The 65841-nt window shown below is 39.4% G+C and overlaps 2 protein-coding genes across 2 annotated transcripts; both read right to left on the reverse strand.

The window, feature by feature from the left end:
* Positions 1527–6859, reverse strand: LOC109224295. The gene is made up of 10 exons (XM_019388884.1): positions 6466–6859; positions 6062–6381; positions 5790–5980; positions 5685–5706; positions 5220–5608; positions 4643–4762; positions 3346–3622; positions 1923–1961; positions 1796–1859; positions 1527–1693 (listed from the first exon to the last, which is right to left on the reverse strand). The coding sequence occupies exons 1-10, from the start codon at positions 6857–6859 to the stop codon at positions 1527–1529; spliced, it is 1983 nt and encodes a 660-aa protein (XP_019244429.1).
* LOC109223578 lies at positions 11337–36842 on the reverse strand. The gene is made up of 28 exons (XM_019387951.1): positions 36557–36842; positions 36313–36401; positions 33597–33720; positions 30326–30982; positions 29806–30174; positions 29608–29712; positions 29316–29495; positions 27520–27661; positions 27234–27415; positions 26967–27052; positions 26839–26887; positions 26536–26602; positions 25889–26367; positions 25704–25803; positions 20942–21075; positions 20435–20502; positions 20119–20335; positions 19771–19986; positions 19443–19598; positions 19277–19330; positions 18974–19170; positions 18812–18881; positions 16439–16761; positions 15658–15832; positions 14185–15579; positions 13227–14039; positions 12659–12730; positions 11337–11659 (listed from the first exon to the last, which is right to left on the reverse strand). The coding sequence occupies exons 1-28, from the start codon at positions 36629–36631 to the stop codon at positions 11639–11641; spliced, it is 6615 nt and encodes a 2204-aa protein (XP_019243496.1). The 5' UTR covers positions 36632–36842; the 3' UTR covers positions 11337–11638.

The raw sequence follows: 65841 nt of genomic DNA on the forward strand, positions 1-65841 counted from the left end.
GGGGGGAGGGGGGGGGGAAGAATGGGGGATTGGGCGGATGAGGGGGGCTTTTAAATAAAAAAACTAATTAAAAATGGGGGAAGGGAGAAGAAAATAAACGGATAAAAAATAAAAAATGAAACCTGAACGGCGCCAGGTCCGCGGCAGGATCCGCGGTTAGATCCGCGGCCGCGGACAGAACATTTGCAAACTCTGCGCTTGATCCGCGTTCAGATCCGCGGCCGCGGATTAGGCATCCAAGATTTTTTTGTTTGCTTTTTCGCATTTTTGCCTATCTTCGGGATACTTTCGTCACCCCGAGTCCTTTCGCTACGCATACCTTCGTTCCTACACCTTAGTAGATCGATTAATATTGTCACCGTTCAAAAATCAATTACAAAAAAAAATAAGAACAAAGAAAAAATGATGGGTTGCCTCCCAACAAGCGCCTAATTTAACGTCGCGGCACGACGATTTACAATAAACCATGGGTAGCCTCCCCGGAAGCACCTGATTTAACGTCGCGGCACGATGCAGGCTTTCATTATTACTCTTCGCTCATATATTGGGGCTCTTCCAAAGATATCACCACTCTATCCCCCTTTTCTTCGACCATTCCAAGGTAATGTTTCAACCTTTGCCCATTCACTTTGAACTTATTCGTTCCATCTTTGGATTCAATTTCTACAGCTCCGCTTGAGAACACTTGCACCACTCTGAAAGGTCCTGACCATCGGGACTTCAATTTACCTGGAAATTATCTTAGTCTCGAGTTGTATAACAACACTAGATCTCTGGGTTTGAAGTTCTGATCCAGGATATGCTTATCATGCATCATTTTCATCCTTTCTTTGTACAATCTTGCATTCTCAAATGCATGGAATCTGAATTCCTCGAGTTCATGTAACCCAGTGACTCTACTGTGCCTGCGGTCTCCATATCGAAATTCAACTGTCGCAGTGCCCAAAGGGCTTTATGCTCGAGCTCTACTGGAAGGTTACATGCTTTTCCAAACACCAACTTGTATGGTGACATACCAATTGGAGATTTAAATGTTGTGCGGTACGCCCATAATGCATCATCCAGCTTCTTCGCCCAACCAGTCCTTGTCGCATTCACTGTCTTGGTTAGGACATTTTTGATTTCCCGGTTTGACACTTCAACTTGCCCGCTCGACTGTGGGTGATAAGGGGTGGTCACCTTATGCTAAACTCCATACTTTTCCAATAGCCATGCGAACGCTCTATTGCAAAAATGGGTTCCACCATCACTGATTATAGCTCTCGGGGTGCAAAAATGTGTGAAGATGTTTTTCTTTAGAAAGCATGTCACCCCCTTTGCATCATTGGTTGGGAGAGCCACAGCTTCAACCCATTTGGAGACATAGTCAACTGCCACCAGTATGTATTTGTTACCATACGAGCTGACGAATGGCCCCATAAAGTCAATCCCCCACATGTCAAATACCTCCACCTCTTGAATGGTAGTCATCGGCATCTCGTGATTTCGAGATATGTTGCCTGTCCTTTGGCACTCATCACAGCTCTTCACCCAAGCATGGGCATCCTTGAACAGATTTGGCCAATAAAATCCGATTCCAACACCTTAGCTGATGTCTGAATCCCTCCAAAGTTTCCACCATATGGTGAATCATGGCAAGCCTGCAAAACAGAAGGTTGATCTTTCTTGGGGATACACCTCCGAATCATGTTATCTACACATATTTTAAAAAGTAGAGGTTCATCCCAATAATAAAACCGAAAATCGCGAAAGAACTTTTTCTTTTGAATTGAAGAGAGTTCATAAGATACAATACCGCTTGCTAAATAATTAGCAATATCAACATACCACGGTGTCTCCTCCATTGTCACTGCTAGTAACTGTTCATCAGGGAATGTCTCTGTTATATCTTCAACCTCTACCTTCTTTCAACTCCTTCCAACCTTGAGAGGTGGTCTGCTACCTGGTTCTCTATCCTTTTTCTGTTACAGATTTCCAGATCGAATTCATGTAGCAAAAGAACCCATCGGATCAAGTGTGGCTTTGACTCCTTCTTTGCTATCAAGTACCTAATTGATGCATGGTCAGTATACACAATAACTTTTGAACCAATCAAGTACGACCTGAATTTGTCGAATGCAAAAACTACAGCCAACATCTCCTTTTCAGTCACGGTGTAATTGAGTTGTGCACCACTTAGCGTTCTGCTTGCACAATAAATTGCGTGCATCAGCTTATCCTTTCGCTGCCCCAGGACTGGTCCGATAGCATAGTCACTTGCGTCGTACATGAGCTCGAACGGTTGCTCCCAGTTGGGTGCAACAATGATGGGTGCAGTGACCAATCTCTTCTTCAGCTCCTCAATGCTGACCTTCAATCATTAGAAAACACAAAGGGCTGATCCTTTTCAAGGAGTGTGCATAAAGGGTTAGCAATCTTAGAGAAATCTTTTATGAATCGCCGGTAGAACCCGGCGTGCCCAAGGAAACTTCTCACTGCCTTGACTGAAGTGGGCGGTGGCAAATTCTCAATCACGTCAACCTTAGCATGGTCAACCTCAATTCCTTTGCTGGACACTGGATTCCCCAAGACTATCCCTTCTTGTACCATAAAATGGAACTTCTCCTAATTCAGCACTAAATTTGTCTCCACACTTCGTCTGAGCACTCTTCTTAAATTGTGAAGACAGTCCTCGAATGAATCCCCCACCACGGAGAAAACATCCATAAATACCTCCATAATGTCTTTAACCATGTCCGTGAAAATGGCTAACATGCATCGTTGGAATGTAGTCGGTTCATTGCAAAGTCCAAAAGGCATTCTCCGAAAGGCAAAGATGCCATACGGACAGGTGAATGATGTTTTCTCTCTGTCTTCGAGGGCTATTGAGATTTGATTGTACCCCGAATATCCATCCAAGAAACAGAAGTGAGATCGCCTAGCCAACCTGTCCAGCATTTGGTCAATGAATGGCAAGGGAAAATGGTCCTTCCGGGTGGCTGTGTTCAATTTCCGAAAATCCATACAAATCCTCCATCCCGTGATAGTACGAGTTGAGATCAACTCGTTATTCTCATTTTGTACGACCGTCATTCCTCCCTTCTTTGGCACACACTGAACAGGGTTGACCCAATTGCTGTCAGAGATGGGGAAGATGATACCCGCATCTAACCATTTGATCACTTCCTTCTTCACCAGCTCTTTTATATTCGGTTTCAGCCTTCGTTGATGTTCTCTGGAAGGTCTGTGCCCTTCTTCCAAGAGAATCTTATGCATACAAAAAGCTGGGATGATACCCTTTATGTCTGCCATGGTCCAACCAATAGCAGTCTTACATTCTTGTAACACCTATAGGAGTTGCTCTACCTGCACAGCTAGCAAACCGGATGATATAATAACAGGTAAAGTAGAATTAGGCCCTAAGAAAGCGTACCTGAGATGCGCTGGAAGCGGTTTCAGGTCCAACTGTGGTGGCTCATCTATCGATGGTTTCGCAGGCGGTGATGTTCTTTCTTCTAAGTGTAGGGGTTTGAACTCGGGCTCCCTTTTCCAGAATCCTTGACCTTCAAGAGCCATGACCCACTCTGCCAACTCTTCACCATCCACATTTTCCAGATTTATCAGGCAGGCTTCCAACGGATACCTGACATTAATAGTCTCATCCTCCTCTTGTAGTATTACATCTATGGCCTCCACTAGTGAGCAATTTGCAAATTTTCTACAACTCTAGTCCTAAAAAGGATAAGCGGTCGCTGCAAATATAATCTGGTCTAAAAGTCCGGAGTCAAATCCCACAGAGAACTAAGGCTTAGCTGTATCTGTTTAATATCACCAAGAAGACAAGATTGAATAATTTTCTAAATTATAAAGATTGCGATTTATATTTCTAACTAATTAACTAGCAAATACTACAAAGCAGTAAAATTATCAACTAACGAGACTAAGGGTTGGAGACTAAATTAAGGAGGTCTAGAGTTATAATTTCCCCAATTGTCGAAATCCTTCTAGCTATGTTCCCTACAATTTTGCTAATGTATTCTCTACTGATCGTGAGCACTTTAGGTGCTGTAATTCTTTCTCGAGCAACTACAACAATTTACTAGACATATTCTCTCGAACTACACTAGTTGGCTTTATCTAACCGCTCATTATGACCACGTCAAGGCTTTGTTATTTCTAAACCTACCTTTAAACCCAATATATTAATTTCTCACATACGTTAGGAGTGACGTTGTTCAACAACTACCTAAATATGTACTCTCTCTCAAGCAGTACACACTAAATAGGCACAGTCAATTGATGGCCATTCAATCAACAATGACAAACACGTAGTTGAACAAGTAGAGAAATCAAACGGCTCAATTATATAAAAACACAACAAGAATTTATCCTACAAAAGGTTCCATCAAAACCCTAGAAAACGAATTAGCTATTCATAATAGTATGTAAAACTACAATACTAAAAATCATAACCAACAATGAAAAATAGGAAGAGGAAGGAAAAACTTGTTGAAGAATTCCCCGCCTTGCTCCTATTGTGTCTCTGCCTCCTTGCCTCTTGTTTTTTTCCTTGTTCTAAACCCTAAAAACTTATTCCCTGCTCCTTTGGACGAACTAAACCTTTTATAGATTGAGGGGATTGGTCTTGAACTTCCAAAAGTACCCTTCAGATCTATTTTTCCGTCTGGACAAGCGTGGCCGCGCTAAGCGAGCGCTAGTTGGGTTATATTCTGTCTCCGTCCGCGTCAGGTCCGCAGTCGCAGTTTCAATCGCATTTTTGACCCTGTTCCATTTGGAATTTGGAAAAACGTAAAACATTAAAGTTGTATCCATTTGAGTTAGCTTTCCAACCATATATTGTGGATCCCAAATGGAGTTCTGAGCAAAACGTTATATCCATTTTACTAGACAGTGCGCGATATGCCTACTCGATTCTTCGTTCGCTCTAACTATCATCCGTTGACCCCCAAACACGATCCCGGCTTAATTCCTTGAGCTTTTACTCAGACTTCAAAGCTCCAAATCACTTGAATTCATTCCATAACATCTACATAGCTCGGAATCACTCCTACAAGGCATAAAATACACAGTTAGCGCAAGACACTAGCGATTAAAGCTCAAACTCAATTAAAGTGAAGTAAATTAGAGTGTAATAATCGACTAAAATACGCAATTATATCCTATCATCAGGTCTCCTCATAGATTGTTGAACATTGAATATTATCTCTTCATTGTTCAACCTCATTTTCAATTCTCCGGTCTCACAATCAATCAATGCTCTGCCAGTGGCTAAAAATGGCCTGCCCAGAATGATCTCTTCATCCACTTGACAATCAAGAACGACGAAGTCTGCAGGGAATACAAATTTCCCCACTTGAACAAGCACATCATCAAGAATTCCTGTCGGTCTTTTGACTGTGCGATCAGTCATTTGCAGCAACATTGAGGTCGGTCTAGCTCTGCCAATGTCCAGTTTTGTATAGATTTCCAATGGCATCAAGTTTATACTGGCTCCCAAGTCACACAATGCTTTAGCAAAAGCATAACTCCCAATGGTGAATGGGATAGTGAAACCACCTGGATCAGACACCTTTTGAGCCATAGGTCTTGTCACTACCGCGCTGTGGGTCTGTGTCAGAGTTACAGTGGAAAGGTCCTAGAAGTCAGATTTTCGCGACATCAGGTCCTTCATCATTTTTGCATACCCTGGCATTTTCCTCAAAGCATCTATCAGTGGGATATTCAATTGAATTTGTCTGAGCATTTCCATGAATTTCCTGTATTGATCATCTTTCTTTTGCTTTGCCAACCTCTGAGGGAATGGTGCAGGAATCAACCTCTGCCCACTGCTTTGTGTCTTTTCTTTGCTGGAAGCTTTTTCTAATACCTGTTCTGGGAGTTTTTCACCTTCCTTCTCCTTACCCTTGTCAACCTGTGCTTGCTCGATTACAACTTCGGTGAGCTCTGCTGACTCATCGATCTCTAATGTAACTGGAAGTAGCTGGAGTAGTTGGCGTTGGCTCTTTCCTGGATTGAGCAACTTCTTGCTCCCTGTCTAAATCTCTCCCATTCCTGGACTCACTGCCATGAGCTGATTCGGGTTCTGCTCCTTTGGATTAATGTTTGTATCTGCAGGCAATGTTCCTTGTGGGCAATTGTTCAAGGCCATAAATAGTTGTCCCAATTGAGTTTCAATGCCTTTGATTGCTAAATCATGTGCAGCTAACTTCTCTTGCATCTTTCCATTTGTCCCAATGAGTTGTTGCAGCATACCCCTGATTTCGATCATGTTACTATCCTGTTGCTGATGAGGTGGTTGGTAGGTCAACTGTTGCTGGTGCTGCTGATTATAGCCTTGTTGCCTTTGATAAGGCACGGCTTGGCCTTGTGGTCGTGCTCCTCCTGGATTGGGGTTGTGTTGTGGCTAGTTTGGTCTGTACTGATGGTTTGTTGTTGGTCCCCATTGCTGCCCACCTTACCTCTGACCTCCAAAATTATTGACATAATTCATGTCTTCTCTGAAACTCTGGCTGTCATTCTCTCCACTCCACGAGCACACATATGACTGGTTTATGAAAGGAGTGCATAAGCCTCCATTTGTGGTATCAACAATGTGCACCTGTTTCGTACCCATCTCATCGATTTTCTTTATCAGCAAGCTCATCTGGGTCATAAGAGTGACTATGTTTTCTGCATGTGTACTGTTTGGGTCAAGAGCGACAGAATGCACTATTGGAGTGAGTGGGTTGTCCCTCGTCATCCAGCCTGAATTTTGAGACATCTTGTCAAGAAGAATCTTGCACTCTGTGAAAGTTTTGCTCAAGAATGCACCCCCGGCAGAAGCATCTACATTGGCCTTCAGACTGTCAGCCAAACCCATATATAATCTCTGTCCCAGCATCAGATCCGAAATGCCATGGTGAGGACACTTCACCAACATACCCTTAAACCTCTCCCAGGTTTCTTACAAAGTCTCAGTTGGTTTCTGCCTGAATTGCAATATCTCATCAATCTGCCTCGCAGTTTTGTTGGGTGGATAAACTTGTTCAAGAACTGCTTGACTAGTTTCTCCTATGTAGCAATGGATTTTATTGGGAGCGAATTCAGCCAAGCTTGAGCGTCCCCAGTCACTAAGAATGGGAACAATAATAATTTGATTGCCTCAGGGGTCACATTTGGATGTCTTTGAGTGACACATATTGATAGAAAGTTCTTCAGATGTTGTTGTGGGTCTTCAATGTATGACCCGGAGAACAGCCCTTTATTCTGCAACAGGTGCAGCATGTTGTTGGTGACCTGGAATGTCTCCGCTTGTATCTGAGGAACCGCAATTGATGTGGCCAGGATATCAGCAGTTGGTTGCACCCAAATATAGAGAGCAGCTTCCGGCGCAAAAGGGGCTACCATTCTGACGTTTGGGTCATCTCGATCATTCCTGTTGTCTACGTCACCCATTTCAGTTTCAATTTGTTCGTTTTGTTCTAGCTGTTTGCTCTTCTTGTTAGCCCGATTTAATGTCCGGAATGCTTTCTCGGGATCTAAGAGTCCTTCAAAGAGTTCACCGGTTCTCAAAGAGCTTCCAGGCATGCACCTGAGTTACGGAAGAGTTCAAACGTGAGAATTTCAATGGAAATATTGTTAACACCACAAAATTTTTATTAAAACTAATAATCCTAGCAATTCTTCAAAGTTGCAATAAATAACACCGTTAGTTCTCCGGCAACGGCGTCATAATTTGATCACGCCCAACTATGCCTTATAAAAAGGACTCGGCGGTCGCTGCAAATATATAATCCGGTTAAGTCCGGAGTCGAATCCCACAGGGAACTAACCTATTTACTACAACTTTTACCACTACTAATGACAAGTTCAAACAATTTCCGGATGCAAGATTTTTGATGGATAATGAGTAGAATTTAGTTATATAGCAACGAAACTAGCAATAATCTAGAATAGAGTTGAATTCAATGGTAAAATGGTCTAGGGTTATCGATTTCCCCAATTGTCGGATTAATTCCTGACATGTTAGCTATAATCTCGCCGTAACACTCTATAAGAAATACGAGTTCTGGGTTACCGCAATTATCTCTCGATCAATTACGATAATTTACTAGAAGCATTCTCTCGAAATACTCTAGCTAACAATTTATGCAACTCAGAATGATTCCACCAAAGCTTCGTTATCTCTAACCCCGCTTTTAAATTCAAGTAATTAATCTCTTAACTTACCCGAAAGTGGTGTTGTTCAACAAAAATCTAACCAAGTGTTCTTTCTCAAGCAACACAAGATAACTAGACACGATTAATCAAGTGCCCTCTCAATTAATCACAAGACAACACGTAGTTGAACAATCATAGAGTAAAAACGGCTCAATTATATCAAAACATAGTCAAGACTTTATCCAACATTTGGTTCCATCAACCCTAGATGACGGGTTTAGCTACTCATACTAAGAGATGAAAATTCAATAAATAAAGTCATAATCAACAATGGAATTAAAAAGAAGAAGAATAAAACTCTAAGGAAAATTCTCTGTCTTTCTTCCGTGTTCTAGCCTTCAAAATCTCTCTAAAAACAGCTATCCGTCTCTCCTGGACGAATTAGGCTTCATATAGGTTTAGGTTAGTCGCCCTGGAAATTACATAATTGACCCTGGATTTTTGGCTCCCGTCTCCTCGTCCGCGGCCGCGGATTGGACCGCGGATTTGACAATTGTTCTGTCCGCGGCCGCGGAGCTGGTCCTTGCTCTTCTTTCTCCTTTTCGACTGTGCTATCCTCCGATTGGCCTTCCACGCTCCATATTGACTCCAAAACACTCTTTAGCTTCCTCCTAGCTCGGACTGGCTCCTGCAAAAGGTAAAACTCTTAATTAGAGCATTTTGTTATCTTTTACATTCAAACATTGATAAAGTGCGGCCAAATTAGAGTGTAAATAGTGTCTAAATTGCATAATTATCGTCTACTATCAAACATCCATCTCAATTAGCACTCTAGCATAGGTAATTTACAAGCGTGTGCATATAAGGGAATCCCTAATCCACTACTTATCATGCTTAGTGACTTTGCTCCCTAACAATTCAGTGGTAGATTAGGGAACTTTACCCACACAGGGATGGTTTGCAATACCTCCTTATTAAAATCAAAATTATCTGACCATACCTTCATGATTATCGGCTTATTATTCAGCATGTGAGGCCCTAAGTACACAACTTCATCTCTGTCATCTGTAGAGTTAAATCTTATCACAAAATACCCATCATTGTGAAAGTAGACTTTTGGCTTTGTTACAAAATTCCACGCTGAAGCAATAAAACGTTCCATAGCTCCTATTGTTGGGGTTCCTCCAACAACATACAGGATCAGGGCTTGCTTCCATTTCCTTGTTTCCTCTTCCACGTCTTCTTTGCATAATTCAACAATTACTTCTCCATTTTTTATGGTTGGTGCAATGAAACTTAGATCCATTCCTTTCGCTACCAATCTGTTCCCCACAAACAAATTAGCCCACCTCTTCTGGTCTTGCTCTGTGCTCGCAGCTGATAATTTGTCCTTGTTTTTATCATCCTCTAACCTATCCCCAATTTCCCCCGAATTGCTCGCATGTAGATCAATTTTTCCTGAGTTAGGGTTGCCGTCCTTCAACTGATTACCAGTATTTGCTTCTGAATTGCTCGCATGCAGATCAGTTTTTCCTGAGCTAGGGTTGACGTTTTTCAACTGATTGCCAGTAGTTACCTTTGCACAATCAATCATCGGTAAAGAACTCATAGCAGGGGGTGTTCGCATACCTTCCTTTGTGGCTGATAATGGAGGCCACTGTTCCATTAAAATTTTCTTCGCATCTGTGATCTCCGAACTTTGCGTTCCAGTGATCTGAGTGTTGTTGCTAGTTCCCGTATAATCCACAAGCTGAATCATAGTCGCGTTTCTCTTCGGCCTACCCCTCCCCGTTGTTGTTCAGCGTATGTTAGCACAAGCACGCTATCATGCGCTAAGAGAGAAGAGAGAGAGAAGTCTAACTAACAATATTTTTAATAATTATTAGTTTGTGTTATAAATAAAATATGTTTATCTTGTGTTTACTATTCTAATAGTATCTTCATTTTTGTATTTTTCATTATGAAATTATAAGTTCTATTTATTAACTAAAATTTCCTACACGAGAAATTTAATTAATGCGTATATACTTTTTTACGCTATCGCTTGAAATTCTTTTCTTTTTTTCTAATATTCTTCCTTTATAACTATTTGTTTATTATGATTTTGGTTGTGTGTGTATGTACCATCATAATTCTAATTATAAGTCTTATATTATATTTTCCCATAAAGTTATATTTTTTTCTTTTTTTTTCTTGCTTATCTAATTGTATTATTAATTACTTAATATTTATTAAATACATATGAATTTTTAATAAATTACCAGTTTAATTTAATATAATACAATGAACATAATTTTGTATCACTCTTGAAATTTAACTTGACTTTATCCTTTATGACTTTCTCATAATTATGCTGATATTTAAATTTATCAATAATATTTTCGGGTATTATTTATTTACTTAATTTTATCAAATAAATTTAAAGTGTGGATAGAATCACATTATATCTATTCTCCTCTTTATACGTTAGTTTTATCTTATCCATATAGCATATAGCATGACCATATGAACTATTATTCAAAAACTTTCTCCTCTCAAAAAAAACAAATTAGTCTTATCATTTTATTGAAGTTATATGTATTTATATATTTTTTTCTTTTTTTTTAATAACAATTTCCTTAATATATATAGATATTTAATTGTTTTAAATTCAAATTCAAAAAGAGTAACTAATTATTACTAACCTATCTAATTTTGTCCTAAAATTTGACATTTGTTGAAGTTTTGTTGTGAAACTTGAAATCATCATATTGATTTCTTTCTCCTATACCATATAAATAGATATGGTGAGTAAAAAAGGTAAATACAACAAAAGATAAAATGTCTTCCATGAAGCTGCAGCTCCGCTTTTAAAAAAATGTCTTCCATCCACACTTCAAAAAAAAATGTAACGACAAACACTGGCAGCCGAAGCAGCAGTAAACAGCTTAAGATAGAGATTAAGATGCTTCTACTACATTCCATCAAAACGTCCCACCTTGCTCAAAAATGCCAAGACAATATATATGCGAAGGTTTTTCGACATCTTCGTACTTGAAGATGGCAACAGTCGTTTGGCTTTTACCTGTAGTCTCAATAAAGTTTATGTTCTGAAATTGATGAATTCAGGCAACATGAAGCCCAACTATCACCAACCTTTGGTTTCAGTAGAAGGAAATTAAACCACAAGAGAGAAGATGAAGAAAAGAGACAAGTGATGAATGCAAACTCAGAGAACTGGAGCAATGCTAGCCGCAATAAAATTTACTTGTACACATTCCAGCGATTAGAAGTTCTAAAAGCTAAACCTACTAAATAATGTACAATGCCATACAGGTTTATAAACATTGATTGAGCCATTAATACAACATTTACTGTACAAGAGGGCGACTGCAGTTTCTACAAAACTTCTTCAGTTGCATTTAGCAGCTCGCAAACAATAATGGCCATGTTGAGTTCAATATTCTACAGGGCAGCAAAGAAAGAAGCCAGAGCGTAGCACGATACTACTGATCCCACTTTAGAGTTGGCCCAACCTCTCCTGCCAACCAGGAGCATTATTAGAAACTCACACATTGTAAATACCACGAAGCTTATGCATCTAGAAACACAACAAAGCACTCCCCCACCTAACCACCACCACTCAAAAGATAAATACAATATTGATCAAGATATCCAATATTTCAAGAAAATAAAAATTTTACTGCTCACCCATAGACAGGAAGAGAATAAATGAGGGAAAGATATTACAATACAACATAACAATATACCTAGTGTAATCCCACAAGTAGGGTCTGAGGAGGTTAGTATGTACGCAGACCTTACCTCTACCTTGTGAAGGTAGAGAGACTGTTTCAAATAGACCCTCGGCTCAAGGAAAGTATGATCATAGCAGATTTAAAAAGAAAAGCAGTAACCACAGCCAGAAAAATAAGATAACCGAAGCCAAAGAAACAAGTAGTAATAGAAATCTAAGAACAGGAAGTACTAGTACTACAGGTATGGAAAAGCAAAGGGAAAGATATTACGAGACAAAAGATAAATTGGCTAGTTCTCAATACTTAATAAAGAAATTCAATTGGTGGCCATTAAAGAATACAAAAGAAAGAATTTATAATTTACAAGGTACGATCTATCTGGATCTGAAGTATCAATTCCAACAAATATTGAACTTTAAAAAAAATCTTGATTTCGATTTGTTAAATTCCGTATCCACAAGAGACACTGGATGAAGCTATCAACTCAAATAATTGTCACAAAATGAAAACGGAAAAGGTAAACGCAAGGGGGGAAAAAACTTGGTTCAGTATAGCAATATTAATTTGTCATATCAGCAAATCAATTAACAGTTATCACCCCACCCCCACCCCCACCCAAAAAAAAAAAACAACACAGACAGACAGAAAGATGGGTGATCAATTATCAATCTGACAAGTTGCAGAAGAAATAACACCTCTCAAATGTGAAGTGCACAGCAGCAGAACAAGAGAATCAACAGATAAATGCATTTAACAGCACAATAAGCAGATAGCAGTCACACCTGAAGCATCTGCATCAACTTTGGATGTTGTTCTAATAGCTGGCAGAGTTTGTAACGGTCACTCAAGAGAGACTGCAATGATGGATAATTATCAAAATCAACTAGATAACCATCTGATACAAGTACAACTAATACTCTACACTTAAGACACAATTACTAAAATTTAAATGAACCCGTCCAGCAAAACTAATATTTCTAATACTAAATAACTAATATTCTTTTAAGAAAATCCCTTTGGAGTCTAATTATAGCGAGATATTCTAATGGTGATTGTGCATTATATTCATAATATACGAAATATATGAACGTATATCAATCATATTATCATCATCCAAAATCTATTATTTCCTTAATTTTTTTCATTACAAAAATGTAAGTACAAATATGGGCTTTAACAGACATTTTTCTTATGAAATAAAGACATTACAGTTGATCCAGTTAGTTAAATGAACTTTATAATTATTTCTAACTTCCCATAATTTGCAGTCTCCTAATAATATCAATTATAAAGAGTTGAGTTGGTTGCCACAAATGCAATGTGACACGCAAGCCAGTGTACAGTAAGTACCTGAATAGCTTCTGGAGATTTAAAAAACTCTTGTAATGACATCCCAGAATCTTGTTGCTGGGTGACACTATCACCATGCAGCTGTGGAACTTGAGCCTGAGAATGTTCTATTTGTTGCTGTTGTAATGAATGCGAGACATTCTCCTGTTGTTGGGTCTGGTAGTATACATGAGCTGGAGAAACTTGGGCTTGATGCAACACCTGTGGTGGCTGCATTTGCATTTGCATGTGCAGGGGGCTTTGTAGCAAAGGACCACTTTGCTCTGACTGGGGTGAAGCTGGAACAAGTGGCCTAAGATGCTGTTGTGGAGGACGAGGAAGTTGAGGGGGCTGGAGAGGCTGCAGCTGGGTGATAGATGGTATAGAGTGAATGGCAGGAAGATGCTGTGAGATACTAGGGAGCTTTTCAGCGTGATATGGAACCGAGCTACTTCCATACAGACTGACAGGCACTGATCCAGGCCTATTGAATAGCAAGGGTGGTGCTAATGGAGGTGGAGGATAAGATGTCAGGATAGGACCAGATGCTGAAAGGTTACCTGGTCGAACATCACTTGAATGTGCAAGAGAGGTCTGCTGAAGCTCATTAGTTCCAACACTTTGATTATAAAATTGAGACTGGGAAGTTGGATTTTTTAATGAGGATAAATTAGAAAGGCTAATTGCATATGGCGGAGGCGTCGGAGGAAGTGGTGGAAGAGGCCTAACAGATCCTCCAGGTGAAGAAAGGGATGTCCGTCCAAACTTTGAATCTCGCAAAGGACTGGATATCATAGAGGCTGAAGCCCCAGTTGATAAGTACTCAGCTTGAACCTGTTATAGAGAAAAACATCATATTTTAGTCAACTAATAATAATAATAATAGAAGTAGCAGTAGTAGACTAGTAGTAGTAGCAGCAATAACAATAATAATTAATAATAAAAATAAGAAACACAAAATATTGCATCTTTTCCTCACATGGAAGCCTGGTGGTAAATGTGGCTGGACATCTATCATAGAGCTAACAAATGGAGAAGATTGGCTTATACGATCTGCACTTTGAGACAACATGGGTGACATGGTCACAGGAGGCGGAGTTGGTGGTAATGGTGGCTGCAATTTCTGGTCAAAATATCCTTGAGAACCAACGGTTTGTGGAGTAACTCCACTTTTCTGTACAGTGGCTCTAGAGTAGAAGTTAGGTGGCATTCGAGAATCAAAAGCTGCATGTATAGATGATGGAGAAGCCTTTGTAAACGCAGAAGCACCTACACCAGAACTAACTGCTGCTGCAGAAGAAGGGAACCCAGCGGAGGTTTTAAGTGGGAAATTCTTCATGTCCTCGTACTGATCACTGAATTTTCTATCCGAAGAAACACTAGGTTCTCGAGCCAACGGCAGCTCAGGACGAGAAACTGACATCCTTGAAGAAAATTCACTTTGGGTATTTTCATCAGCATTCGAAGCCACCGGTGTACCCAGCTGAGAAAACTGACTAGTTTCATTCACTTCGCTTTCTGTCTCTTCAACAATTGACCGGGGAGAGTTTTGTTCAACAACTACAGATGAAGGTTGATGTAGATTATCATCTGGCTGGGGAAAAGGCAGTTTATCATCAGGTTCTGAATCTTCTGCATCAAATACGATATCTATTCCCTGGAGATCATCATCAGGATCAGGCTTCAAATGACGAGATTTACTTGACTTCTCTGCCTCTGTTTTGTTTTCAGGTAGTGCTGCTTTCTCTTGTGCAGCAGCCGAATCAGAAACCACCATCCCTGGAGGATTTTGGCGTTCCCTTTGCCGAGCCATGAATTCATCCACATGAATAGACGGTGGTCTCCCACTAGTAGATCCTATTCGCGGGACTGCTATTACATTAGGATTATTAGATCCATCCGCACTTCTTTCCCTTGCAACATAGTCATCCACATGCATAGAAGGAGGCCTGCTCGTGTTTGGCTTGCGCTGGCGGAAAGTGTCCCTACGAGTAGGACCTGAAGGGGCAATGGTAGGTATAGATCCCCGTGGGAATGCACCCTGTATGGCATTCTCAGCAGAGGTACCATCTCCCCTGGAGCGCCTACTATTTGGCCCTTCCATTGAGGAGATCTTCCTTTTACCAGTAAGACCTGTCTGCGTCAACCTATCACGCAAATTTTCAGGGCACTCCCACAAAAACTTGACTCCAAATTCATTTAAGTCATAATCCTCGATCCTTTCAGTACCACCATCTACAATGGTGTGTATCTTTGAGGAACATGGAGTACCAGCTGGTGAAGGGAAAATAATACTGCTCGTTATATCATCTGCATCAACTGTGCCGGTAGGTTTGTGCAGCAGAAGCATTAATGATCTTGCTGACTCCTTGATCTGTCCAATAAAAATCCAGTTACATACATTTGGAGGTAACAATTAGAACAAACCATCAAGAGGAAAGGAAAAGTATACCTGGTCCAAAGAAGTCTTGTCCAATCCAGGCAAGAAGGAACTGTCACTTGCCTTCAACAAATTAACAAGCTCCTCTATAGATTCAATGGTCCCCTCAACAAGCCCGTCCATGCCGACATTGCCATTTTCAAATCCAAAGAGGTACTTGATTGCAGCAACCCTCTCCAGGTTCACACTAAAGAATTAACAATATTTAAGAACAAAATGCAAACCAAATTACAGGAAAAGTTGGTCAACAGTGACATCTCATGCAATTAACAGGTCATGTTGCCGATTTTGACTAACAACATTTGTCCGCATAGGATAACAAATCAAGTTAGGGTCAGCTATATGGATCCTCATTGCCCAGTTGCTATATTTAAGCTCATCTCAGTTCTATGTTATATAAAATAAAATTAAGAAAAATCTATAACAAAAAGAAAAAACATTCTTTAGCACTAGGAGTTCTCAATGGCGTATAAATTTCTAACAAGACAAAAGACCCATAGCTAATATTGGACCTAAATTAAATATGCTAACACGACTAAAGCTTAACCCCAACTAATTCCTATCGCCCATATAAAGATCTTTTTCAATTATCACCCATATGGACTTTAAGATATTGCAGGTCCTTCGAGACAACTTCCTTCCATGTGATTTAAGGTTAACAATGATAAACATGCATCTAAAAGGATTTGAACTGTCGCCATGCACCAGATAAACAGGTGGATTCTTCACACTTAACCAAGCACCCGCAGTCCCCAGCATACAAAATGTAAAAATAGTACATGAACAAACGGACCTTTCCCCGTCGATGCAGAAGGACAAGGCGCCCGAGGATAATGTCCCAATGCTCTGAACGGTATAAGCTGGTGGAATATCCTTTGAAGCAGTTGTCCTTAACAGAGTTTCCCAGCAACATAGCAATGGAGGATGCTCCTTCCAGTCAAGATTGAAATCACGGTTTAGATCATTTCCATTTTGTTTCTCAAATTCCTGATCCTCAATGTTAGAGGACTGAACATGCAGACAAAGTGAAAGCAGAGCATCTTTTCCCTTGGCCGATGACCACAATAATCTCAAAGCTAGCAGGCAGGAAAGCAATTCCTTTCCAGCAGGAAGGACCTGATACGTTTATCCAGGAGAAAGAAGTAATGTCAGAAGAATCACGAATGAGCAAAAGAAAGCAAGAAATATACTTGTTAACTAACATTCAAAAAAGAAAGCAAGAAAAGTACTTGTCGAGTCACATCATCTTAAAAAACTAGTTGGGGACAAGGATACTAGTTATATTTTACATGGGCTGAGTTCCAAATACTAACACAGATTGGGGACACCCATAACAAACCAGTTATATTTTACATGGGCTGAGTTCCAAATGACATAACAAGGTTTCCTACAGACCACGAAAGGATGTGGTGCAGTGGATGGGACTGCTCTTCCCTTAACCAGAGGTCTCGAACTCGAGCCCAGGGTATGGAAAAATCCTTGGTAGGGAGCACTTCCCTCCCGAATAGGGCCCTACGCGGCGCAAATCCGGATATAGTCGGGCTCCAATGCGGGTACCGGACACCGGGTGGGAAACCAAAAAAAAAAAGGTTTCCTACAGAATAAGTTGTGATTATTGGAAACCAATCGCAAGGCCAAAATTTTGGTTATGCACAACGGTTGATATCATTTGATAGAAGTGCAGGTGGCACGTGCGACCAGGGGGGGGGGGGGGTTACTTGCCGTAAAAGAGTAAGATATCGTCTACTTGCTAGGACTGTGGAAACAAGTTATATAGAGCGGGAGTAGAGAGACCTGAGCTGACAACGGATTGCGCCTTTAAAAAGCCTATTCTGTTTTCTTTATCTGTTACACATTTCCCATGTATTAACATAACCAAACACCAGAAATGAAGTCTAAATTTCCCTTTTTAATTCAGGACGCGTGTACGTGTCTCCTCACTTCCCTTTTTTATTTGGAAAATACGCAAATATTTCCGACTTGGATAATACAATTGGATACCTATTAAATGGAGGTTTATTTTTTAATTCACTTGGTATAGAAAGAGATGGATACTGTTAAAGAGGTTTACCCATCAAATTTGGGCTGGCTTCAAAATATTCATAATCAACCAAAGAATTTTGGTCAAACCTCAAAATTTTATTTCTTCTCCTCGAACACAGCAAATATCCATGGCACCTGCTGGTTCTTCTACCACCAAAATTTAAGAAACCTTCACCTCTCCCTTCTCTATCCTGGAGTGTGCAGTGATCATGGGTCTCCCACCTCATCCAAAATATTTCCCCCTAATCTCTCTCTCTTGTTTTTTTTTATATATATGTGAGGCATATTTACGATAGAAAAAATGAAGGGAAAGAGATGCTTGTTGGAGATATGGTATTAAATATCTTGGGGGTGCTTACAAACTATACTAACAGTTTCCTATCAGTTTCTATTCGAGAACACTACACCCCTTCCATTATTCTTTGTACTCCGTCTTATAATACCTTTTGCTCTAACTTGGAGCTTACATCTAAAGGCTTAAATCTGAATCTTATTTACCTTCTTTGTTTTCCCCCAATCCTTAACCCCCTCCTTTAGGAATCAGAAATAGAGAAATCTGCAACCATTACCATAAAGCTTTGCAAATTTTAAAAATAAAAACAGAAAATTCAAAAATATAATAGTGTGAGAATGAAAAAAAGAAAGTCCGTCAACCAAAAAGACCCCTGTATCAATATATCAACCTAAATGGAATCATAACAACAGAATCCAGATTTCAACTAGAAAAAAAACAGCAACTATTAGTACTAGTTCAGGGGTCGAAATGCTTTAATTTTCCCAAAGGACCGAGGAAGGAGAAATACTATAATGCACTAATTACAAAGCAAAATAAATTGCAAGAAAACTAAAACTGATGGTCCCCATCCAGCCCAATCAAACAAGAGAAAAGGAAGAAAATGACAGTGTTCCCTCACTATTAGATACAGTGCGACATAACCTACAAATCAAAACCCAAAGAAATTTGAATCGTGCCACAAACTTCAGAAGCTTGACCAAAATCTTGAACTGAACTCCAGAAAGCAAATAACAAATAGTGCATAAACCACGGTTTCATATAGATGCATAGTTGCCCATGAGTACCACATCTAAGCCATAAACAAAACAGACAACAAAAAGGAAATACCTTGCAAAATCTAAGGAGCAATGACAAAAGCAAGCAACGTTCTTCAGCAGTCATATCTTCAAGGATGTGTCTGGGAATTACAACAAGCACACTAGAAACATAAGCATCAACAGAAAGAGCAAAACAAGAAACCAGATTGCTGTACATGCAACCCTCGCTAACCTCTCAACTATTCCTGGGGTTTGCGGAGAAGCCTTGCACTCGCTAATTAGTCGAATAGACTTGAATACAGGGACACACCAACTAAGAAGTGAAAACCCTTTCTGAGCTGACTGTTTCGCATCAAAGCTAGCAGCAGCTGAACACTTTTCAAGAACCTTCATTAGCATCTGAAGGCCACCCTCCTTCAAGAATAATCGCTGATGAACACAAGAAATGTGGTAAGCATATAACATTCAGCTGCTTAGTAACAGATACATATGTAAAACTATTAAAGCAGATTCAATTTATTGTGAATGCAGGCACCTTTCCATGTGGGTGCTCTAGCAGTAGAGACAGAAAGGAGAGCAATTGCTGAACCTGAAAGAAAACGGTTTGTAATCATAAGAAAACAAGTTGAAGTTCACAACCTGGAAAAAATCAGAAACAATATTGTTGCCAAGACGCATGTAAAGAGGGAAAGTAATATGACCTTGTAAGAATCCAAATCAGACAATGGCAATTTTTCAGAAAGACGATCACGAATCCACAATATCATTGGCCGTAGAAGTACTGAATCATTATCAGCGCTTATAGATGCAATACGAATAATGAACACTCGAAGCATGTCTTGGATGACCACCAATGTCTGATAAATTGCACCTTAATATTAGACAAATTGCAGATCAAGGATAAATGAAAATATTCATTCTCCAAAAAAAAATAGGATAAATGGAAATTTTCTCCGAACTGCCCATTGAACCACTAAAGCCAGACGTAATAATAGAACGAAAACTAGGAACTGACAAATAATTACATACACTGGCAGAGCAATGTAGAATAATCTGAGCAATTTTGCTCAAGTGCGGGTTCAACTGGGCAAGCAGCTTATCCCGGAATCCAGCCTGCAAGAACCAATTAATCTCCTTCTCCTTCTTAGGCCCTAATAACGTCCTCACAGCCAAGGTTCTAAGGACACTCAATGTGGGTGTTCCATTTTCCCAGAGCCAGACACCTTCCTCTGCGAATAAGTCGTTCTTGAATGTACATATATGATCCAGAGAAGAGATAATCAGTTTGAAGTCAGCTTCAAATATGACATATCAAGAAAAGAAAAAATGAATATCAAGCTTGCTGCTCAAGAATCCGAGTTATCAAGCGTCACATACCAGTAAGCAAAGCAGACTACAGATTTCCTTGGGACCTAAGGCCAATACTGAAGTTGCATGAAGACTATCTAGGAGGAAATGAAAAAGGCCAGGGGTCCAACCATAAACTGGCCAACATGCTAATGCAGAAACAAGAAGATGGCAAGCAGCTTGAAACCCAAGTGCAAAACTGGGGTAAGGATAGGATACATCTGCTGCACAGGCGGCCAACTTTGGACTGCAATAAAGGAATAAAAATAGTAAAATAAAGTAAGCAGGAGAAACTAGGTGAAAAGAATTGCTGGAACTTAGATGAAAGTGTAAGACGTTTCCTTACCTCACTTCTCTGTGCAACTGTAGAAGAGCATTTACTAGTTTAGTATTCCTATGCTGCTCCTTAGCCTCCTACAAATTGAGTAAGAAAACAACTTGCCTCTGTCAGAAATATGTTGTTCTATGCAGAACTTGGGAAAAGATAAATGATCGTCTAGCTTATAAAAAGGTAACCACCAAACCACAAATGTGCAGAAAAAGGGATGCTGCTCATAGAATTATATCTAACAGTACTATAGACAGCAATTATCCCAAACATCCTGTAACACTTCTGCATTAGAATTGGCAGGAGCTAATCTCTAATTGTCCTAATATAAGCCCTCACTAATAGTTTATGAAGGATGGAGATGTCCTTGTTTGAAGACATAAATACAGCAATGCCCTCAGAAGGTCGACCAAGTTTCGATGAGGAACCGAAGAGAATGCGCAAGCATTTGAAGACCAGCACTGGAGGAAGCAACTTGAAAATATAACAGCAAGTACGTTCTCCCCTAAAATAGTCACTACAAACCTTTAGCTTCTGCAAAAGATTAATCAACAGCACCAGACAGGGAATTAGCAAATCAAGGAGGGTCTGTTCACGATTACGTTCCAGTAGTAAATCCGAAGTCGAATTGCATTCTGTACCCTCATCAACTAGGTAATCTGCTCAAGGAAAAATAGAAACACGAAAATATTGTAACGTATGACAACATATACTTTCTGAACTCAGGAAAAAACAGAAAGTAAAATAGAGAAGGGAATTGATGATAGATGTCGCAATTAAATAAAAGCAAAATATTCATGAGAAAGGATTTCCTAAGTTTGATCTTCCTACATGGCTCTCCAAGAACAAAATCCATAGAGCATTAGGGTCAAACTGACAGACATCTGTCAGAAACAGAAGCTCCAAAGCATGCCCATTTACTACCATCAAATAAGAAAGCATATAATTTGCATATTAATATGATTTGAACAACAGAACTGACAAATAAGCTGGATGAGTTTTCCTCCTTTGTTTTTCTGGGACTCTTGCTCACAGTGGAAGAGAATTAGGTGAACTGCTATCTCATATTTTCTACAGAAGCACTGTGTTAAGACCATGTGAAGCTTGGTCCTGTTCACGTGTCACTGTATAATGAGGAGCGACTCCAAAAATAGATTTAAGATTTTTACCTTTTCAAAACAAAACAAAAAAGATTTAAGATCCATATTTTCTACTGTCCCTTCAAGACATCAGATAAAATTGGAATGATAAAGAGAAGATTAATATGACCTTTTCTTATGAACTAAGTAGATTCATTGAATGGCGTCAAGGAGATGGAAAACACGATAAATATGACACTTGGAGCAAGGATGATAGACACAAACCGAAAAATGGTCCACACTGTTTTGACAATCAAGAAAGATCTAAGTTCTCTAGTGGACACCATCCCCTCTCAACAAAGCATGGACCATATCCAGGAAAGACTGGTGCATCCACACGCTCCACTATCTTTTTCTTTTGGCATAAGGGAGTACCAATCCTCTCCCCAGTTCCATGGTAAGGTCAACTACCAAGCATTTGAGGGAGGAAGGTAAAGGTAGGAGAAGAGGGCATCTTCACCAATAGACACTTCCAACATTATTTTCCCTTTTGGATACTTGATGGGTCATCGGCCAGTCTTCAATTATTTGGCCATCATACTCCTGACCACTTCAAGAAAGGAAAAACAACCGAAAAAGAAATGAAGAGAAGGATTACCAAAAACTAAAACCACTGCAAACCTTCTCTTCCCCCCTGTCAATATTTCTCTCCCATAGTTTCCATCTCACAACCACTCAAACCGATATCCCACCTACGAAAATAAAGATTGATTTACATTCCTTCTTTGTTTTTTGGATATAGTAAATCCTATCTCCCTCCCCAACTCCACAAGGCAATGATGGCTTTTCTCACTTTCCCATTGGTGACTCAAACCAAAATCTCAAGGTTGGACGTAGAGGGTTGTCCTTTCGGGTAGACTCTCTCCAATGTTATTAAAAGCGCTCGCTTCTCGCTTTAAGCGCTGAAGCGACGCGAGGCGCTGGGCTATCGCTTTTCTGCTACAAAAGCGACTCACATTTAAAAAGCGCACGCCTTAACCGCTTAAGCGAGAAGCGCCTCGATGGAAAAAGCGCAAAAAAGCGTGCTTAAGCGACGTGAAGGCATCTGCTAGGGTTTTTTTAAAAATTTCATACGCTCTTCTGCTGCTCCAACTCCAGCGACGACTGCTGCTCCAACGACTGCTTCTTCTCCAATCTCTGTAAGTTTCTTCTTCTCTCTTCTTCTTCTGTTCGACTCCTTTTTTCTCTTTTTCTTTCTATTTTTTTCACTTTCTATTGCTCTGTTCTACACATCTAATTTATGTCTGTTCTTCTGCCCTATTTTTCTCTTCTTTCAATTTTTTTCACTTTTTAAGCGCTGATTTTGTGCCCTAAAACTATGCTCTGTTTTCTGGTTTATTGCTCTGTTTTTGTGCCCTAAAACTATGCTCTGTTTTCTGTTTTTCTGCTAGTGCTCACTGTTCTGGGTCGTCAAATATTAACTGTTATGTTTTTTTTTTTTTTTTTGGTTGTTGATTGTAGTAAATTCAATCTTATTATTAGCCATATATGGGCTTAACCGTAAGCCTAGCTTGCAAGCCTTAAACGATTTCCCGAATTTAATTACTCATGCTTGAAAACAATGTGATAGTAGTGTGACACTATATCCATTATGATAGGAGATATATCCAATTATCCAAAGCCAAAGCTGATAACAAGTTCGGCGTGAAGAAGAAAGCTATTGCGACTAGCCCCATGGCTTAATTCAAGGGGCAAAGGTTGAGGCACTTATGACTTAGGTCAAAGGTTCAAGCCCTACGCCATGCCAACTAAGCCTGTTATTTAAGTGGAGAAGGTTAGAGGGGCAAGCCCGTTATCCCGAGTTTCAAAGGCTTCGGTTGGTCCTAATGGTTGGACCCAAACGGATTCCTCGGTCGTCCAAGAAAAAGCAAATTACCGCAACTAGAAAAGCCAAGAAGATTGCCAATAATCCTAACAATCCTATGAGGCCTGCCAGCAATTTCTTCGTCTTCATGGAGGAGTTCAGGAAGCAGTAAAAGGAGAAGCATCCAGAACTACACATCTATTTCGTCTGCTGGCAGATGCTGCAAACAGATTTGCTGTGAAAGCTCCTTAGTCCTTAGATAGCAAAGACAGAAAAAGGGAAAGACCAAATGCGGCAAGAGCATCCAGGCTTAAAACAAATGACAGGCTGGTGAAGCCGCTGAAGAAGAGGATTTGACAAGTTGTTGTCTGATGTTAACAACGAGGAACTACAAAGAGGAAAGTCGAGAGGAAGAGGGGATAATGACTAAAGAGTTCTAGTTGGTGAGGAGATTGATGGTAAATTTTATATAGGATCTTAGGAATTCTCTCTTTTTCAAGTAACCTTTCCAAATAATTGTTTTATTTATTGAAGGTGGTGTTCAGGCTAGCTTTTAGGCACCTTGACTATTTAGAGGCGTACGTAGTGTTATAGTACCGAGTTCATCTGAACTCAGTACTTTCAATGCGGAGTATACATTTAGTATAAAATAACAACAACAACAAACCCAGTAGTTTCCCACAAGTGGGTCTGGGGAGGGGTAAGATGTACGCAGCCTTACCCCTACCCTGGAAGAGCAGAGAGGCTGTTTCCGATAGACTCTCGGCTAGAGAACGGCTGAAAACGGAAAAGGTAATTGCAATAAGTAGGAATAACAAGATAAAATAAGATCGAATCCAAGAATGCAGTTAAACTCTAGGTAGTAATAGCAATCTATGAATACAAGGATATCATACTAACACTAATGCTAACCAACTGAGTAAGACACAGAGAAACGCTCGTGGGTCTGAACCCATAACTTTAAAAAAATAATAGGTACAATACAAAGAACCTTAAATGTTGAACCCATAGAGTTTAAATCCTAGATCCGCCTCTGCGACAATTCCACCAGGTACCTGCTATCTCTCACCAGCACAGGTATCGGGTAACTCTGTCAACCAAGGCTTAGGGAGATGGAAGTCACCTAGTGGTTTTTGCCTCCACTAAGGATTGAGCCTAGCAGAGGCTCAAATCACCTCAGCAAATACTTGTCCTTTTATTTCTATTTTTTGTTGGTTTCCAATGGTGCAGTTGAGAGAAGGAAAAGAAGAAAAGATAATCAGAAGAGCTCTCTTAAAAGTTCAAATGGTTCATGTACTTTTATTTCTCTTACAGCTACTTTCTTGACATTAAAATATAGCATTAAATCCAAAAAGATATACACATCGTTTTGAGCTCTACTAAGATTGGTCATGGAACCCCACTCTTTAAGGCAATGTATGCGCACACAAGCTAACTTTAGGTATGCAGTTAGTTCTCAAGCGATTCCTTCGGATCTTAGGTGCGACCTTAGGGAGCTTGTTTTGGGAGCTACTCTCTTATAGTTATGTGTCATGTTTCCGAGTTCTAGTTCAAGGCAGGGCTGGATGGGACTCGCGAGGGTTGGGGGAGCCTTCCCCGGGGAAAACCTAATAAGACTCAATTCTAATACTTGAGTTCAAGAGTCCATATCAAGACTGATCATGAAGTTGCACTATATGAGACTATAGAAGTCCTTGTGCCGCACCCAAGGGTGTAGCCTAGCGGAAAATGAAGCTAGATTGGACCATAGAAGATCAGACTTCCAATCCTAGTAGAGGCAAAAAAGGTTCAGTGATCTCTTTCAATCTAAGTCTTGATAGACTGATTTATCTGATCCCTACACTGATGGGACATAGCAGGTACCCAATGAATTAATTGAGTTGCACACTGATTGACCTGGACACCACTATTATCCAAAAGAAGTTCGTATATCAAATGTTTTAACCAAATTAATACGAAAAAACTCCGAGCAACACAAAGAAAGCACAAAATACTTAATTTGATTAAACAATGTAAAACTTCTGCTTTCATAAGAGAAGTTGATACTTCATTCCAAAGCATAACCAATTCATTAAACAGATTATGTGCATCATAAACCTAGGCTCTACTGATTGGGGTTTTTACTAGTGTTCCATATCACAAAATATGGTCAAACATTTATTTTATTCTCTTTTTCTTTTGTATTTTCGAATAATTTCAGTGTATGATAGAATGTGATGTCCAGAGTACATAATGAAAACTTTTACATCCGATATGGGGTCAGAAGTTAGGAAAGCAATATGTAGCTGCCGAAGTATAGCTGAATCTTATAATTCAAGCAAACATAATGGTTGGAAAAACTGACCATATATGTTTGAGGACCTCTCAAGCATGAGCCTGCAGTTGATTAAAACTGCATGGATAACCATGACTGCACCTTCATCATAAAGAGCAGCAGTGACAGCCTTCACCAACAAACAACAATATTACGGATGAGTTTTTCCTAATGACATGTAATATGATCAGAATGACACCGCTATAAAGTCATACCGAATTATCGGAAATAAACGCCAAAATTCGAAATGCTGTCGTCAGCTGAACAACAGATGAGTCACGAAGAACAACACCAGGAAAATCCTTCTCGGTGATGCGTTTCCCAAGCATATTCTCTATGATATTACCATCAGCACAGGAAGAATCCCCAATGACATTATCAACGTCCATGCCATCAGATGCCAAAAGACTTGTTGAGGCCATGTGAGCATCCCCACCAGAAGCTAAGATAGCTGTATATCGTAAAAGACCAATTGCTCCACTCCTGTGGTACACCACACTAGCATCAATCCAGTCCAAAAGTCTTGCAGGAGCATCTTTTTTGCTGGATCCTGGGGAGGAGGAATGTAAGACTCTATGAAGTTCTTTAGCATGTCCAATCCAAGCCCCCAGAGAAGACGCAGTTGAGTCCGAAACAATGACCTCAAAAATCTCAGCAGTAGAGTGAAAGATAGCAAGGTTCAAGGGTGAAGCTCCTAAAAAATCAAGAAGTTAATAGACATGAGGTGAACACTTTGAAAATTCAATGTAATCAGCATAAAGCAGCATCAATTCCAGTTTTTCCCTTTTTTTTAAAAGTAAAGTAGCATCAGTTCCATTTTTTCTTGAGGTGAAAATTGCTGCTAAATGGAGTTCAAAAGTACCACTATTTGGGGCAACTGGATCCGATTCCCTGACTGAGTGAAGTATCGCAATTAAAGCTGAAAGAGCCTACACAAGACAAGAGAAATTCCAGGTCATGGAAATATAATACCAGAGATGGGCAAATGCATATCACTCGACGCAAGGAAAAACTTGTTTTTAGAGTTTCAAAATGAAGCACTAAATGATAAGCTATAGATATTAAGGTTAATGATAATAACTGCGTTAGCCAGTAAAACTCACGCATGAAGCTTTTGAAACATTTCCACTTTTTATTAGATTGATGCAGAACAAGAGCCTATTACCTCTGGGAAATGAACCAGAGCCAACAAAGCCTGGCGCCCACAATCAGATCTGAAGAACATCTCAAAAGCATTAGTCAAAAGGCTGAGAGATTGTAAACCTTCAGCATAAAATAATAAAAAGTTCCTACCTGGCAAGACCACAAAGCTGCCATACTACCCACAACAAATCTTCAGAGTTTGGACTTGATGTCGTTAAGCGGTCAATGGCATTAATCTGCGACATGTACAAGAGGAAATACAGTTGATTACTGGAGAGAAAATATAAACACAGAGAATTTTGAGGAATGAGGAGAAGATTTGTTTCATTGCTTTCTTTCTTGTCTCTATAATGCAGAAGGGTTTAGAGGAACAGAGAAACAAGGAACATGTTGATTTCAACAATAACCAGAACTCACTGCCTTCAAATGCATCTCAATGATCAGTGCAACTTCACGTGGGTGACAAAAGAAACCCTTGGAGATTAGGACAGATGCATGTCGAAGGGAAATGGAGTCTTCCTTCTTCCAGTTATCAACACCCTTCAAGGCATGAATTATTGTAGTGGCAACTTCAAGGTCGCGACCAAGGAAAATCAACCCTGAAAACAGAATAAATATAACAAAAGATTTTGAGGTTTTTGAGGAAACACTGCCACGGAACTGATTTAGAAAAACCGAACCTATCAACTAAAATAAATCAAACCTGAGCGAGTAGAAAGAAGAGAAAGAACAATGGCCTGAAAGTATGATACAATATCCACAAACAAGTCCACCGTACAGGCTGTGTCAGACCATAAAGCAGAAGATGATAACAGAGCAACAGACAAAGGGAGGAAACCCCTTTCCTGCTCACAAGAAGAAGAAGGGAAAAAAGAGCAAAGATTTGACAAAGTTAGTTATCAATACAAAAATTTTATTAACAAGAAGGGCAATGAACAAGATTTTCAGGAAAACCAAAGATAGGTAAGAGCAAAGGGAAACAAAACCCAACAGAGTGATCCTAGCGGTAACCTCAGAGGGATAGCGTTCACGATAACTCTAAGAATGACTTCAATATGGAACTCGGTTAGGAGATTAAAAACCTCTAATTTTTTATAGGTCTGAATTTCATTTGTTTGGTTTTTGTCTTCTTTTTTATTTTTTATTTTTTTGGAAAAAAGGAACTAGATTTGTACATATTATATTTCTGGACTTCAATCTTAACCCCATAATAGGCACAAAGGTTGATCATTTTAAATCCTAACCCCATAATTTTCTCGCTTTGTAAATATTTGTGATGATCAATGATTAATCAGGCTGCAAAAGCATGCTTAAATATACTTGAAAGACCAGTAAATGTAGTCACAACAACATCAAAATAACCACCAGATGGACAAAAAAAGAGAGTTCAGCCTTAACTAATTATATGGTATTAATATAACTGATCACAAACAATAATTTAAATGGGGTCCTACACCCTTCCTTTTTGAGCCTAATCCCTATTCAAATGAGTCATGGTCTAGAATTTCTTTCTAGATCCATAATGGTTTCGTCAACAATTGAAACAGTTTAACTACCCAGACCAAAGAATGAGTGTAAATCGACTAATCATGCTCTGTGCAAGTTGTGTGAACTCTGATCTTTATACATGTAAAATTCATTTTTTGAGAAAAAGCATAGTAGCACTTTAAGTGCAGAAATGTTTGCCTAATGCCTACTGATATTGGTTATTAAAAAATGACATTTCAATTCCTTACCCCATCCAAAAAAATAGCAAATGACATTGCCCTAAGAATGACGAATTATGAACCTTCTAAAGAAAATGAGGTAATTGAATCAATTCCAGGGTTGTCAAAAAATGAATTGATACCATGATGGTCAGATAAAGAGAAGTTTCATTATTCCCAATAACGTAAGTGAACTGAAAATGCTTATATTACCAACCAGTTTGAAGTTTGAACAAACTTGTATGAGAACTATCACCCAAAACTCTATTTTGTGATAAGTGAGAACAAAAAATTAAACTAACATAATCATTCACATTGCTAACAAAACTTTTTTTAGGATGAAGGATTAAGACAAATAGGCAAAATAGTAATAGGTCACAGCAACCATGGATTAATGCCTATGTCTATTTATAACCGCAATCATTCAGGACCAGGGAAGGCAAAAGATATAATGCAGCCAAAAATTGTTCTATTTTCTGAAAGAGTTCATAAGGGAACCATCCTTTGCTGTCCTGGAGTACATCTGTTTTAACAAATTTCTTAACTAGGCAATTGGCCAGATGAGGACCTAAGATCAGAGCATGCAGCAAAATCAAGCAATGGATCTAAGAAAGTCAACTCTGAGGCTCAACTTTTTTCTGTTTTTGTCTAGGCATTCAAGTTGTTTAGAAGTAAAAATCTTCCTTTACGGTCCCAAATTCTTCGCTGAGTTACTAAAAAAGTTCAACCAAAATACGGGGAGACAGAGGCATAGGTAACACATCTTGACCACTAAGAGTTGGTTAAAATATACCTTCAGAAGGGAAAGCAAATGCTGATCCATGTCATTATTAGAAAAGCAACAACTTGACTGAGTTATCAAGTGACTGGTTGAATTATATGATAATTGTCCAGCATCACCAAGAACCAAAGATTTACTTGCACAAGCCACCAGAGAAGGATCTTCAATTGGGCCAGAGGAATTTATTAATTTCTGCACCAATACTTGTCACAAAAATGGATGATAAACCAACTATAATACCACAATAAACAGGTAACGACAGGAAACCCAAGATGTACAAAATGTAACGAAAATTTTAACTGACCAAGAAGTTCTTGAGTTGAAGTTTAGCATTGGCAAGTATATCCATGGTGGCACTTGTAGCCTGACCAGAGCCAGAAAGACCTCCCAGGACAGACAATATGGAGCACTATTAAGAAGTGAAAGAAAAAGAGAGTTTGTATGAATATGTTTATCGAGTTTATAACAAGACATAAAGGAGGACATTAACAAAATGATGTACCTCATATCTGGAAGAAACTTCATAAAACCGCAAACGATGAAGTATATAAGCAGCAAGAGAGGCTACATCATGCCGCGGATTGTGCAATAATAACTTCAACAATTGATTGTATCGCTCACTAGTACCAGAAGGTATATTTTCATCCTCACGAGGCCACCATCCAAGGAAACCTTCGCAGCCAACTGAATGACGAGTTGCCTGTTCAATAACTCCAAGGTGCAGCAATTTGAGAGCACTAGAGTTCTGCAAGCTACTAACAAAACAATAACCAAGCTGCTCCATGCCACCACAGTTAACAAAATGATAGCAGCTTTCTCTTGCGGAAGACACTAAAAGAGCCAGAGTCAAACAGAGAACCATGTTCTCTCTCTGAAAGAAGAAATCAAAATCAGAATCATATTACAAAATTTACACATGAAAACTAGACACATTTAGAAAAAGAAGAGACAGAAAACATCTAGCTATATTATAATGAGGATATGATGTCATAAGTACACACACAAGCTAGATATCCAATCACCTTTGAAAGCTCACGATGAACAGCATCTCCAGTACTACTGCCAAATTTGAAGTAGTGGCTTAAGGTGTCCAGCAGTTGCATTGGAGCAGCAGTCTCATTCTCAGATTCCAACAACATAGCCTCTGCTACAAATTCAGCAGACTGGTCCCCAGATTGAAAAATAAAGCTATCATGCATCTCCAGGAGCTCCTTTTTGGCTTCAGCAATTGCAAGTTCTTGATTATAAACCAACTTATCCAGCCCAAGTTGCTCTTGCATTGTAATCATAGAAGGAAAGCAAGGAGTTGCATAGATTGAGGCCACTGATAACAAGGACGTAAGAACCTTATTTTTCACAAGTCCAAATTTTGGTGATTCCAACATTTTAAGAATAAGTTGTAAAAACTGCCTGAGCTCGAGAGGAATATCCTGAGGAATATTTTTTAAAGATAATGATTTCAAAGAAGACAATGTTTGCTCAGTGGACAGACTATTTGGACGCAATGCAGGTGGGAGGTCTTCAAGGTCTCCTTCAACAACACTAATAGTATTGGCCAAAGAGCCATCTAAATCAACATCTATGTTGAATTGGCCAAGATCTTCGGTGGTGTTTCCATACACAACCAGGCTAAGGCTTCGATAGCTGCCTCGTACAACCAAATGATTGGTTACAATTGCCTGCACAAGTCATATTCACTTTAACAAATAGCGAAATACAGAAGATTCTCATTTTTCTTTCCAGCTTAAACCTTTTAAAAGAGGTAAGAAGAGGAGGGCAAAATGTGTGGCAATAAAGACATATATAGGAATTCAAGGAGGAAAGAAAAGAGAGAAGTAACAATGGAAAATAAGTTCAGATTAGATCTGTCCAATTGAAGTCTAGAATGCACCATATACAGGAAATAGTAGTTGCATATGATAGCATTAACACTCATAGGGAACCATGAGTATGTTGCAAATAGAAAGAGGCCCTCAAAATGTATATCTTTTTCCCATCAGGAGCAGCATGGGAACCACCTCACAGGTAATAACAACAAGAAAAGGGAAAGAAACGATATAAAATGCTGTTCTCGAAACAGAACAGTTTTGCTTTCTTGCACAGGTATTTTGGTTTTTCAAATCCAAACATGTTTTGTTTTGTTTTAGAAAACAAAACAGAACAATCAGAACACACATTCTCTCAGAATAATCCCAAATCCAATCACTGGTGAAAGACAAAACAAAACAGAAGAACATAACAAAAACAAACTGTTTTCTAGTCCAAACACACCCAGAATTTCTGTAAGCCAGAAGAGAAGACAGTTATCACATTTCCCTACTGCTAGTGAACATTTAAGCCTGCCTCTTAATTATCAACAACAACAACAACAACATACCCAGTATAGTCCCACAAGTGGGGGTCTAGGAGGGTAGTGTGTACGCTGACCTTAAGCTTAATTACATTTTGTTGATCGCTTTTTGGTGCAAACTGGCTTTTGCACCAGATGTAGATATTATTTTAGACGCAATTGCTGATTTGCACAACCTGTAATTATGCCTGTTGCACTGGCTTAGTGCAAATATTTATATAATATATTATTTACCCATAAAAAAAATGGCGTCTTATGTCTTATTTTGTCCCTCGGTAGTATGCCTTGGTGATGCCTAGAACTGCAATCTGCTTAAGCAGCTGCCTTGTTTGAAGAAACAGACAATTTTGGAGGATATTATACACATGTTTGTCTGGGCTTATTTGGCTGGAAAGAATTAGAAGGATGTTTCAGGGGAAGAATATGTCTTTGAACAAGCTCAGATCCAACTCTGTTCAATATTTATACTGGTCGACAGGGTGAAGCAAGGATAAATATCTATTTCCCACCATGAAATATGAAGCTTTTGGATGCATTAAGATCCAACGACTTTTAGCTCATTTCTTCTACAGTTATCATTTTATATATCCTGTCTTATATGGTTAGCACCCTTAGTGCTTCATCAATGAAATCTAAATATCAGAAAAATGTCTGTAACGATCCAATTCAAGCTGATCAAACTTATAATATCATGAAATATACATGTTTTGGAACTTCTGAAAAGATTGGCTCTTGTTACTTTAAAATATAAAAAAAATTGTAGAAAACACATCTATAAAGTGAGAGATACCAAAACACAAGAGACGTTCACAAAACTTAACAGATACTGAGCCACAAGAAGATAACTGGCTTTGTTTGTTATTTTTGTGCATAAAGAAAAGCTTCAAAAGAGCTCGTTTAGGAGATATTTTAGCAAAAGTGATCCTGATGGCTCATTCACCAAGTCATTGAGGAAAAAATGTTGCTTTTACAGCGATGAGATCACTAACTCCAAAATTGAATTTTGAAGTTGAAAAAGCAAGCCATATTCTGTTTTTTGGGGGCGACAAATTAGTATTCATTTGTCTTTCAGTTGGTACTGATCCGGACCAGTCTTACCTAGCCAACTTGGGAAAACTATTAGACCTTCATAAAAGAACACTACCACCTATTGACATTTCCAATTTAGATAAGTACTCAGGAGAGACTGCAAAAGCAGCTTTATGATCAATGAGTAATGACATACCACATGTTATTCTCCACTTCTTTCTGCAGGGTCTCAACTACTGTTGATCAATTGCCAGGGGTTTTCCAGTGAAAGAGATCTAACCTTACAGCCCAAATCCCGTGGAGGAGGAGGAGGAGGAGGAGGAAAAAGGAAGTGTGTGCACTCGGAACATTATCAGAGAGCTCATGGGTTAATATAATTCTTTCTCAATTCTATAGACGTAAAAGATTTTGGATATATGCAATAAAAGGTAAAACGTTCCATTTGGGAACTAATCAACAACACATCCCATTCAGGAAAACAGCTAGTATTACAAGACAGCCTACAACAGAAACCACGACAATCAAATTATAACAGTGGAATACAGATTAAATTCCTCCAAATTCGCTGTGGCTAGAATTGAAACAGCCAGTTATAAAGGGAAGCTTCAGTTGTAAAAGTAAAAAAAATACAAGAAAATGTACAGCAGGATATTATTAATGGCCACAAAATACGAATGTCCTAATGGATTTATTCAAACACAAAAGAGAATTTCCAAATGGAGTTGTCATACAAACAATAATTACTCCTGAAGAAAAGAAACGAAATAGAAAACTACTTTCTCCTATACACGCACAATGGCACAAGGGTTGCAAGCAATGTGGATTAGTTCTTCGAACAATATCCTGAAAACTAACCCCATTTTCCAAGACCACCATATGAATAAGACAAGAATTATGCAAATTTTACTTGATACCTCAACTTCAAGCACATTTGACGAAGAGTGAGAATACAGGAAAGGTTGACATAGACGCCTAAACCTTGTCTCTCCCTCGCATTGGACAAAAACCTCCAAAGCAAATGAGGGTGGGGAAGTGGCCCTGAGCAAACCAAAAGGTAGTATCAAAACATACATCAAGAAGTATTCTCATATTTACGGAGAACTAGATAAACTTTTATAGAAGGGTCTAAAGGGGTATTTATAAGCCATAACAATCATGACAACACATACGAAACTCATTCAGTCATTATTTCACTTAGCTCCAGAAAAGCAAGATGATAACAAATTCAGAAGAAGATTATAAGCTTCTTCAACCAATAATGTGGTAAATTTGTCCCAACAGCATAAAAGCAGATTTATAGAGAGGATGTGGTATCTTTCTGGTTTGCTTTGTCTTCCACCCTAAACACAAAGCGTCTGCTAAAGAAATAACAGCAAGATCCTATATAATCTGGTTGAGAAGTGTGATCATATCTTCCACTTAGAATATTACACATTTGTTTTAGTTATGAAAAGCACTAAACAAGAATTACCCACAATTTCTCAACGGGACTGAAGGTTACTTTCTCTGCGATAAGGATAGAGCACTATGCCTACTTCAAGAGATCTAGTTCACTGACCTCCGAAGTAATTGTGAGGCTTTTGTTATTAGTTGTATTGTTGCACAGAAACATTGTTCTTTTTTCTGCACACATCCTTACTAACAACGGTTTCTTTTATATGAAAGAGAAGATCATAAGCTTATCAGTCTTCGACACATAGGTCTTCTTTTTGTTATTATATATAGGTGATTGTTCCTATAACAAAAACGCAGATCAACGATATTTGACATTGGCTTCTCAGATCCATAGGAAAAAAATGTTTTACGCTCGAACCAGCCAATCATGTAAAGGTCTTTCCTTAAGTTCCATATTAAAAACTTCTTTTTTTGAAAAATTACCCTAATAAAAACTAAGAATTGAGATGAAAACATTTTCCTGGCACTCACACATGCATCAAAGAGAGTAAAACATGTTCAAATGGACTCAGCAGAAAGATTTTTTGCTAGTTTTAGTTTTCTATAACACATAGTAAAAAGCTTCCACTTCACTTTTTCGTCGAGATGAACTCAAGTAAAGCTTTTTTTCATAACCGTTGTGTTCGGGCCAGCTTGCGCGCCCCTCGACTAATTCCACGGATACCTGCTACCTCCCACCAACAACAGGTACCAGATAACTCTATCCACCAAGGCTTGGATGGATGGAAAGAAATCACCTAGTGTTTTTGGCCTCCGCTGGGATTCCAATCTGAGACCTCATGGTTCTCACTCACTTCATTGACCATTAGGCCACACCCTTGGGTGCAAAACTCAAGTAAAGTTAGTCTCACAGTCATAGCCAAGAACGATACATGACAAAGTCCTTCACTCTCCAAATTGCTAGAACACGGCACAAAAAATTTCAGAACCAGTAAAAGACTTGATAGGGTAAACGGTATTTCCACTCAATATCCATCAAAAATATAATTACAACCTCCTCTATCTTGCATGGTAGATTCAACCAATTTCTTTAGAATGAAAAGTATCACATCCCTTACATTAAAGTGAAGACCATGCACTGAGATTGAAGGCCATGATCTATTAAGTTCTCATCCAATAGGCTCTTCTTAAATCCATAGCCACAGTCAGACATGCAGAGTGACATGCAAGTCAGGCTGCTTATCAAATTCTTTTTAATCAGTAAGGCTGGTGATCAGTTAGAAGTTCCAATACCACTGGAAAAGATACCGGGGGAAGTGACTTCCACCAACAATAGCCCAAACATATAGATTTAAAAACTAACCATAAATATCCACTTTAAGACTCGTAATAAGAGAAGACCTGAACTCGATATTACTACTAACTATCATCTATTTTCTCTGTACCATTGTGATTAATAAGCAGCAGAATTTGTACGCCCAATTGTTCTTCCCTCCCAAAGTTCCCACCTTCTTCTATTTCTCTAACTCTCTGTCACAATTGGAAGTTTACCAGAGATGTTCGCTGGGGATTACCATCACTGTACATGTACTTGTAAGCACACTTGGCCAAGACTCACAAGTGTCAAAACTGAACAAGAGAAATTCCCGCCATGGACTGAAAACTCATATGTCAATTTTGAGATTCTCCAGTCTTTGGAAACTACTCTCAAGTCTCAACTGCTGTTAACACTTCACAGAGCCCAGTCTGAGATTTTCACTTTCCTTTTGTAAGTCCTTGAACCTGTAACTACACCATTTCCGCCCTATTCGGCTTCAAAGTTGAGAAGAACCAAGGCATAAAACTTCAGCCTTCTGTTTATTTTATTAACCCAGGCAAATATTTATATCTTAACAACTCTTTGACAAATATGCTCCTCAGATTTTCTAAACAATGTCACATCTCAGACAAATCCTTTTTGTCTTGCTTTTCTACGTCTCACTGTCAACAATGATAACCTGCTTGGCTGATGGTCCCAAAAATACCTCATTCCGTTGTAAGCATAATATATGGTGTATCAAAAACTTTAATGCGTTGTTTGAACATGTAAACCAACATTAATGCAATAAAATCGCAATAGCAACTATGACCTAGAAATTTTTGAATACACACTAGGACTACAACTTAAATATAGCTTTGTGCAATGTTACTTCAAACTGCGGTAAATAATAAGCAAATACAAAAAGCAAATCGTACCCCACAAGCTTCAGTGAAGAGCAAGCAGAAGCCGCATTCTGTTCAAGAAACTCGCAAGCAGTGACTACGACCGGCTCTGCGAATAGCACCTGGCAAACACACGGATAATAGAGCAATGACATCAAAAAAATAAAATAAACAATAAAAAGCATCCACAGCAAGAAGGTAGACGATTGGAATAATAAAAAACAACAATTCTCGATATAACATGCCGTTAGTAACTGGCAAAGAGGATAGTAGTTACCTCGTCAACATACTCATCGAGTTGTGGGTGGACGAAAGTTTGGGCAAAGAGTACACAGGGTTCCGGTCGACCCATTCCTTGTATCCGCGTACTCCCGCCAGGAGAAGTTAACCCGAATGTTTAAATCTGAATCGTGTTTTGTTTGCTAGGGTTTTAAGACATTGAGGAGGAGGAAGAAGAAGATGCAAGGAGAAGGCGTCTGATTAAACCCAGAATGAGAAGACTCTATTATCCCGCTACTAATAACTGTTCTATGATGTATTAAGGGCAATTTCGTCGTTGAATCTCTTTTGGGGTCTTTAATTGGCTATGGCATACATATATGTCATTACCTCTGTTTGACGGTGCTACAAAGTTTTCCCATTTTTGACCCAAAAAAAAAGAAAAGAAAAAGTTTTCCCATTATTTTTCACCCTCTTTTCCTTTTTATATTTTGTAGGAGAAGTAGTGAAAGTAACATTTTAGTTACGGGCGAATGATGTGGTGCAGTGATTGGGACTGCTTCTCCTTTAACCAGAGGTCTCGGGTTCAAGCCCTGGGTATGGAAAAATCTTCCCTCCGAATGGGCCCTACGCGGCGCGAATCCGAATATAGTCGGGTTCCAATACGGGTACCGAAAACCGGATGGAAAACCAAAAAAAAATATTTCTTAGTTTTACATAGTTTGATAAATAAGTAAATATACTTCCTCCGTCCCCAAGATATTACTATTTAATGAATTAAATATTTTTTAGCTATAATCTTTTCTTTTTCAAACTCTTTAAAATATTTCAAATTAATAATGACTTATAATATTTTCTATAGAAGAAAATACATTTGATATAACTTTCAAATGAAGTTTTATTCTAGGAGGACTTGAATATCTATGGTCAAATTCGCATCGAAAGTTAGGTGCTCTTTAGAAAATTACATGAAAGTAATAAACTGGCTTCCTTTTTTTGGAACCCCAGGAAAACCCGCAGCCGCTACAGCCTCTGCCACAGCCTCTGCCCTTCGGGTGAGCACTCTGTGCGCACTGGGTAAACCCCCCACTGTGTAATAGCCTGCAAACCACACAGGGGATGTAAACCGCACAAGGCAAGCCCCGTGCGACAGGCTCAGACCCAGAAGGCATTGAGGGGGGATCGAACCCGCGTCTCCCGTGTGGAAAACTCCCTCCAAACCCACTGGGCCGTCCCTTCGGGACTAATAATAAACTGGCTTTGATAGTGCAAAATCCCAATTTAAAATTTTACAAAGCCAACAAAAATTTAGTCTCAGTAATAAACTCGAATGTCTCACAAGAAAATAGTTTATGATTCTAGAAAACAGTAAGAGAGGATGAGATAAAATTTTAAATGTCGTTCTTTTGGGGAGAAATATGTATTGAAACTGCCTTTAAGCGTCTGATAGCATTAATAGACCTATATGTTCCCAATAAGCACTATACACATGTCCTTCTCAACAGGCACCAACTAACAATCACCTATTTGACTATGAAATCATTTTAATTTTAAAACATATTCAGTAAATACTAATAAAGAAAGGGCAAATTTCCCCTTCGATCTCATATACCTGTTATAATTACTACGGTTCTCCTCTTTCAAAAATGTTCTAAGAGTGGAATTTTTGCTTTTCTGGATTTTCCACCAATTTCTTAGATCCCTAGTATGGTTGGCTTGGTTGGACTAAAAAAATGAAGTATCCAGGCTCCGTTTAGAAAAAACCCAATTGGATTGGTAAGATATCTATGATTGCTATTCATATTTTTTCTTTGTAAAGAGATCCTAATTATCAAGCAAAGTAACTTCTTCCGCTGACTAAGGTGTTTCGTTTATGCGTTTGCAACATCCGAAAGGAAAGTCGTCTCTCCCACTAACTTAGTTAGTGATTGTTGTGGTTTATATAAGATTTATGAATATAATAAGTTTCTTTCGAGTTGAACCTACTACTTGTATAAACCCTTCAAGGTTTTATGAAAATTGATAGTTAGATTATGTTCAATTGAAGTACGACTCCCTTAATAACAAGATAGAAGAGATTTAGAGCCCGTTTGGATTGGCTTAAATAAAGTGGTTTTTTAGCAGAAATAGCTTTTAAGCCAAAAAGCAATAAGTTGGGGTTGTCCAGCTTATTACTTTTGGCTTGTTTTAAGCAATTTTTAACTTATTTTAAGCACTTTTCTGACGTTCCCAAACACTGAAAAAAGCTAAAAAGAGCTTAAAAGCTGATTTGAACAGCTTAAAAGCCAATCCAAACACCCTCTTATACACATAAATCGTATCACAACTTGTTCACTGTGAGATTTAGGAACCGATTATGTCTTCGTGCTACTTTCTTAATTGATCAATACCTACAAATTATATTCACTTTGCTCTTGCTTCTGGTACCTTGTAAGTGCAATATGTAAGTATTGCCAGGACTAGCTATAAATAATTTTATGTTTGAAGATCAAACATACAACCGACGTATGCCTCAAGTCTTCTAACTTTTTATATTTAAGAAATTAATTGGAAGGACCTAAAACATAAGTGAATGACACAAAATAATATTACTTTCTATTAAAGGACATAATATATATGGACCCCCTCTAACTTGTTTCATTTCTTTAATTACATGCTTTAATTTAAATTTGAGATAATAATACCACCTTTTGACAAGTTCCAAATGATTTTTTTTGGTTAAAGTGGGATTGATTTTATAACAACTCAGAGCCAAAAATCGATACATCAGAGGGATACTGATTATCCCCTATAGCAATCATAGATTGTTCCATAGTGTCACTATTACATTCCAAAAGAGATATAGGAAAACCAGTTTTTAGGATGTCTGTCCAAAAGCTTCATTTGCAAATATCGAAGGAACTGCCAACATTGTTGTTCTTCTAAAACAATTATTTTTGCTCCTTCCTTTGCTAGCATGTCAGCAACCCTGTTATACCCATTCTTTGGATCAACAACCTGCATTCGGAGATAACAGAGCCATAAGTTTCATTTCCCATTTTTAGCATTTGTATTACCTCTGTAGAATCAGTCGCTATTTCCAATGGTGTGAGGCTTCTTTGTTCTGCAATTTGTAGACCCCTTAAAACGGCAGTTAACTCAGCTTGTGTATTGGTGGTATGAGTCATGGTTTCCAAGTAGCCTAAGATCCAGTCTCTATTGGAGATTCTAAAGACAACTCTAATGCCTCATTTTCCTAGGTTACCTAATGTTGTCCCATCAGTGTTCAGCTTAAAGTGTCCCCTAGTTGGAGGCTTCCATTTAACCCAAATAACCACTTTATTCCTCATTCTGTCCCGACATGTTATGAGGTGGTATTCTGTGACTTTTGCAATGGTGTTTGAAGCAGGAGTGTGGTCTTTCCTCTTATTGAAAAGGTTGTGATTCCTTGTAAGCCAGACGTGCCAGAAGCATAATGGGAAAATTATTGAATAGCTTCTTCCTTATGATGGTTCATGTGATGGGCCATGACTGGGCTGTGAAGGTAAGGTTCTATTGTTGGTAAACATTATGCTTTTGTGGTGAGATTATGCTAGAACAGTTTAGCATTAGGGTATTCGAAGAAGATGTGGGCAGCTATTTCAAGATTTGAGGAGCAGAAACAACACATTGGAATGATTAGGGGGTGTGTAACTGTTGGGGTAGGATGTATCATTGGGGTGGGCATTTACCAAATGGGGATAGTCCCTGATAGTGGATGTAACACTCCGTAAATTCAGACTAGGCGTGGACGTGTAAAATGAGTATCAATGTGACATCTTAGAAATATAAAGTCCTATATGGATAAGTATGGGTGAAAATAGTTGTTTTGGATCAAGACGGAGAGTAAGGTGCATAAGATTCGATAAAATTGACTAAGTTTATGGAAGGTCTATCTTCTAGAAGGATTTCGTAAAATTCCGCCAGGAATTTGGGAAAACATAAAACACAAGAGTTGTATCCCTTTGAAATATGTTTCCAACGATATATTGTGGAGACCAAACGGATTTGTGAGTAAAAAGTTATGTATGTTTTACTGAAATGCACAATATGCGCGCCCAGATGGTCCCGTGCACGGCCGTGCACTTGTGGCAGTGCTACTGCCCTGATGTGCGTCCAACTGTGTGGTTGGGCCTTCAGGTGCACGGGAGCGCACCCGGGGGGTCATTTTTAGAGCCCTTCTTTGTCCCCACACCCAAAACACAAAAAACTTGCTCTAGAAAGGGAAGCTCTCAAGAGCCTAACTCCTCAACGGTCCCTCCACCATCCAAGTTCTAATAGTGATTCTAAGTTAATTTCAATTCCCCACACCTTATTAACATGGGTATACCCTCTAAATCATTAGATATTTGATTGGGACATCATGGTTGAAAAAAGAAATCCTAGAACTCGAATTCAAGAGGATTGAGCATCAAAAGGTAATATCTTCATCCTTAAATTGATTATAGCATTGGATAAATAATTATAGACTCTATGTTCATGAGATATGAGTTGATGGGTTTGATAGAAAAGCATGAACAACTATATGTTTGGGTTATTGATGGTTGATTATTGGTTAAGGGTATTGTTTATCTTATGGATGAAGAAGAATGATATTGATTATAAGAAATTTGAGATTTTAGAATTTATATAGGAGCAAGAGAATGGCTTGTTGGGTGTAGAAACACCATTAATGAGGGATATGAGGTTTTACGCCCATAAGGTGATTGATAAAATGCCTATGTGACCAAAACATGAGTATTATTGCTAATATGAAATCCATTTGACTTGTATTGATATAGATTAAAGTTGAAAGGATTGGCGGATATTGCATTACACTCAAGAGAAGGAAGTTAAGGTATGTGAGGCTAACTCTCCATGTTTGGAATGTTATTGATTCTCCCTACACTATATTTCTTTTACGACGTTATTAATTGCCTCAGAAATATAGTTAAGCTTAGTTCCATGAATAGTTGCAGAACTTCTACAGTAAATAAAAGGAGAAAACTCTAGGCGACAAGCAAAACACGTAGGACTGGACCAAAGATAGAACAGTTAAAAGGCTCACATTTTACCTCCACAAATATAGCAAGCAAGTGCACGTCTCAAACAGCAAATTTCAGATGTTTCAGAGAGGTCCTAGAACAGGATATCTAGGTGAGCACGAAAGGCAGAGAATATGCAGCATTGAGTTAAGGCAAAGAGTTAAAGACCTAATCAGTTTGCCTACTGATTTTAGAATTTGTCGAATCTGGGCAGTTCACAAATAAGCACAGCATAGTTTCCAGTTTTTATAAGATTTTATTTACCTACAGGCTTGCCTAGGCGGAGATAACCTATAAATATGCTGTCTAAAATGTAATCGGGATCAATTTAAAACGAACAGTTTTGAACTTATTAAGTCCTATAGGCATGCTGGTCTAGGTGCTGAACATTACAGAGTTGGTTTACATACATTTAATCCTAGAACTTGATATCTAGGTGTTGAGGTTGCTTTTAAACAGGATAGTTACTGATTTATGCGATGGTTTTAAGGCGAATGCAATAGCAACCCTAAAGCAGGATCTCTAATGCACATAATGAATGGACGTTTTTGTTAAGCAGGATTATAACAGTAATTTAATAACAGAATTTCTAGGTGATCATGATTATGCAGAAATAGAAATTCATAACAAATGAGGTGATGAGCCTATAACATGTTTTCTAGTATGCCAAACAATCCTAAAAGCATGGTTTCTAAAGCAAGTAAACATAATAACCTAAGGCATGATTTCAAATGCAAGTAAACATAACAGACCTAAGGCATGATTTCTAATGCAACTAAGCATAGTAAACCTAAAGGCATGATTTCTACCCTATTTCCCTCACAAAAATCATATAAGAATCCCCTTCCCTTTTACTAATTTCCCCAATATCTGTTTACAAGGATTATTATTACAGACCATAATTGAATTACATAATGAATAAAAGCTATACTATAGGGAGCCTGAAATAGGCCCAAAGTGAACCTAGAAATACCAGGCCTTCAAACAGTCCCAGATGCCATAGTCTCATGATGTCCGATAAGGGTACCCTGGTGCGTCAAAGTTCCCAAGGGCCTCAGGGACCCCGGGCAATGCTCACACCAAGATCCTTTTAAATAGGAGAGTAGTTATGTGCAGTGTGCCAGAGTTCGGAAGAATCTCATGGATTTCTAGGCAGTACACACACTAGAGGGGCAGAACTTAAGTAATCTAGGAGTAGAAGTGAGAGTGCTTGACATAGTTAATTTTTGAAAACAGTATAGAGGTAAAATCTTTAGGAGTGAAAATACTTTAGGAGTAGTAATAGTTTGGAGAAACATATTAGGAGTGAAAAACATGTTGAAAACCAACAGCACGGTCACAAAAGCATCACATTGCCCAGTTTCAACTTCACTTTGTCAATCAGTTCTAGATGTACAAACTGTCACACAAAAGGGAGCAGGGGTTGGGGAACACGAGACACTTGAAACAGGAGCCCATAATAAGAAGGGTGAAGGCAGTCATGTTAGTTAATAGAGACACAGAGCAGGCATGAATACTGATTTAAGGTCTAAATTACAATCATACTTAGTGATAAGCATGCTATTTAAGAACACACAAGACTTAAGCACTGCAATAAACATGTTGGCTAAGCACAGCGAGACATAAGTCTGGATACAGAGGCAACCATGCTGAAGAATATAGGAAGAACCACAAAGGTTCAATCACACAAAGTAGCTATACTAGTTGGGGTTACAGGACAGGGAAAACACAAAAGTAAACAGGCTGTTTAATACCATATTGAATACTTAAGCAAATAGACATGCTGATTGAAACACTGAACAAGAGAGGGTGAATTTAAGCATACTGATCACACCAGCAAACGGGGGAGAATAATTAAGTGCCTAAGCAATTAAACTAGTGCAGAAAGAGACGTGGATTCAACAAGGAGCACATAGATTTGAATTTCGGAATGACATAGAAATAGGAACATACTAGTTAAAGAAGCAAAAGCAGAAAGCAAAGTGAGCAGGGTTCCACAGTCTAGCCTTGGCTTTCAGCCGGCTAGACAAGCAATGAGCACAAGTAGCAGAAAGAGAGATGAGAGAAAGTTTGTGTGTGTGTGTGTTTTTTCTAAACTACTATTCGTGTGTTTGAGAAGTAGAACAAGAGTGTACATATAGGAGTCGAATAGTGTAAGTAAATAAGGCAAGGCAGGTAAAATATTGTAAGTAAGGTATGGGAAGTAATCAAATAATCAATCAAGCTTGATGGGGATAGAAAATTAGGGGATTGTACCCATAAATAACTCTGATTGAGTTTCAAATAAGGCAAGAAGCAGGTTTAACAGCCAATTAGAGTTAGAACCCATAAATCAAGCAATCAATCGCACGAATAAGGCAATCAGAGGTAATTAGAGACCAATCAAGGGTCAATTAACCCATAAATAGGCAAGAAACGCCAATTAGGAACCTCTGGGTTAAGGAAAGCAAGTAGAAATCAGTAAGTTATTTCAGCAAACAATAAAACCCTAAATAATTTAGCTAATCAGTCAATTATTCAAATGATAAGGGACAAAAATATTGAAATCAAACAATGAACAGTCAAGCAATCAAGCCTGGAACATAGTCATTATAGAAAGATTAAACAAACATGAGAATTTTCAAAAAACCCTTTGCAAAAGTAGACGAAGCAGAAACCCTAATTTGAAAAATACTTAGAGTTGATTAACAGTAGGGAATCAGAAAATCCTTAAGGAAAACGGTCATGGAAACTTGAAAACACTTAAGATACACAGAGATTCGATCAACAAATAACGAGAAAATCAAACCCTAATATAACAAAATGTTTAAAAATCGATTAACAGTAAAGAAATAAGAGAACTTTTAAAGAAAAGTTGTTGACGGACTCATAATCGCTTTAGATCTACAAAGTTCTTGATGGATTCATGTCTAGGATTTTGAAGAAAAAGGAAAGGGTAAAGATAATCTGGCCTTGAACCAGAGATTTGAACCACAAACGTCGAGATAGTAACACTCACAGACCATAGGCGGACCCTCGAAGAGTCTTGAACAAGATCTGGCTAGATTTCTTCGAGATCTTTCCATGAAATAACAAAATCGGGCAACCAGGTGAAGTAGGAGACCGGTAGAAGTCTCAAACAACCATAAAAATCCATAGAACGGGTAGGAATCGAACACATTATGGCTGGTTTTGGGTGGCGGCGGCTAGGATTAGGATTAGGTCTCAGAGAGACGGAGAGGATTAGGGATTCTAGGGCGGCTGTTTGGTAAGAAATGAATTAGGTTAGGGGGTCATTCAGGTTAAAATGGTAAGAGTGAACGGTGGCCGTTGACCTCTGTGATCAACGGCCAGGATTGAAAGGTTTGGGGGCCGGGTTTTAATTCGATTTGGGCCTGGTCTTAGTGGGTTAGGGATTTGGGGTTGAAATTGGGCCATTTAATTAGGCTAGGTCCGAAAATAAAGGGCTATTTGTTAAATACCCATTTAATTGCTAATTTTTTTAAAAAAATAGTTAATAGATTATAAAAAATAATTTTCATGCCTAGAAATGTTTTAAAATAATTACTTAATATTTAAAAAATGTAAAAGGTTATTTTCTGGTAAAATAATATAATAATGTATGCATGAGCTATAATTGCAAAGTAATTACAATTACAACCCCAAAAAATGCAAATATGGCTATTTATGAAATAATTAAAACTTAATATGAATGCAAAATGATAAAATCAAGCTAAAAAAATTATTATAAAACCATTTGTGATGCAATCGGTGATTGTTTATATAAATAAAATACTGGGATAAATTAATCAAAATCTTTAAAAATGCAGAAATTATGAAAAAATATTAATTGATGCTAATGCATAATTTTGAAATATTATAGGGAAAAATTGGGTATCAACAGCTGCCCCTCTTTACCCGGGAAGGATGAAAGAGTTTTCGGGTAAAGAAATTATGGACAATTTTGACCGAATGGGATGTTTTGAAAAAATAGAGGCCGAACTCTGGTCTTTGAGCTGCCTACATATCCCTGGCTTTACAGGAATCAGTCCATGTGTAGTTCTGGACCCAACGGCGAATTAAGCCGATGGAGTTCGCTAAAGGCAGTATCAGATGGAGTTAGGATTATGAGCATGAAGTATGACGGGTGTGTGAATGATTGCAGAGCGAAAGGCGGATAGTTGATGGGGGTTGATCTCGTTTGAAATAATGGTAAGGGGCGAATGGTAGTCGGACGAGTATAAAAGGAAACCGGAGTGAGGATTGCTCCTGTTTGAAGAACGGTGACCTCCTGGATTACCTGCAAAACTTAAAACACACGATGCATGCAAGTGTATAGCTTACTGCGAGAATTTAAACATGATGCAAATTCCCTTTGGACCATGAAAGATCGTCTTTGGACATTGAGGATGATGTCCTTAGACCATGGTGTCCTGGGCCATGAATTGTTCGGTGGGGGATTCGCAGGCCATGAATGATGTTCTCAGGCCATGAAAATGGTGCTTCCGAACCATGACGCCTTTGAATAATGATAAATTTGAGAGATCCTCAGGCCATGGCATGGTGTCTTCTGGCTATGAGGATGATGCCTTTAGACAATGACGCCTTTCGACAAGTTGGCGATATTTCAGCCTATGAGATGCAATAATATGATGCTAAAATCAGCAAGACAAGGCTTAGTCTTGTGAGGTTGAGGGCAGAGCTTAGCCCGAAAGAGGAGCAAATAGATAGTGCCGGAGAGACAGTGCTTAGTATCGGCAAATAAAGGCGATGATTGGCCTTATGCAAATAGGAGGCAGAGCTTAGCCTCATGCAAGATTCGGGACATGGCTTAATCCCATGCAAATGGAAGGCAGAGCTTAGCCTTATGCAGATATGGAGGCAGGGCTTAGCCTCATGCGGATGGAGACAGAGCTTAGTCTCATGCAAGATTCGGGACAGGGCTTAGTCCCATGCAAATGGAAGGCAGAGCTTAGTCTCATGCAAGATTCGGGACAGGGCATAGTCCCATACAAATGGAAGGCAGTGCTTAGCCGTATGCAGATATAGAGGCAGGGCTTAGCCTCATGCAGATGGAGACAAAGCTTAGCCTCATGCAAGATTCGGGACATGGCTTAATCCCATGCAAATGGAAGGCAGTGCTTAGCCTTATGCAGATATGGAGGCAGGGCTTAGCCTCATGCAGATGGAGACAGATCTTAGTCTCATGCAGATTCGGGAGAGGGCTTAGTCCCATGCAAATGGAAGGCAGTGCTTAGCCTTATGCAAAATGGAAGGCAGAGTTTAGCCTTATGCAAAATGGAGACAGAGCTTAGTCTCATGCAAGATTCGGGACAGGGCTTAGTCCCATGCAAATGGAAGGCAGAGCTTAGCCTTATGCAGATATGGAGGCAGGGCTTAGCCTCATGCAGATGGAGGCAGGGCTTAGCCTCGTGCAAGATTCGGGACAGGGCTTAGTCCCATGCAAAAATAAAATAGCAGGTGATAGCAGAGTTTTCTTAGCTGATAATAGATTTCAGTATTACGGTTGTTATGAAAATTGTGACTTGGAAGCATGTATATTCTTCGCTCCTGCATCCAAAGAAAAATCGTGAGTTCTGTAAAGGGGGAGGTCGGCTCGTGCCTCCGTCGGCTTGCTTGGCTTGCTTCGCTTGGTCCGAAGGTCCTATTCAAATCATTGAGGGTAGCGTTGGCTATCATTTACAAGCAAGCATGCATAGTTTCAAAGACGTAATAAAAATATATTATTTTAGAAATTGGTTAGATGAACCAGTGACTGTGACACGATCCGAGACATCGCAACCTCTCATGCTATAGAATTTTGAGGGTCCTCCTCAAAATTCTGCCCCAGTTAGATGGACACGTTTGACTGCTGCACATGCTGCGATCGGCTGAAATTGCTTCAGAATTTTGAGGGTCCTCCTCAAAATTCTGCCCTAGTATCTGATTGATTTCTGACTTTCTGGCATATGATGGCGTTGGCTGGACTTGCTCCGGAATTTTGAGGGTCCTCCTCAAAATTCTGCCCCAGTTTCTGATTGTGGGGGGGGGGATAGGATTTTATTATGTATATGACCGAACCCACAGGGCTGCCTACGCATCCCCTCTTAAACGGGAATTAGGTCAAGCGTAGTTCAATTTACATCATTTTGTGAAAACATAAATAGTTACACATAGTATCGTTTGACTGCATCTGCGTTGATCGGTTTTGGCCAGACTTCTCCGTCCATTTCTGCAAGTATGAGGGCTCCTCCTGTCAATACTCTGTGAACCATTTAAGGGCCTTGTCAGTTAGGAGAGAATTTGGCTTCATCCTGATGCAGAAAGATCTTCTTCAACACCAGCTGCCCCGGTGTGAACTGTCTCTACTTGACTCTTTTGTTGAAGGCTCTGGACATTCTGTTCTGATAGAGTTGCCCATGACACATTGCATTCATCCTTTTTCCGTCTATGAGGGCTAGCTGCTCATAATGGCTCCTTATCCATTCTGCGTCGCTGAGTTCAGCTTCTTATATGATTCTCAAAGAAGGAATCTCCACTTCAGCAGGAATAACAACTTCAGTACCATAAACCAGTAAGTAGGGAGTTGCCCCGGTTGATGTGCTGACTGTGGTACGGTATCCCAATAAAGCGAATGGCAGCTTCTCGTGCCATTGCTTGTGCTTTTCTACTATCTTTCTCAGTATCTTCTTGATATTCTTGTTAGCGGCTTCTACAACTCTGTTCATCTGAGGTCTATAGGCTGTGGAATTCTTGTGCTTGATTTTGAAAGTCTCACACATGTTCTTCATCAGATCACTGTTGAGATTGGAGGCATTGTCAGTGATGATTGATTCTGGAACTCCAAACCAGCAAACAATCCGGTCGCGGACAAAATCTGCTACGACTTTCTTAGTTACTGCCTTGTAGGATGCTGCTTCGACCCATTTGGTGAAGTAATCAATAGCTACCAAGATGAACTGATGCCCATTTGAGGCGGTGGGTTCAATTGGACCAATGACATCCATTCCCCAGGCGACGAATGGCCAAGGCGAGCTTGTTGCATTAAGCTCATTTGGCGCACTTTTATCGTATCGGCATGTACTTGACATTGGTAGCATTTTCGGACATACTGGATGCAATCTGTCTGCATGGTCATCCAGAAATAACCGGCCCTAAGTATCCTTTTAGCCAAGACAAAGCCATTCATATGCGGGCCGCAGGTCCCAGCATGTATCTCCTCAAGTAGCTTAGAAGCTTCTTTTGCCTCGACACACCTTAGCAATCCCAAATCAGGAGTTCTTCTGTACAAGGTTCCTCCGCTGTGGAAGAAATTATTGGACAACCTCCGAAGCGTACGTTTCTGAGTATGATTTGTATGCTTCGGATATTCTCCCTTTGCCAAATATTCTTTGATATCATGAAACCAAGGCTTCTCGTCTGTTTCTCCTTCAACATGGGCAGAATACGCCAGTTGGCTGTGGATCCTTATTAGGATGGGATCGATGAAGTTCTTGTCGGGATGCTGTATCATGGATGACAAAGTGGACAATGCATCGGCAAACTCGTTCTGAATCCTGGGAACATGCCGAAACTCTATCTTCGTGAACCTCTTTCTCAATTCCTGCACATGGTGCAGATATGGAAATATCTTGGAATTCTTGGTAGCCCATTCTCCTTGTACCTGGTTCACAAACAAATCTGAATCACCGATTACCAGCAACTCCTGAATATTCATGTCGATGGCCATGTTGAGCCCTAGTAAGTAGGCTTCATACTCTACCATGTTATTGGTGCAGGGAAATCTGAGTTTAGCAGATACCAGATGATGTTGGCCAGTTTCCGACACCAAGACGGCTCCAATGCCGACTCCCTTGAAATTGGCCGCTCCGTCAAAGAACACTCTCCAACCGTCGTATGATTCAACAATGTCTTCTCCTATGAATAATACTTCTTCATCGGGAAAATACGTTTTCAGGGGTTCGTATTCTCCTTTCATGGGGTTCTCAGCAAGATGATCTGCCAGTGCCTGTCCCTTGACTGTTTTCTGAGTCACATAAACAATGTCGAACTCGCTCAACGGGATTTGCCACTTAGCCAGCTTGCTAGTGGGCATGGGTTTCTGAAAGATATATTTCAAGGGATCCATCCTTGATATGAGGTATGTTGTGTAGGCACAGAAGTAATGCCTCAGCTTCTGAGCTATCCAAGTCAAAGCGCAGCATGTACGTTCCAATAGAGAGTACCGCGCTTCATATGGAGTGAACTTCTTACTCAGGTAATAAATAGCTTGTTCCTTTCTCCCTGTCTCGTCGTGCTACTCCGTCTAGCACTGTAAGGTAGAGTAGCAAGGGTCTACTTGGCTTTGGTGGGACCAAGACTGGTGGTGTTGATAAGTACTCCTTGATCTTGTCGAAAGCCTTTTGACAATCTTCGGTCCAACTAGTTGCAGCATCTTTCTTCAACATCTTGAAAATTAGCTCACATATAACTGTGGACTGGGCTATGAACCGGCTGATGTAGTTTAGTTGTCCTAGAAAACTCATTACATCTTTCTTACTCTTCGGCGGTGGCAACTCCTGGATGGCTTTGACTTTTGATGGATCCAATCTATCCCTCGGCGGTTGACAATGAACCGAAGTAACTTTCCGGCAGGAACCCCGAAAGTGCATTTTGCGGGGTTTAGTTTTAGGTTGTATCTCCGCAGTCTCTCGAAAAACTTCCTCAAATTGGCTATATGATCTATGGCTCTCTTGGATTTGATGATGACGTCGTCCACATATACTTAGATCTCCATATGTATCATGTCATGAAAAATGGTAGTCATAGCCCTCATGTAGGTGGCCCCAGCATTCTTTAGACCGAATGGCATCATCTTATAACAGTATACTCCCCATGGTGTAATGAAAGCGGTTTTCTCATCGTCCTCTTCGTCCGTCCAGATCTGATGGTAACCGGCAAAATAATCCACAAACGACTGGAGTTCATGCTTGGCACAATTATCGATTAGGATGTGTATGCTTGGAAGCGGGAAATCATCCTTTGGGCTAGCTCTGTTGAGATCCCGATAATCAACAGAGACCCTGACCTTCCCATCCTTCTTTAGAATTGGCACGACGTTTGCTATCCAAGTTGGGTATTCAACCACCCTGAGGACCTTGGCCTTGATTTGCTCAGTAACCTCCTCCTTGATTTTCAGACTCATTTCAGGCTTGAACTTCCTGAGTTTCTGTTTTACTGGTGGACATGCTGGGTTTGTGGGCAACTTGTGAGCCACAATGGATGTACTTAACCCAGTCATATCATCGTATGACCATGCAAAGATGTCCTCATACTCTTTCAAGAACTGTGTGTACTCTTCTTTTTCTGATGGCGACAAGTAGATGCTGATGCGGGTTTCCTTGACAGTTTCAGAGTCTCCCAAGTTGATTATTTCTGTTTTGTCTAGATTGGACTTAGGCTTGTTCTCAAAGTCTTCTACTTCTCTGACAATTTCCTCGGGTAAGACATCTTCTTCTTCCGAATCACTATCTTTTTGTTGCATCGTCTCATTACATGTCACAGTTGTTGGTTCATCGAGACAGGAAATGGTAATGCTGTATAGATAAAGATATGAGAGAAAAAAAATGGTAATAATAAATATTGATTCATTGAAGCATAAAAGCGATTTTCGATAATTTAAACAACGTTTCGGAACATTGGAAATATTATTTAAAACAAAATGCCAAAAAGGGAAATCATTTTTCTTAGAAAGTAAACAAAACAATGCCGTTCAGCCTTGCTACCCCGGGACTCGTCGGGCCCTAGATGGTCTGACAGTCCAATTCTTGAGGAATGATCCTCTCTCCACAGCTCGGATGGTAGGGCCTTCCTCCTCCTCCTCCTCAACAATTACACAACAATCCAGGTCCTCATCTTCCAAGAACAGATTCCTTAAGGCTGCCAGTGCTTCTTCCTCCTCTGATCCCCATATGATGTCGGCCTGTTGGAAGGTCTGATTCAAGTGCGGTATAGGCTGCTCCAATGGATAGTACGGACCTTGCCATGGTGGTGACCAATCATTGTATTCTTGCCAGGTGTATTGATATCTCAGCCCAAAAGTGGTATCATGGCGCTTTGGCTGGTACTGTGGTTGGATAGTTTGATTTTGTGGGGGAGTTGTATAATGGTGAGGTACAGGTGGGTTTTGTGGGCGCTTGTTGGGTGTGTTTTGAGGTGGTGCGGGGTTTTGAGTGTTTGGATGACTGATGTCTAGGACGCTGAGTGAGAAGGATAGGTTTGCCACATTCCGGACACGCTCAAGCTCACCATGGAGTTCCTGTATTTTCTGTTCGAGCCATGAAACTACTTCATTTGGGGCCTGAGTACCCCGACCATCAGAAGTTTCTGCATGTTCAACCTATGTGTTGTTTTCCTTTCTGGCGCCGTTCAAATCTTCCATTTTTGCTTTTCCCTTGCCTTTTGGTGGACTAGGAGGAGGAGAAGGTGGAGGGCCCCTGGATCTTGTGTGATAAGCTGATGATGCCAGTATGCACGAACCAACCTTTGGGGAATGGGAATAATCAAAAGAAAGAAAGAAAAACAAAAGGTATCCAAGTCAGTAATGATTCAGAAAAGATTGCAGTTATTTAAACACTTATTGCGGGAATATAAATTCACGCCTAATTTGGGAGCCCCGTTGTGCCCGAGGTAGGCCTAGCGACAAATAAATTTGGAGAAATTTAGTGCCAATAATTGCCTCATTTCATTAATGTGAAAATAGACGACCCAAAAAGATACTAAATAAGATAATGTCACTAATGGCACTTGGCCTTATTACATTTGAAAAGCAAGTAAACCTAATCTATTTGGTCCCAGAAGGACCCTCTCCGGACTGGATACTCTTGTTGATCAATTCCCCCAGTTTGTGCAGGTTCAGTAGTAAGAATGCCCTTGCCAAATGCCCTCCTTCGTTTCCCTCAAAGTTTTGGCAATTTGTGATTCTCTTCCTCATTTTCCCTTCCAGTTCCATTAGACTGTACTCCAGATACTCCAACCTTTTGCTGGATTTAACAGCCCTTTCTTTCCACTCATTGATCATTTCCATGTCGGCCTTATGTTGCTCCATATGCTCAGCTTCAGACTCACGAATTCTCTTGCGCAATTTGTTGTACTTCACCTATGCTTAGGCAATTTCGTCTATAACCCTGTTTCCTGGACCAACCCTTGGCTCAAAGATCCCTGCTATGTTATCATCCAACCATGAGGGGTAAAAGTATGTATGGCCCGCATGATATCGATCCAGGTCGATGGTATCCTTTTCCACGATAATCTTCAAGCTCCACATGTGTTGTGCTTCATTCTTATATGGGATGGCGTCTCCCTGAAAATTGGCTATGAAGTGACTCATCTTAGCGACTCGGCGCACGATTTGTCTCCTGCCTGCCTATCTCATAACCCTGAGGGGAGCGTAAGGGTATATGCCCCTTAACCCAATCAATACCAAGTGGGGAACATCCCTGGATCTGATGATGAACTCGTCGGTAGGAAACCATTCGAACATCCATTGAACCTGGTCCTCAGTCAGATTGTTGAAAAACTGCACCCATCCTATTAGCGTCCTTTGGTTGAGCAAACATGTCCGAAATATATGTCATTTTCTTGGGATGGTGGAAGGCTATATGATCATTCCACGGCCTTCGTGGAAACTCTTAACGGTATTGACCCTTTTGGAGTCGTTGTAGCAGCCAAACTTGCAGCAGCAAATTGCAACCCTCGAAGAATCTGTACCCCTTCTGACAGCGTTCCAAGGCCTGGTACATATTTGCGATGATCATAGGGACAATGGTATATATCTGCCCCTCGATCCCGTCCATCATTGTTTTGGCCACCATGGCCATCTTAGTGTGGATTCTGTCCCCTTAGATCGGGAACACTAGCATGCCCAAGAAACACACAATGAACACAAAGACCCTACGGTGAATCCAACCCAAGGAGGTGATAGAGAATTCATCATCAAAGATACGGTAAGACCTGCTGTGGCCGTATCGCTCATAGAGGAAGTCGAAAGGTATGTAAGAGTTTTTCAGACACTCCAGGTCATCAAACTTCTTTAACCCCATCATTTTCAAAAATCCCCTAGTGGTGCGGTTTTCTGGTGCCAATAAACCAGGGCTATCCCAAGGTAGCCCAGCAAATCCCCGTATTTCTTCTAAAAGAGGCGTCATTTCTATGTTCCCGAAGCGGAACACAGCCCTTTCTTTGTCCCAAAACATGGTGGCAGCCTCGATCAACATTTTGTTTGGCTGAAGGTCCAACAAAGAAGGCAAATTTCCGAGGACTCGTTTCACCTGATTTTGGTCACTTGAAGGAAGATCCCTCCACCAATCTAGCAAAAGTGAAGGTATGCTACTGACCATGCCGAACCAGGGGACTTCGTGCCTCATTTCTGCAAAACAAAAGATGGTTAGGCCCTTTCCCCCTCCAGGTTCGTCTATTTATACAACAATGATTAGCATATTGGTACTTACTTCTCCAAATTAATGCACACAATCGTGGTTGCGTCCGCTGGGATTATGAAAAACCCGATGGACTTTTGGGTGAGGCTTGTCTTAAAGGGTCATTATGCGGACAACATATCGGCTAGGTTTGACCGTGATGCATGCACAATTGATCAGAGTAAGGTTACTATTGAGGTCTAGACTGGGACCCTCAAGCGGACAACTTGAGGGGGAAAGGCACGAAACCGTCGAACGCACGCTGATTGACTAGTTTTACCGCAATACGCCTTTCCGAATTTAAAAGGGTGATATATAGGAAGAGCGCAAACACTCATCAAGCGTTGCTATAGGATTGATTACTCACGAGTGGAAGATGATGTTGAGCATGATTTATGCAACACTAAATAGCATTTTGTCAAGTATTTTGCACGTCAAAAATGATAAATGCGGTATTTAAATAATTGAAAGACAACTGTCTTTCAATTATTTAAATACCGCATTTAAATCATAAACGCTTGAAAATAAGCAATTAAATCCAAATAAGGGGGAAGGGAAAGGTTGCACATGTATTAACAGAATAAAGCATGCTTAAGACTAATTCACAAAAACAAGTTCGTTATGGTAAGAGCCTAAAATATCCCCAGTAGAGTCGCCATGATGTCCCGCCCCCTTTTTCCTCGCGGAGTCTGGGTTTCAACATTCATTGGGAACAACTCATTTTCTATTGGGAATTGGGTATTTAAATTTGAAGAGTCGCCACCTAACGGATTAAGGTGCGTTAGGGCACCTCGAGCAGATAACTCATAGAACCGGTTTGCATTACCAGAGACTTGGATAAGGGCTCGAAATAATCTTGAGGGGATGGTGTTAGGCACTCCTCGCGGTCCACAACGGTGTGTCCCGACCAAACTCAAATTACGTGAATTAGTCATTAAAGAAATAATGCACATAAACATATAAAGTTTATTTAAACGGGGGAAAGTGGATCCTAGGTTTGTTGGCCTATAGGATCACATCTGTACAATACCCGGTAAGCCTTCCTCAAATAGAGGGGTTACACGTGGCATTAGCGCACAGGTCATCATATCATTTACTACCCAATTACCCTCCCCTTGGTCATAGCCTAAAGCGTTCCAGCAACCTTAAGACGTATCCTATGCGTGCACTACCCATCCCTTTACTTATATAGTCCCAGAGGTGTTTAGGACTTCTAGTTAAGGTGGGTTTAGACTCTCCTACAATAATTAAAAGGAGAAAACTCTAGGCGACAAGCAAAACACGTAGGACTGGACCAAAGATAGAACAGTTAAAAGGCTCATATTTTACCTCCACAAATATAGCAAGCAAGTGCATGTCTCAAACATCAAATTTCAGATGTTTCAGAGAGGTCCTAGAACAGGATATCTAGGTGAGCATGAAAGGCAGAGAATATGCAACATTGAGTTAAGGCAAAGAGTTAAAGACCTAATCAGTTTGCCTACTGATTTTAGAATCTGTCAAATCTGGGCAATTCACAAATAAGCACAGCATAGTTTCCAGTTTTATAAGATTTTAATTACCTACACGCTTGCCTAGGCGGAGATACCCTATAAACATGCTGTCTAAAATGTAATCAGGATCAATTTAAAAACGAACAGTTTTGAACTTATTAAGCCCTATAGGCATGCTGGTCTAGGTGCTGAACATTACAGAGCTAGTTTACATACATTTAATCCTAGAACTTGACATCTAGGTATTGAAATTGCTTTTAAATAGGATAGTTACTAATTTATGCGATGGTTTTAAGGCGAATGCAATAATAGTCCTAAAGCAGGATCTCTAATGCACATAATGAATGGACGTTTTTGTTAAGCAGGATTATAACAGTAATTTAATAACAGAATTTCTAGGTGATCATGATTATGCAGAAACAGAAATTTGTAACAAATGAGGTGAAAAGCCTATAACATGTTTTCTAGTATGCCAAACAATCCTAAAAGCATGGTTTCTAAAGCAAGTAAACATAATAACCTAAGGCATGATTTCTAATGCACGTAAACATAACAGACCTAAGACATGATTTCTAATGCAAGTAAGTAGGGGTGGCAAAATGGTTAAAAGAAAACAATTAACTGCCCATATTATCCACTAAAAATGGGTTGGATAATGAACTTTTTAAAAACGGGTCAAATATGGATAAGAACCATATTATCCATTTAGAAAATGGATAACCAATGTGTAACCAATGGGTCTAACTTTTACATTTGTAAAGCCTCAAATTGAGGGTTCCTCAAGTTAGGGAGACTAAGAATTCTCCAAAAGTGATCATATATAACAAGTCATGGATAATATGGGTAACCCATATTATCCGCTGGTTAACCCGTTTTTTATCCGTATTACATATGGGTCGGGTCGGATAATTGATCCATTTTTTAATTACCCGTTTTCGACTCGAACCATATCCGACCTGACCCGCCCGTTTGCCACTCCTACAAGTAAGCATAGTAAACCTAAAGGCATGATTTCTACCCTATTTCCCTCACAAAAATCATATAAGAATACCCTTCCCTTTTACTAATTTTCCCAATATCTGTTTACAAGGATTATTATTACAGACCATAAATGAATTACATAATGAATAAAAGCTATACTATAGGGAGCCTGAAATAGGCCCAGAGTGAACCTAGAAATACCAGGCCTTCAAACAGTCCCAGATGCCATAGTCTTATGATGTCCAATAAGGGTATCCTGGTGCGTCAAAGTTCCCAAGCGCCTCAGGGACCCCAGGCAATGCTCACACCAAGATCCTTTTAAATAGGAGAGTAGTTATGTGCAGTGTGCCAGAGTTCGGAGGAATCTCAGGGATTCCTAGGCAGTACACACACTGGAGGGGCAGAACTTAAGAAATCTAGGAGTAGAAGTGAGAGTGCTTGACATAGTTGATTTTTGAAAACAGTATAGAGGTAAAATCTTTAGGAGTGAAAATACTTTAGGAGTAGTAATAGTTTGGAGAAACATATTAGGAGTGAAAAACATGTTAAAAACCAACAACACAGTCACAAAAGCATCACATGGCCCAGTTTCAACTTCACTTTGTCAATCAGTTCTAGATGTTCAAACAGTCATACAAAAGGGAGCAGGGGTTGGGGAACACGAGACACTTGAAACAGGAGCACATAAGAAGAAGGGTGAAGGCAGTCATGTTACTTAATAGAGACACAGAGCAGGCAGAAATACTGATTTAAGGTCTAAATTACAATCATACTTAGTGATAAGCATGCTATTTAAGAACACACAAGACTTAAGCACTGCAATAAACATGTTGGCTAAACACAGTGAGACATAAGTCTGGATACAGAGGCAACCATGCTGAAGAATATAGGAAGAACCACAAAGGTTCAATCACACAAAGTAGCTATACTAGTTGGGGTTATAGGACAGGGAAAACACAAAAGTAATCAGGCTGTTTAATACCATATTGAATACTTAAGCAAATAGACATGCTGATTAAAACACTGAACAAGAGAGGGTGAAACTTAAGCATACTGATCACACCAGCAAACGGGGGAGAATAATTAAGTGCCTAAGCAATTAAACTAGTGCAGAAAGAGACGTGGATTCAACAAGAAGCACATAGATTTGAATTTCGGAATGACATTGAAATAGGAACATACTAGTTAAAGAAGCAAAATCAGAAAGCAAAGTGAGCGAGGTTCCACAGTCTAGCCTTGGCTTTCAGCCGGCTAGACAAGCAATGAGCACAAGTAGCAGAAAGAGAGATGAGAGAAAGTTTGTGTGTGTGTGTTTTTTTTTCTGAACTACTGTTCGTGTGTTTGAAAGGTAGAACAAGAGTGTATATATAGGAGTCGAATAGTGTAAGTAAATAAGGCAAGGTAGGTAAATAATGTAAGTAAAGTAAGGGAAGTAATCAAATAATCAATCAAGCTTGATGGGGATAGAAAATTAGGGGATTGTACCCATAAATAACTTTGATTGAGTTTCAAATAAGGCAAGAAGAAGGTTTAACAGCCAATTAGGGTTAGAACCCATAAATCAAGCAATAGGGTTAGAACCCATAAATCAAGCATTCAATCACACGAATAAGGCAATCAGAGGTAATTAGAGACCAATCAAGGGTCAATCGACCCATAAATAGGCAAGAGACGCCAATTAGGAACCTCTGGGTTAAGGAAAGCAAGTAGAAATCAGTAAGTTATTTCAGCAAACAATGAAACCCTAAATAATTTAGCTAATCAGTCAATTATTCAAACAATAACGGACAAAAATGTTGAAATCAAATAATGAACAGTCAAGCAATCAAGCCTGGAACATAGTTATTATAGAAAGATTAAACAAATATGAGAAATTTCAGAAAACCCTTTGCAAAAGTAGACGAAGCGGAAACCCTAATTTGAAAAATACTTAGAGTTGATTAACAGTAGGGAATCAGAAAATCCTTAAGGAAAACGGTCATGGAAACTTGAAAACACTTAAGATACACAGAGATTCGACCAACAAATAACGAGACAATCAAACCCTAATATAACAAAATGTGTAAAAATCGATTAGCAGTAAAGAAATAAGAGAACTTTTAAAGAAAAGTTGTTGACAGACTCAGAATCGCTTTAGATCTACAAAGATCTGGATGGATTCGTGTCCAAAAATAGGATTTTGAAGAAAAAGGAAAGGGTAAAGATAATCTGGCCTTGAACCAGAGATTTGAACCACAAACGTCGAGATAGTAACACTCACAGACCATAGGCGGACCCTCAAAGAGTCTTGAACAAGATCTGGCTAGATTTCTTCAAGATCTTTCCATGAAATAACAAAATCGGGCAACCAGGTGAAGTAGGAGACCGGTAGAAGTCTCAAACAGCCATAGAAATCCATAGAACGGGTAGGAATCGAAGACATTAGGGCTGGTTTTGGGTGGCGGCGGCTAGGGTTAGGATTAGGTCTATTATAGGGAAAAATTGGGTATCAACAGGTGAAGAAGGTACGAGGCACCCAGTAAATGAAGATTAGCAGTATTACAATTCAGGCAGAGAAATATAAGCCTTTTGAGTTACCTTCAACAGTAACAGAGGTATGTACAATTGGCCATACCAAATTCAGTTATGCCCTATGGGAGCTAACAGATATAGTTTAAGAGAATGATGGGGTACCAGGATCCCGCTGGGGTTAGAGTAACCCAAAATGATGGATGGATTGCTTTCGTTAGTTTTCATTTCCAAAGGATATAGCAAATGTGCTAATAGATCTTCTTGTGAGACACCCAGATGGTGCACTCTAGAATAATACATTTATGATATGAATACTAGAATGATAAAAAAAAATTACAAAGATAGGCACAGGAAGCCTAGAAGGAATAAAATATTACCTTAGAGTGGCTCCCGTTCCTAGTAAACAGAGAATGTTAGGCAACCCAAAGAGCCAGTGGATGGAGAAAAGGGAGCTAGAAGCAGAAGAATGTCTTGTTCGAGTTTTCAGAATAAAGTGACAGACATAGAAGTTAGCAGGAAATAAGAAGAGAGTTAATGAAGTATTATGAGTAAGATGTGATACATGGATGACAACGGTAGATAAAAAAGATGACAGTATTACAGAGTCTATAGTCAAGTGAAGGAAAAGACGAGAGGTGACAGGCCTTGAGAGAACAAAAGAGATAGGCCATAAAGTCATATCCTCATTTCGAGAAATAATTTTGTGACTCCAACGCAACTACCATAAGGAAAAGTTAGACCCCAGAGTAATAGAAATCAGTATGGATTGGTGAACAAGATAAACTAAACATGAATTAGGGACTAAGTGGTTTGATAATGGTCGACATCATGAGAATTTCAGATTGCGTTCCGGCAATAATAGAATGGACAACAGAAGAAGATTCATGACAAATTCAGAGAATGGTCATTCAGGAAGACACTTCACTAAAGCAAGCAATGTGAGCAAAGTTAAGCTTAAGGAACTATATGTGCCAGTTACACCCTCGCGAGTAAGGAAATTTGTTATCCTTGGTCCAGAAGGATTACCGCAAGGCGAGTAAGGGTCATCGATGATGTGAAAAGATGCCAAAGATGAAGAGGTAAAACATCTATAGGTAGATCGTCGTAGCACTAAATCATAGTACTCCTCTAAAGGGGGGAATATGGACTGAAGTGGCATTAAGTCAGAATTAAATGGTTCTAGTAACTATGGAATAGTAAAGGAAGAACGTGACAAAAATGAGAAAGGAATGAGATTGCACTTATCCGAATCCTACAGATATGCTATGATTCCAGAACATTATACAAGCACGACGTCAAGGAAAGAAAGTAAGGGTTCCTGCCCGGGATGTTATTGATAAATAAGTAGCCAGTACGAGACGTAAGTTAAGACAAGGGAAATAACCCAAGAAAGATTACGTGGAATATTGATATGAGAATGGGCCAATGAGTAGCTAGTAGTTGATTCAGGAAGAGCCTAGTTATGGCTAGATAAGAGGATATAGGCAAATCAATAGGTCGTGCAAGATAAACATAGTGAACCCCAACATAGTCTCGCAGATAATGATATCGTGATCCTTGAGAAATATTTAGTAGGAATTGGGGTAGTTAAAGGTACCGTATGAGTGTTACGAAAATAAAAGAGAGTGACACTGGGAAGACAGTCAAAATATCAGTTCAGAAGCAACCCTACAAGCACAAGGGCGTGGAGGTAAGTAACTACGGATAACTATAGTCAAGGAAGGACATCAAAAGATCCGTAATAAGCTCACAGCTTTACAAGAGTCAGAGGGTCCTCCCTAAGTATTACAATGAAAGACTAGCTGAGGAAATAAGGAAGAAGGCTATAACCTAAGCACAATGACCTAAAAAGGAAATGGTCTTGTAACAACAGTCTCACAACAACATTGTATGCACTCTATAAGAAAGTGGCACCTACCGTGGCTAATAAATGGGGAGTAAAATCAGAAGTGATATTCAAGATCATATGAGTTGTATGGAATTCCAATATCTGTTCGCACTAAGATAAGCTAAGTATGCACGCAACAAGGGGGCAGCAATACCAGGAAAAGTAATAGCTTACATTTGAAGAAAGCTAAGATGGAATGAAAAGAATTATTCGATCAATGATCCAGAGTTGGTTACGTTATGAACGCACTTAAGAGTTTGGAGTATTATCGGCATATATATTGACAATCATACAGCCGTAGAAGGTTCCGCTATAAGTTAAAAGGAAGAATTGAGCTCGGGTCATAGACAAAGGATTGAGTTGTTAAGGCATTGTATCATGGATATTCCATAGCGCCCATGAAAGGCTAAAAGTAATAACTAACACCATGAGCCGCAGATCGGAAGATATCTTAAGCCTACATAAAGATTGATCAGAGGAAAGAGGAAACTAAAGAGTTACATCAACTAATTAAATCAGGAATCTGATTATTGGACCCAGAAAATAATAGATATCGTGATTGAGAACAGAGCAGGATCACTCTTAATATCAGAGGTGCAAGAAAGATAGTACAATAGCCATATTCTATAACGGCTCTACATTGAAGCCAGTTAGAAGAGCACCAGCCATATAAGAAGTCAATATGAAGCTCTCACCGAATTTTGTATGCACCAGAGGTGCAAGTGTTATAATAGAGCTTCAAGTTGTGGATGTGAATTATACCTATGTGGAAGGGAGGTTATGAAAGAAATAGAAGAGGTGGGGCGATATTTTAAGGTGAGTAAGATAAAGGTGAACAACGCATGAGATACTCAAATGCAGAAGGTTGTGAATAGTCCATACTTCGGAAAGAGGATATAAGCGGTGGGATTCAGTATCCAGGAGTGATAGCGGCGTCGTCAGTGGCATATATTCCAGCCTATGGTTTCTAGGTACCAAGAGGTCTAGTTAAGAGAGTAAAGAAGAGTTAGAGACGATGTGATGTCTCGCATGATGTTCCATAATAACCTAAGAAAATCTATGGCACAAGCAAGTTGAAGGAAGGTTTCGAGTAGTATAAATAGATATGTGTAGGTCGCAAGATAAAGTATGGTAGAGCGAAGAGGTTTTAGGAAGACATGAGTAAGGATGAGAAAAGGAAAGTGAGAAGGTGACAAAAATGGATAAGTCTTCGGGATTATGCCTGTGAAAACAAGAAGTACTGATGGTTTCTCTAAGTTATAGAAAGCTCAGTATAGCCTGAATAAACTCAAAGGAGTCTAAGACTAGTAGCATTTAAAAGAGATGAAATGCTACCCTGGTAGTAGAATAAGGGTATAATTATTATAGATAAAGGATGACGTTTGGGCCTTCAATTGAGTAATGATTTGAAGAAAAAAAGAGATTTCATGGACGACAAGGGATTAGAATACCCCCCCCCATAAGGTGAATCAACAATGGATGGATAAAATTTACAAAGTGTTAGGCCGTCATTCTTAAGATGAACAATAATGAGGAAACATTAAAGTACTTATATTTTACATATGTGATAAGCAACAAGAGTAATCTGGAGTTTGGTAGCAGACCTCAGTAACGATAAATCAAAGTAAGAACTATGGTTTAGTATGACCTACCTAGATGCAGTAAAGTCATGCGGATAGATAACCGGGTCTATGAAATAAGATATAACAATATTCGTAAGTTCGGCAAAGTACCGAGTGAAGAACTTCATTATACCTATAGATGCCCAGAGGGACATCTTGTCAAGATCTGTATATGTTTACAAAGTGAGGCTGCTAAAAACTGAAGGAAAAAAAGAGAGAAGAATCGCATAGGCGCACTTATAAGGTCAGAGTCGTACAGACTGCATGATGGAAGGTAGTAACAATTACGAGATTGAAAGGATTCCGACCACAAGTCGTGGCGTGAGAAAGAGGCCTAGAGGGGGGAATGCCCTGGCCTTTGGATTTATTCACAGAATAGTTGCCTAGACTGCAAGGAAAGTACTAAAGTATTCGGAAGACATAGGTTATGTAAATGATAAGTGCATCAGTCAACATTCGAGGACGAATGTTCTAAAGGGGGGAATGATGTTACACCCCATGTTTCCGTACGTGTAAGTATGCCATAAGTGAATTGATGAAAGCTCGGGAATGGGATTATTTTAAGGTTACAAATGTTATGCTATCTCAAACAAGTAATAAGTAAATTCATGAAGGTGAGAGGGTAAGCGAATCGAAGAAAATGAGTTTCGTCGAAGTTTAATATTTTGGGATAAAATACGGTCCGAGCTATAATACCCGGTATTTATGTACTAGTGCCATACAAGGTACCACATGACTATGATAGTAAGGTGTATAAAGTGTGTTAAAAGTAAGTAGTATTTTAAGTAATTTGAGATAATTCTTAATTTTGTGGGGAATTGGTTAATTACTGGATTAGTGGGGGATTAATAAACTAATTAAGGAAAGGGGTGAATTATTTTGGATAAACTTGATAAATTTAAATCTTTAATGTGGCAGCCCCAAAGAGGCCTTGATAATGAGTCTTTAACTCACAAGACAAGGTGGCACATTTTGGAGGAGCTCTTGGCTTAGTCATCTTACCAAAGTAGGGCCCACACCTAAGGATTTAAGACTCTCCAATTCACTTTGTCTACAAGATAATAATAGAAGCTTCAGCCAATTCATACAATTATATGATAGCAACGTTAATTTGTTACAACGAAATTCATAGAAGACTACTTAGTACTATAGCAACGTGAGAATTGCGATTCTAAGGAAGTATGGTGCAATCTTTCTCAAGAATATCATACGGATTTTTCCCTACTTCGATCCGCCGTTACATGTTTTCGCAAAAGGCATGTGTTAGAGGGATCGTCAAGAGAATCTGTTTAGGTATGTTAAGGCTATCCCTTCTTTCTTTTTGGCATGATCCATACGATACAAACGAAACGAGCAAATGCACAACTTCCATAAATGACTCTATTCATAGAAATACTAGAGATGCCTATGTTCTTGATTCCCCATGTGTCCTATTATTCTATCATTTGTTCATTGGTCTCAAAAAAATACGTAAGTTGAAAAAGTTTACTTCATGATATTACTCAAAGGCATAATGGTCTTATGATATTCCAAGAGATTTTATTGACGTACTTCTCATGCATTGCATTTATTTATACATATACATTGACCCATTCAGACGGTGTTATATACGCGTATATATGTATATATATATATGTATATGGTATATGAGAAAAGGTTACGGCGTTATATACGCACCACCACCTGATCAGCTGGTATACGTTGATGATTTGCCCACAGTGGCCGAGATGATGTGATGGGATGCCCTCAGAGGCTTGATGATGTTATGTACGCATATACCCATGCATCATATGACATTTGTATGCATATGCACTGCATTATAAATATTAAATGATTCGTAGAGCTATTCAGATTTGCATGTTGAGTCTTTTACTCCATGTTTCTCTCAAATCTATTATTTACTGATTTTCATTCCTAACATACTCGGTACATTATTTGTACTGGCGTCCCTTTTACCTGGGGACCCTGCGTTTCATGCCCGCAAGTCCCGATAGACAGGTTGAGAGTCCTCCAAGTAGGCTATCAGCTCATCGGAAGATGTTGGTGAGCTCCATTTGCTCCGGAGTTGTTTGTTTGGTCAGTATGATTTAGACGTGTATTGTTTGGTATGGCGGGGCCCTGTCCCGACCTTTATGATAAGTATGTACTCTTAGAGACTTGTAGACAGGTTCATGTATATGGATACGTGTATGGCCTGGTCGGCCTATGTTTTGAGTTTACAAATGATCATGTTGACCTTATAGGCCCGTATGTCACAAGTATAAGTTTCTATATCAGGTTGGGTCGTGTTATGTCAAGTGTTCCCTCATGTTTTATTCTTGTTTCCTCATGACGACCCTTCTGGACCATTTACCCATGATTTAATAAGAAGAATACGTTACGTTGGTACTCGGTTGAGTAAGGTACCGGATGCCCGTCGCGGCCCATCAGTTTGGGTCGTGATAAGTAGTCCACTTTTTGGAACTTGTATATAAACTCTTTACCTTACTAGTGTAGATTTGTATATAGCAATGAATTCCCCTTGGTTTTTCTTCGTTGGGTTCTTTTCCAAGGGTATATAGTAGAACCATGGTGGTAGCACAAAATGTTTTGACTTGTTTGGTGTTTTTGTTCTAGCTTCAATCATGTGATAAGTTTTTGTTGAATAAATTGCACCCTTCTTTTCCAAGGGTGTAATAGTAGAACCATGGCGTTAACACAAAACGTTTTGACTTGTTTGGTGTTTTTGTTCTAGCTTCAAGCATGTGAAAAGTTTTTGTTGATAAATTGCACCCTTCAAATTTTGTAAATAAACAGTTAGTCATTCTTGTGAAATCGAGGCTCGCTCTTTGACTTTGTGCTTACTTAGAATCTTAAATATCATGTGATGAAACTTTGAGTTGCCTTGTATTCACTTGAGGGCTGAAATTATGCCGAGTCGAATAGTTCATGCATTGTGAGTGGGTGAGAATTTGTGTAAATAATACATGTGCTTAACTTGTAATGTATAGAACTTGTCCGGTTGGTTTTTCAATGCAATTCTCAGGTTGATGATTGGATGTTGAAATGATCTTAGGCTCTCTTTGTGATTGCTAACTAATTTTTGACCAAATTGACCTCCCTGATACATTTATTATCCTAGTTACCCCCTGTTGAGCCTTCAACCTTTTATTTGGCTACTATATTACAAACCTTTACCCTTTTGTGAAATAATTCCCTCTTTTGAACCCTTCCTTCCTTGAACGATTAAGAATGAGGCAAAAAGCCTAAGTTGGGGGTGGCGGTGTTAATTGGAATTGGTAAGGTTGTTCATTGTGTAGAAGCAAATACCTCAAAGTTGTGTATATGAAGATATTCAAGCTCCAAAAGAAAAATAAAAAAAGAAGTATATAT

The sequence above is a fragment of the Nicotiana attenuata genome, chromosome 3 (genome assembly GCF_001879085.1).
Source record: "Nicotiana attenuata strain UT chromosome 3, NIATTr2, whole genome shotgun sequence".
In the NCBI taxonomy this organism is placed as follows: domain Eukaryota; kingdom Viridiplantae; phylum Streptophyta; class Magnoliopsida; order Solanales; family Solanaceae; genus Nicotiana; species Nicotiana attenuata.

What these genes read in the sequence shown, in the direction of transcription:
- LOC109223578 (XM_019387951.1), bottom strand. Translation starts at nt 36,631, where the DNA reads ATGGGTCGACCGGAACCCTGTGTACTCTTTGCCCAAACTTTCGTCCAC. An exon ending in TTCTACATTGCTCTGCCAGT is followed by an intron (nt 19,599 to 19,770) that starts GTATGTAATTAT and finishes GCAATTTATCAG; the next exon opens with ACATTGGTGGTCATCCAAGA. An exon ending in ACAAGACTTCTTTGGACCAG is followed by an intron (nt 15,580 to 15,657) that starts GTATACTTTTCC and finishes TTTATTGGACAG; the next exon opens with ATCAAGGAGTCAGCAAGATC.
- LOC109224295 (XM_019388884.1), bottom strand. Translation starts at nt 6,859, where the DNA reads ATGGGTTTGGCTGACAGTCTGAAGGCCAATGTAGATGCTTCTGCCGGG. An exon ending in CGGAAAAATAGATCTGAAGG is followed by an intron (nt 3,623 to 4,642) that starts GTACTTTTGGAA and finishes TATTAATGTCAG; the next exon opens with GTATCCGTTGGAAGCCTGCC. An exon ending in GTAGCAGACCACCTCTCAAG is followed by an intron (nt 1,860 to 1,922) that starts GTTGGAAGGAGT and finishes CCTGATGAACAG; the next exon opens with TTACTAGCAGTGACAATGGA.